This window comes from Peromyscus maniculatus, chromosome 7, assembly GCF_049852395.1.
Source record: "Peromyscus maniculatus bairdii isolate BWxNUB_F1_BW_parent chromosome 7, HU_Pman_BW_mat_3.1, whole genome shotgun sequence".
Lineage (NCBI taxonomy): Eukaryota > Metazoa > Chordata > Mammalia > Rodentia > Cricetidae > Peromyscus > Peromyscus maniculatus.
This window is the reverse complement of record NC_134858.1, coordinates 25044694-25109333: the sequence shown is the minus strand read 5'-3', so window position 1 is coordinate 25109333 and position 64640 is coordinate 25044694. Positions and strand designations below refer to the sequence as shown.

The following is a 64640-nucleotide window of genomic DNA, read 5'->3' as shown; positions in this document are numbered from 1 at the left end:
TGCTGGAATGGGAGCCCTTTCCCTGTCTTCTACCCATAGAAACCTAATTGAGCTACATTCATTGATCTGGTCCTCGGATGAGACAATGAAATTTCAAAGGGTCCTTAAAGAGAGGAAAGCCTTCAGCACATGGGCCCATGTGCACGGAAAATACAATAGCCCTGTGTATAATTATGTCTCCCCCAGTTCAGGAGCATTTGTGACAGGAGACAAGCAGAGAGACAAGAGACTGAGGGTGAATGATGAAGATGAATTCTTCTATGGGGCAGCTACTTGTTCCATTTCTGGTGTGTGTGTGTGTGTGTGTGTGTGTGTGTGTGTGTGTGTGTGCATTTGCGTGCATGGTGGTTTTTAGCTCCTTGTTAGTTCAGACTGCTTGCCTGATCCTTCCCAGTACTGATGGTTAAACATGTCCCTCCCCTGCCCCCCCCCACCACCACCACCACCCGACACACATGACAAGTGGTACCACTTGCTGCTGGGACACACTAACTGGGGATTTTCCTAGAAAAGCCCCCACCAAATCCTATTGTATCAGAATAAGTTTCAAAATACATGGAAGACTGGGAAAGGCCTGTGTGGTGCCTCTCTCCTCAGGTGGCCACTGCCACAGTCTGAAGGGGCACGAGGCAGCAGGTTGAGAAAGCCAGCTCTGCCCTCCAAGCAACAGATGTTGTGTTGTGCTACGGTGTGGGTTTTTTGTTCCTTCACTCCAGTGTTTGGAGAAATAAAACATGAGCCTTGGAGCTAAATGCTCTTGAGTTCTTCTCCAGGAGGCACAAATGTGTGACTGAAGACAAAACACCCGACTCTGCTCCTTGCTTCCCTGGGGCAGGAGTGGTGGGGGAGGGGGGTGGAGCAACATGGACTCCCTAGGCTGTGTGAGGCCAGAAATCGTGACTATGAACTGCGGTTGCCACGGTTGCCACGTGTGTGGCCTGCCATATTCATCAGGGTCCCTGAGACTGGAAAGGCAGGTGGGTGAGACATTGCCACACCAGGAGCTACAGAGTTACAAGAATATGGAAACCATGTTTGCTGATCCCTGCTGGTAAATGATACAAAATCCTCATGAATTATACAAAATGTCTCATGTGTAAACAGAGATATCATTTAAAGCAACAAAGTCATTTCTGAACTGTGCTTCAGTGGCTGTGAACTGTGGGTTCCTACATCGCTGTAACTTCTGATTTCCTAAATAAATCCTCCATGTTTCCCCCCCCTACACACACACACACACCCTAGAAGACTGAAAAGACACCTTTACCTCCCTATCAAGACAGTCATCTCAGGATACATATGAAGGCTTGTGAGCAGGGGTCAGGAACAATGTCCCACAAGGTACCCTGCTCCTTCAGGCTTGCATTTTACTGACTGAGGCTTTCCCTTGCTCAGGGTCCAGGCAGGCTGCAGGGTCAGACTCAGGGCCTGCCTGGCTCAGTGGCCCAGGTCCCTCTCTACTCTAGACCACAGCAGCATGAAGGGCCAGTAAAGCAAAAATTCTTTCCTTCTGGCCAAGAGGATAAACCCTCTGGCCTGGGTAGAGACCTAGCATTCCAGTTGGGCGGGTCAATGACAAGGCTAAGGGACCACCCCTCGGGAAAGGAGGACCATCCCTAGGAAGGCAAGTGTTCACCGTAAGCCATGCTAAAGACGTGGGAGGAATAATTATCCCTTTTCTGAGATAACGTACTTTTCCTCCCCAGAATCCCATCCATAGCACAGTAGCTTATAGAAGCATTAGACATGCAGCTTTGTAAGCCAGTCCTCTTTCCTGAATTACTCAAAAAAAATGCTAATTTTCCTTTTCTTCTATCTCTTCTAAGCATGCTTTTGCTAACACTTTGTGCTTCATTCTTTCTCAGAAGCTCCCCTCCCTGTCGTGTAGCTGACCTCCGTGTTGGCTCAACTCTAATAGGGTGACTTTCTTTTTCTTTGCTTCGCCTTCCTCCTACCGCTTTCCTGCCCTGGGACTGTGCTTTTAACGTGTAATAAATTTGTTCCTAAGCTTCCCTTGGAGTCTGTTCTTAAGTTCTTTTATCAAGGAGACTAAGAATCCCAAGAGAGGACCATGGTTTCTCCAATAACACGTGGTGGCTCTGTTGAGATTCCCCCAAATTTGCAGTAAATTGCTGTGGGTTTCGCTGGCCATCCCTTCTGGAGGAGCCGAACACATCCCTACAAGGCAGTCAGAGGACCCCAGCTACAACAAACTGAGCATCACCAGCACATTCAAAAGAGATGTTTGCAACCAACAGCACCTCACACTGAGCTGGGACAACTCCATTTTGGTCTGCGTCCAAATCCACTAATGCAGAGGGACCACCCATGTCCTTTCAGGAGAGGGGACTAGCTAGGTCCCTCAAGGAGCTGGCCAGGAGAGCACATGTTGTTCCTGGGGAGTCTTCTCCTTGCTGTCAGTGGGAAGCTTTGCTGGAGCTGTAGGGTGACCATGAGGGTTCAAAAGGACATTCGCCAGAATGAAATGAACACATCAGACAAATCCAAACAAACATTGGACAAATCCAAACTAACAGTGAAGAAAATGTGGCCAGGCCAGACAGTTGAGAATTCAAATGAAAGCTAAGAATTTAAAAACCACCACAGGCTCAGATTCACCTTAAGGCTGAATAGATGGCAGATAGTCCTCAGAAAAGCCAATTAGGCCAGGGTATAAATTACAATGTCTAGAGTCGATGGTATAGAGGAGAGGAATCAAGATGGGGAGTGGAGATGCTTGCCTTTAATCCCAGCACTCAGGAGGCAAAGGCAGACAGATCTTTGTAAATTTGAGGCCACCCTGGTCTACATACTGAGCTCCAGGCTAGCAAGGCATTTTTTTTCATATTCTGTCTCAGAAAAAGAAGGGGTGATAGGTAGGAAAGGGTCTAGGAACAGGACAGTTGACAGAAGATTCTAGCAAAGTCTGGGTCTTCCAAGGTGCTAACCATCATAAATAGCCAGGAGATCAGGTTGATGGGAGTTTAGGGGAGATGTTCTAAAACCCATGTCTCTCCTCCAAAGAGCCAAGATTACACTCAGCAGAACTGTACCAGAAGACAGGAAGAATAAACCATACCATGAGGCCTCTGGCCAGGGTAGAGTACAAAGAGTCTAGAATCTTTCAAATGACCAAGGATACCTCAGAGAAAGGGGGCATACAAAGAAAGAGAAACCCAGACAACCAGAAGCCTGCTGTGTATACCCTTAACTAATTTTCAAATTTGTAGTCTTGGTTTCATGGTCAGATATTTTGTATATTTAAAATCCAATTTTTTTTCTTATTGCTGAAGTAATATATATCCTCAGGAGAAAGAAATGTAAGTGGTAAAAGCACAAGAAAACTTAAAATTTATACTTTTCTCGCTACTCCCTGAGATGTTCATTATTTCCATGTTGATGTTTATTCTCTATTCCTTATATACCTACAGAATAATTACTGTCACAAGCTCGAGATCATACCGTACAATCCACTTTGAAACCTGCTATTTTCACCAAAATGCATGAACACTTTTCCACACTGCTTCTGTCTTGATCGACTGCTGTTTATGATAAATGAAATCCCCTGGAACGAGGCATGGTCCTGGGGACTCGCTGCATGAATCAGGAAAAGGCGGCTTGGATGTGAGGGGCTAGCACCTGGGAACCTTCCTAACTGTGGCAGGCTCTCTGCTCACTGCGCAGCGCTTCTGTAACCCAGTTCCCTGCTTCTGTGGATGGCGGCGAGCCAGCCACCAACCCCACCCACGCCACCTGCCTCCTCTCATTCCAAATGCATGATACCCAAATGCCCACAGTAGGCAATCAGGCCGCTCTGCGTGTGTTATTGCTCTGCACCAATCACACAATCCGCACAGCTGACAGGGGTGGGGAAGGCAGAGACTGGTGTGCCAGTCTATTAGGGAAATTGACTGACTTATAGATGTTATTTCCTGCTTCTTCAAAGGCTATGCCAGGAAAGCAGCCTGTGTTTGTCAGGGGAAACTAAATGCTGTTTATGGAAACCCCAAAGGCTTATTTCCTGCTCACAGCCTACCCTACTCTCCATCAGTAAAGATGAGAACAGGACCAGGGCAATCATTCAAAGGCCATGGCTCTTTCCATCAAGGTGGCTTGCCTATCCTGTGGAGCTTTAGATTTCTCTGCAGGACCCTCTAAACTCAAAAATTTGCTCCCAAGCAGTTCCATGTGTGAAATAAACACAGCTCATGTCCTTTCCTCGACATAAAGCTAAAATGAAATGGGCACACATACACAGAGAGAGAGAGAAAAGAAAGAGAGACAGAGACAGAGAGAGATGTCATTTTCCACAGCTGTCTAAGGCTATTGGGGATAAAAAGACCACCAGAGCAGCCACGCCCATTCTAACCTTTGCCTAACTGAAGAGTTTTAGCAATTTCTGCCTCTCAAAGCCTCCACTATCATTTCTTACTGCTGAGAAAGCAGCCAGCTTCTCCAGCCAGTCTGGGGAAGAATGTACATTCTTCCAACTGAGGGTGACGATAGTAATCTGGCCAGTCTCATGGGTTTCCCTAGAACCTTGACACTCGGCTCATCATGGAGTGAAGTTCAATTGCACTCACTCTAAATGTGCAGGGCCTTTAGTGTCCCTGTGTAGTGAATGGCATGAGGTAGAAGTAACTCATCTGACTTCTGAGGCTAAGCCGTAAAGGTGATTGCTACAACATCCCTGATCACACAGTTGCCACGATGTGAAGAAATCCAGGCAAAGCCATGTGGGGAGACCAGAGACATTTATGTGGAAAGGTCCTGAAGTTCCTATGCAACAGCCAGAATCAGACAGCAGCTGCCTGAGTGAATGAGCCTCTGAGCTCCCAGCCCCTAGCCTCAACCTTCTAGCATCAAAGAGACCAGATGTTCCTGCTATGCCCTATTTGAATTCCTGATGCACAAAACCTAGGGCCATATGAGTGCTCGTGACACTAGCTGTAGGGTGCTTGTTACACAGGCAGAGGAGCTGAAGCATATTTGATTCCCCGTTGGTGGAGATACCTTGTCAGTATAAGCCTGCCATCCCAGGCAGGCACATACTCCAGACTCTGTGTCCTCCTCTTCCCTCCCTCCTCCCCCTCCACTTCCTCCTTCCTCCTCCTCCTTATTTAAAAAAAAAAAATCTTCTTTCATATATTACATCCTGACCACAGTTTCCCCTCCCTCCTCTCCTCTCAGCACTCCCCACCTCTCATCTCCCCCCCCCCCCCGCCCCCGCCCCAGACCCATTCCTCATCTCTTTCCCTTCAGAAAAGAACAGGCCTCCCAAGGATATCAACCAAACTTGACATATCATGTTGCAATAAGACTAGGCACAATTGCTCATATTAAGGCTGGGCAAGGCAACCCAGTGGGGAGGAAAGGATCCCAGAAGCAAAGAGACAGAAACAGCCCTGAGAACCATTGTTAGGAATCCCACAAGAAGACGAAGCTACACCACAAGAACATATATGCAGAGGACATAGGTCAGACCCACACAGGCTCCCTGGTTGTCAGTTCAGTCTCTGTGAGCCCCTATGAACCCTGCATAGTTGATTCTGCGGGCCAATTCTTGTAGTGTCCTTGACCTGTCTGACTCCTACAATCCTTCCTCCCCCTCTTCTGCAGGATTCCCCAAGTTCTCCCTAATGTTTGGCTGTGAGTTTGCATCTGTTCCCATCAGTTGCTGGATAAAGCCTCTCTGACATTGATTATGCTGGGCTCCAGTCCACAAGTATAGCAGAGTATCATTAAGAATCAATTCATTGCCGGGCGTTGGTGGCGCACGCCTTTAATCCCAGCACTCGGGAGGCAGAGCCGGGCGGATCTCTGTGAGTTCGAGGCCAGCCTGGGCTACCAAGTGAGCTCCAGGAAAGGCGCAAAGCTACACAGAGAAACCCTGTCTCGAAAAACCAAAAAAAAAAAAAAAAAAGAATCAATTCATTGACATTTTTTTTTTGCCAGACATATTGGTTCTATCCTAGGTCTCTGGGCTACCCAGCCTCTGAGTCCTGACCCTCAAGATGGTATGAGGTGTGGGCTCCCTATAGTGGTATGGATCTCAAGTTGGGCCAGTCAATTGTTGGCCAATCCCACAGGTTCTGTGCCACTTTTACCCCAGCACACCTCGCAGGCAGGACAAATTGTAGATTGAAGGTTTTGTAGTTGGGTTGGTGTCCCAGTCTTTCCATTGGAAGCCTTGCCTGGTTACAGGAGATGGTCAGTTCAGGCCCCATATCCCCATTGCTAGTTTTCCCTAGGGTCACCATTGTAGACTCCTGGGAGTTTCCATTGCACTAATGCCCCCCCATTCCAGTTGTCTCCCCTAGGACTCTCTCCCTCCACCTCCTTCAACCTGTTTCCTCCTATTCCCATCCCCACCCACCTCCAGTCTACCCAAGAAATCCATTCTATTTCTCTTTCCCAGGGAGATTCATACAATCCCCCTTGGGCCCTCCTTGTTAATTAGCCTCTCTGGGTCTGTGGATTACAGCATGATTATCCTTTACTTTACAGCTAATATCCATACCATGTAATATCCATCCATATAAGTGAGCACATACCATGTTTGTCTTTTTGAGTCTGTGTTACCTCACTCAGGATGATTTTTTCTAGTTCCATCCATTTGCCTGCAAATTTCATGATGCTATTTTTTAACAGCTGAGTAATACTCCATTGTGTATATGTACCACATTTTCTTTATCCATTCTTCCACTGAGAGACATCTAGGTTATTTCCAGGTTCTGGCTATTACAAATAAAGCTGTTATGAACATAATTGACCAAGTGTCCTTGTGGTAGGGTGGAGCATCTTTTGGGTATATGCCCAGGAGAGGTATAGCTGGGTCTTGGGGAATACTGATCCCCAATTTTCTGAGAAACCACCATATTGATTTCCAAAGTGGCTGTACAAGTTTGCACTCCCATTAGCAACAGAGGAGTGTTCCCCTTGCTCAATATCTCACCAGCATGAGCTGTCACTTGCGTTGTTGATCTTAGCCATTCTGACAGTTGTATGATGGAATCTCAGAGTCATTTAGATTTGCATATCCCTGAAGGCTAAGCATGTTGAACATCTCCTTAAGTGTTTCTCAGCCATTTGAGATTCCTCTGTTAAGAATTCACTGTTTAGATCTGTAACCCATTTTTAATTTGGTTTGTTGATGTCTAGTTTCTTGAGCTCTTTACATATTTTGGAAATCAGCCCTCTGTCAGATGTGAGGTTGGTGAAAATCTTTTCCCATTCTGTAGGCTGTCACTTTGTCCTATTGACAGTATGCTTTGCCTTACAGAAGCTTTTCATTTTCATGAGGTCTCATTTGTTAATTGTCGATCTTAATGCCTGCCCTATTGCTGTTCTGTTCAGGAAGTTGTCTCCTGCACCAATATGTTCAAGGCTATTTCCCACATCTCAATTCTTAACATCTATGCCCCCAAACACAAGGGTACCCGCAGTTGTAAAAGAAACATTACCAAAGCTTAAATCACACACAGAACTCCACACATTGATAGTGGGAGACATCAATACCCAATTCTCACCAATGGATAGGTCATCCAGACAGAAACTAAACAGGGAAATAATGAAGTTAAGAGATGTTATAAACCAATGGGCCTAACAGATATCTACAGAACATTTCACCCAAACACAAAAAAATATACTTTCTTCTCAGCATCTCATGAAACTTTCTCCAAAACTGATCACATACTCAGTCCCAAAGCAAATCTCAACAAGGCAAATTAAAATAACACCCTGTATCCTACCAGAATACCATGAATTAAAGCTGGATTTCAGCAATAACAGAAAGCCTACAAACTCATGGAAACTGAACAACTTTCTACTGAATTAGCACTGGGTCAAGGAAGAAATAAGGAAATTAAAGAATTCCTACAATTCAATGAAAATGAATGCACAGCACACCCAAACTTATGGGACACTGTGAAAGCAGTATTAAGAGGCAAGTTCACAGCACTAAGTGCTTTCATAAAGAGATTGCAGAGATCTCACACTAGCGGCTCAACAGAACACCTGAAAGCTTTGAAAAAAGAAGCAAAACCCACCCAGGAGGAGTAGACCACAGGAAATAATCAAACTGAGGGCTGAAATCAACAAAATAGAAACAAAGAGAACAATACAAAGAATCAATGAAACAAAGAGTTGGTTCTTTTTGAAAAATCAACAAGATAGACAAACCCTTATCTAAACTAATTAAAAGGGAGAGAAAATATCCAAATTACCAAAATCAGAAATGAAAGGAGGCTATAATAACAGACACTGAGGAAATCTAAAAAATCATTAGGTCATACTTCAAAAACCTGTACTCCACAAAATTGGAAAATCTAAAAGAAATGGACAATTTTCTCACTAGATACCACTTTATCAAAGTTAAATGAAGATTAGATAAACAATTTAAACAGACGTATAACTTCTTAGGAAGAAGAAACAGTCATTAAAAGTCTCCCAACCAAAAAAAGCCCAGGGCCAGACAGTTTTAGAGCAAAATTCTCTGAGACTTTCAAAGAAGAGCTAGTACCAATACTCTTCAAATTATTCCACAAAATAGAAACAGAAGGAACATTGCCAAATTCATTTTATGAGACGATGGTCACCCTGATACCTAAGGCACACAAAGATTCAACAATGAAAAAGAATTACACGTAGTGATATTTTATTTGTGCTTTAATAAATACAGCCTGCATGGAGATCAGAGGAAAAAGCCAGCCACTATATTAAGTAGTAATAACACAGTAGTAGCACACGCCCTTAATTCTAGCATTCAGGAGGCAGAGACTCATCCAGATCTCTGTGAGTTCAAGGCCACACTGTGAACAGAGCCAGGCATGGTGGCACATGCCTTTAATTCCCAGCACTAGTTAACGACAGAGGTCTGGAGATCTGTACAGACAGACAGGAAGCGACAGAGCTGGGCAGAGAAAGGAAGTAAGATGGCAGGGCACAGAAAGGATATAGGCATGGGTATACAGGAAGTAGGTCTCTTTGGAGGCTGAGGAGTTGGTGAGGTGAGGTTGTCTGCGGCTTGTCTTTTTCCTCGGGTCTTTCAGTTTTTACCCCAATATCTGGCTCCAGGATTTTTATTAATAAGACCGTTTAGCAATTCATCGTACAATTACAGATGAATTTCCCTCATGTACATTGATGCAGATTGTTTCTAAACAGTCCTTGGAGCTAACAGATCCCTTCCTAATCTGTCCTTGAAATTCTAGCTGGCACTTTGCCGTCACTGCACAGCCTGGGGGCCTCCAGGGTGGGTTTCTTCACCATCCATCACCTGGGGTCAACTTTCCATGTTCTAGACAGTCTTGTCAAGGGGGCACCCTGTTGAAGACAGTTTCTAGACTTCTCAAAGGAGCCTAGTATCTACAACAATTTCATCCTTCAACAGCTTGACCTATAGGTTTATTTCCTACCCCCCTTAAAGCCCCCACCAAAGCTCACTGTACATCACAGGCTTCCTCTGTCTCATGGATTCGCCGTTACCAGGACTTACCAGCCTCCCCAGGATCCTGGAAATCTTGCTACTATGGAGGATCCTGGAACTGACTAGAGATCTGGCCTGAAAATAGCTGCCTGATCTCAGCCTCCATTCCGTTTTCCTCAGCTGAGTCATGTGACCCTGCACAGCTACAGTGGCTTTACTTTCAGAATGTACCTGTGGACGATAGTGACCTGAAAATCTCACACTGAAAATTCTAGAAACAAACAATTCCTAGGTTATAAATTGTGCTTGGTTTTAAATGTCATACCGTCTTGCTCCATTCTGCCTGGGATAAGAAAAGAACATCCCTTTGTCCAGTGCATGCATGCTGCATATACTACCAGCTGCTAGTCTTGCAGTTTCCAGAGGCACCATCACGACATCATTAGGCTAATGCCTGAGCCCTCACATAGAAGACTAAGGCTACCTTGCAGCACTCAAACCATTCACCACACTTTGTCTCTTAAGAAGACGTAGAATGGGTGCAGTATAGTAAGATATTTTGAAAAGAGAAACTATGTTTTCACAAACTCCATCATTACTCTATTATTAGTCTTAATATTCCTAATTTCAATGTAGAGGTATGTGGGGGTGGTCTGGGTGTGTGTGTGTGTGTGTGTGTGTGTGTGTGTGTGTGTGTGTGTGTGTGTAAAATAATTGCAGTATATATAATATTCAGTTTCACACACAGTTTAGAACATACATTGAAGATCTTAGAACATGTCCCCTATAGATAAGGAGAAAGGGCTGGATTAAAAGGGTTTAGGTGATTAGCTGGGCCACTTGATAGAAGAAATGGGTGTGATGTGACCAGCCTTCCCCACAAGCAAGGGAGGATGTTCAGCACAGCAGGGTCAGGCTGTACCTGGGTAGTCCTCTGACCAGGCCCTCCCTAGAGTCCCAGCTCTTAGAGACAGGCCTTCCAGCAGCTCACTCTTAGCTAAAGCTGTCTAGGTTCCACTAGGGCTGCAGCAGGATAGTATGTCCTCAAAGATGTCTGTCCACATCTTAAGCTCCAGATCCTGAGAAGAGGTGATTTTACCGAGTAAAAGAAACTTCGCAGACGTGGGTGATGTTAAGAACTTGAGATTCACCTGGATTGTGCAGGACAGCCTAATCCAGGAACATGAAACCTGAAGCAGAGAAATCTTCCCTGGCAACAGTGAAAAGGAGAGGTGTGCTCAGAAAGAGGTAGGTGGTGCTGGCTTTGAAGACGCAAAAAGGAGACCATGAGCCAAGAAATTCAAGATGCTAAGAAATGGAAGCAAAGGCTAAACAGCCCAGTGCCCAGCAGACTCCTTGAGTTTGGCTCTGTTTGAGCTTCTGACCTACCGAGTGACACAATAATAGATATAGGTGGTGTGTGTGTGTGTGTGTGTGTGTGTGTGTGTGTGTGTGTGTGTGTGTGTGTGTGTCTGCTGTCCGTCCGTCTGTCTGTCTGTCTGTGTCTGTGTGTGTCTGTGCTCAAGCATCCTGGTTCCCACAGCAGTCAGAAGAGGGTGTCAGATGCCCTGGAGCTGGAGTTACAGACAGCTGTTGGGTCCTGATGTGGGTGCTGGGAACAGATCTGAAAAACAGCATGTTCTTAACCACTCAGCCCTTTCTCTGGCCCCATAATAACTGTGTTTTAAGCCAGTAAGTTCACGAGTGTTTGATACAGCAGCAGTAGAAAATTAAGTATCTAGTAACTGCTCTCATCTTTTGCAATGTCTGCTACCTCCATCGCTCACAGCACGGTGCACTCTGGTAGAAGGAATGTCTGTATTCTTCAAACTAGATTCTAGAACCTCCAAGGACAAGCTGGGCCTGACCTCTGTTGTCCACACCCACTGCTTCATCGCAATTCTGCTTTCCCCCTGTGCCCACACAGGCCACCTGCCCTCAAGGAGGAGACGCTCAGCCTACCAAGCAGCCAATAGCAGAATAACAGCATATGAGTTCCGTTCTCTGCTCCACACAGCACAAACATGGGCCTCCCAAGCTCAGCCTTGGGTACAGCAGAGACCAAACCTAGCCAAAGACAGTACGAGTTCAGCCCCAGAGGCCTGCAGTCATTGGGTTCCCCTTGGCAACCCAGCTGTAGCTCCCATCAGCCACACAGCCCACCCAGCAGCCCACGCCAAAGCTCCTACTGTTCCCCATCCCATAGTCTCAGGCAAATCTCTGCTTTCCCTTCCCAGCTTCTTCTGCCAAGCCTGCTTTCTTTGGGGATTTTCCACAATTCCCAGGACCCTGCTTGCTCAGACATGACATTAAATGGGGCAGGTAGAGGTCTAGAGAACTCTTCCTGGTCTGGAAGCTCTAAGAATGCTCTCCCATCAGTGTTTCGGATCCTGGAACAGCCCTTCCAGATGCTCTTGGGAATTCCTGCCACAGTCCACCCAGAACTCCCTCTGATGAGCCATAGAAATTGATTAGCATAATTAGATTAGACACACCATGATATCATTACAGTCTCCTCTGCTGTCTTCTCCCCTCATTAATAAAACCCACACTCAAGAGTATAATTGTCTGGCCCCATCTTTGCTGGTCCTGACTAAGCTTGTGTGTGGAGGAGAGACAGGAAGAGAAAACAAAGTGAGTAACTGTACTCAGCACATCTGGACTCCCTCACTGCCATGTCTGTGCCAGAACACTCTAGCCCTACTGGATCAGCCTCCCACCAGGTTCTTGCAGGAAAGGGAATTTCACTGCTTGTTGAAGTCAGATTGGGGGAGGGGCGAAGTTTATGTGCATGTGTGTGCATCTGCATGTAAGTATGTGCACTGTATGAGTTCAGGTACCCAGGGAGGCCAAAAGAGGTCACCACATCCCCTGGATCTGGAGGCTGCAGGCAGTTGTGTGCTGCCTGATGTGGATGCTGGGAACCAAATCTGGGTCCTCTGCAAGAGCAGATACTGATTTTAGCCACTGAGCCATCTCCCCAGCCTCATGCACACTTAAGTCAGGAAGCCAAAGCTAAGCATCCGGAAGTGGCTTGTCGAAAGGCTTTCCCAAATCCAAAGGAGAATTCAGCCTAAGTCGGTGCAGGACAGAGGCAGCAGAGCCTAGGTCCGGGAACAGCTGGACAATACTATGAAGCAGTAATTCTGCCTAGCTGGAGGAAACAGTATCGGGAAAAGGTAGAGCTCAGTGGTCCCTCTGATTAACTGAAAATCACAAATGGACATTTGTTCCTCAAAGCACTCCAATTTCATCTCTATCCCAACTCTTTGATGACTTCAACTTTGGACCTTTCTTCAAATATTATGCCAAGAAATAAATCCAATTATCCATTTCAATAAGCATGACAAGGCCAGGAACATCACTCATCTGAGGGGATCCAGCAAGGAGGGGAACAAGCTGGACTGACAAACCAGGCATCTTGTTACCCAGTCTAGTGTTCTCCCAGCTGAGCCTCCTGTATACACCAGGAACCTGGAGGAAAAGTGGAATAGGCCCACAGAGGTTTAGTTACGACTTCTAAGATGAGAGCGGGGTTTGGATATGGTGGAAGTGTGTCCCCATAAAGGTTATTATTATGCTAGAAACTTGATCCTCAGTGCAATGAAATTGGGAGGTGATGGGGCCTTCGGTGGGCAGGGCCAAGGAGGAGTTACATGGTACTCTTGAGTCTTCAGTTAGCTCTGTTCTTTATGAAGTACATAGTTCTCAGGTTCTTTGTTATAATAACAGAAAATGGGCTAATGTGAGGGGTCAAATTCAAAATATACCAACAGTGAAATGACATGAAAATGCTCAGTGAGATTCTTTCCTGTGCTAGTGACGTGTTACTTATTGTCACCAACAAGCCTGAGTAAGAGCAGGGTCCGCTGGGCACTTCAGCACTCTGCTAAGCCCTTAGGTAGAGACTCGGCCCGTTCATCCCAACACAGGGACGAGGGCTCTGTCGATGGCTCTGTTTTCCAATGAGGAAACTAAAGAGCTGAAAAGTAAGTGTCTTCCTTCATGTTATTCAGCTGGAAAAGCTGGAGGGGGGACTCTCAGTCCATCGGTTTGACTTGGGTTCTGATCCGGGTCCCCAAGCACCTGTCTTCAGACACGTCCAGGTCACTGTCAGGTATTCTCCTGGCACGTCACAACATCCCTACCACTGCCCCGGGTGTCATGACACACAGAATAGCCAAGGTCCCTTAAGGCCTCTGCAGCTCCAAAGCACTAACAAAAAATTTAAAAATAAAAGTAAACAAAAATTAGAAAATTGCTGGCTCCCTGAGAAGGTGGTGCAGATAATGCTGTGAGGCGGGGGCATGGGAAGGAGAGAGCAGAAAGGCTGGAGCAGTCTAGTTCTAAATAGGGTCTTCAGGGAGGTTCACCCAGAGCTGACATGGGAACAAAGGCTTGAAAAGGTTAGCGAGCTTGTGCACGCCACAGAGGCTGATGGAAGGAAATCTCTCCCCTCCTGGGCATGCTAGGTCCTATTTCACAGAATTCCAACATGTTCAGCCAAAAGAGATACAGGACCTGTGATGGTGGCTGGTGCAGAATAGGTACTCAGCATATGCTAATTTTCTTTCCTCTTCACATCTTCTGTTTCTTTTCTAGGAAGAGAATTTGAAAAGAATTCAGATATTTGGGTCATGGAAGGTCCGGAATAGAGATAAAAGGGAAAGGGGGCTTTGAGGAACAAAGATCCCCCTCAGTCATCCTCAGTTTAGCAGAGGGACCCAGACCTGTCCCAGAGATCCCATGAAAGGCATGGCCTTCCCTTCAGTGTCTCAGAATGGAACTTCACAGATGCCATTAGGTAAGATGAAGTCATTCTGAGAATAGAATTGGTCCTGTCCTGCGTGCCTAGTGTCCCTTTAAAGGGGGGAAACTTTGGGCATAGAGACAGGTACACAGAGAGTGTACCACATGGAAACAACACATGGTGTGGGGGAGCTGGAGTCAGGAGAGATCAAATGTTGATGGCAAACTGGGCTCCAGAAGAGAGGTGGCAACCAGCTCCCCACCCCGCCAGCCACGCCCCCGCCTCAGCAGGAACCACCTGGGCACAGCTAGAACTGAGGCTTTAGCCTCCAAGTGTCTCTTGTGGAAGACCTCCATTTCTTAGTACTTTGATATGACAGCTCCATCAAAGCAATGTTTTCCACACCTATCGCTTCATCTGTCTCATGATAGCCACTATTAGAGAGACAGAGAGAAAGGCATGGAGAAAAAAAGGCAAGCACTCTAAATCTTGGGAAAGAATTCAGGTGTTGATGATAGCTAGCATTTAAAACGATATGAAGCCGTTCTTCAGACATCTACCAAGTACTCAGGAGACTGAGGACCAAAGAAACTACTACCTGGCCTGTAAGTTCCTTAAAATGAAAGGCTCTCATCCACAGGAGGCAGAGAGAGTCCTCAGGTCTTCTTCAGATGTGACCACGGAGGGTAGCGGAGGAGGAGTGTCCCTGGTGGTAGGGCAAGGGCTCTGGAGAACAATGGGTAGGAGTAGAGAGGCAGGTCCCAAAACAATTGATAGCCTCGATGCCAGGTAGAGCATCCTCGCATGATGGTTCTGTGTGGGTCACCTCCATGGGTACCATATATCTAACTGCCCGCTGGGGCCACCTAAACTATTGTTCCTATGGTGGTTAATCTTGTTCCTGCTCCTCCTTGTATCCTGGGGGTGGATATATTGCTAGTCTAGTTCTGAAAATGTCACACAAAGATTTGAGAAGACGCCATTCCTAGGGAACACAGTGTGTGTGTGTGTGTGTGTGTGTGTGTGTGTGTGTGTGTGTGTGTGTGTGTGTGAGAAAAGGAGGGGCCAAGCAGATGGATGGTCACTGACTGAGAGGGTAGGCTATGACAGAGCTTGTCAGACGGCCTCCACCCCCCTGTTGCCTGTCTGCTTTTCTTTTCTTCCTGGATACACAGTGAGGTTATACACCAAATCCATCCCTTACCTGCAATTTTGCATAACTTCAGTTACCCATTATCAACTGACACCTAAAAACAATAACTGGAAAATTCCTGGGGGGGGGGGGAGAGGTTGGAAGCAACGTGTAAGTTTTAAATAGGCTTCATTAGAGAATACTAGTGTGGTTTTTTGTTTTTTTGTTTTTTTTTTTTTGTATTTTATTGTTGTTGTGAACCTCCTACTGTGCCTAATCTGGAATTTAAACTATTATAGGTATGTATATGTAAAAGCAACATAATACACACAGTGTTTGCTGCTAGCATGGCTTCAGGTGCTGAAAACTGTCTTAGATCTAGGACTGGTGAACAAGGGAGACTAGTGCATTTCCTAGCCTCTCTCTCCTTGTAGCGGATGACCACACACATGAGCTCCCAGCCACAGATCCTGCCTAGAAGGTTTAGAATCCTTTTCAAAGAAGTGCCTATGGCCCTCTCAGCCCTTCCATCTGTCACCCACAGGAAAAGTAGGGGCCTTCATATACAGAACCACACAATGAAAGAGCTTGAGTTCCTGAATCACCGTGGGGTGGGACGCCATCTGCTGACCAGATCAAAATATTGGGCTGTTCCATGAGCGAGAAACAAGCTCCAACCACGCGTTCTGACCTCCTCCAGGGTTACTTAACCAGATTAGAGAGCGGCCCAGTTCAGCCTTTAACAGAAGGCCCTCTGTGAAGTGCTGCCATACGTACTGTCCTGAGAAAGCCCTAGGTCAAGGCATCTAGAGTCGCTGTCACCGTGGATCAGGTCCTGTGAAGAGAAGTCTAGAGAAACCTGTTTCCACAGTGCTCCACCTCAGGAACATGGCAGTGTGGTCCCAAGGGCCAAGCAAACGGAGCCCAGCTGCAGTTCCACCATGGCAGAGACCCCAGCCTTCACTGGAAGGCACTCTGGGCTGCCACTGCCTGAGAGCATCGTGGGCTGCCACTGTAGAATTCTTGTCTGTGGGCATCGTGGGTGTGCCACGAGGGAAGCAGGAAGGCATCCCTGAGGGTCTACGTGTTTGCATTGGAGACTCGGTTCCTTCATGCCTCTCTGTCCCGGCTCCTCCAGGCTCCTCCCTAAATGATGAGCTTCACAGTAAACAACACAAACCCAACTCCCTGAAAATCAGACCCGAGCTGGCATTTCAGCCCGTCCTCCCAGCCTGGCCTCTGAGAGGTGCTGAGTCCTTTGGCATCGGGCATTCAAGGGCCGAGGGCCCAGTGTGGACCAGACACCCTCCTAATGTCACCACTGTGTGACTCCATTCAGTCCTAAGACCCACCCCTGCATGGACACTCTTTTCCCTTTGATGACCATCTGAGGCTCAGAGAGAATGAGGCCACACCAGGGGTTACGCTACTAGGTGGCACACCTGGCCTGCAGCATGCATCAGTCTGACTCCAAAGCCCCTTCCCTAGCCCAGAGCCACATCCCAAGCTCTGCATTCGGTCACTGTGTCAGCCCTCAGCTTTCTGTGTGTCCATTCCTCACCACCACAATCTCCAAACCACCTGCCAGGAGCTGCCTGGAAGGTGAGGCCCGGGGCAGCAATGGCATGGCTCTTTATGTCGGGAGAAGGGAATTTTTCACCGTGGTAGAGGTGGCACATGGACCCTTCTGCCCTCCAGGAATGCTCCGAGGCTCTTTGCCTTTAATACCTCAAGTACTCACTATGGTAACTGTGCGTATTCCCACATACTGCTTTGCAGAGATCTTAGAAACTAACCACGGACTGTTGGTAAGCAACCTTCCCTGCTGTTCCCTTCCCTCGCTCCCACTTTCATTACTGCTCTATTTTATATCACGTCACCCTGGATTCCTAAATCCCTTCTGCTCCCAGTCCAAGTGCTCAGGCAAGATGAGCTCTCTACAACAACGGATCTCTTGGATAAAGAAAATAAAAATCATCTCACCAGCACCAAGACTTCTGTCATCCTCCCCCGAGTGTCCCTGGGGAGTGATAAACCAAAATTTCACTGCAAGTGGAAGGGCCTAATCTTAATAGGGAACATCGAAGCTTAAGGAGCATGGCGGCACACCTGGAAACACACACATAGCAGCCGTCATTATCCCCATGTAACAGCTGAGGAAACTGAGTCTCAGCAGTAGACTGGGTTTCACAGAGAGAAAAGGTCAAATGTGTCCATTTCAGGGATGAGTAAAAGGATGGACCCAGCCTTCCTTCTCTGCACCAAGTAGCTTTCTTAGTGTCATCTCATAGAACCAGTCTGCAAATATCATGATGTCTTGCTCTCGGGTAACAACCTGTTCCATCTCCAGGGACATAAAGTCATAGGGTCACGCCAGTTCCTAAGTGGAGAAATTTCCCACCCCTTCCACCTCCTCCGCTGCCCCACCCCCATGGCCACGACCCTACTCCTGCCAACACACAAGTCCGGCCCAACACCTGCAGGAAGAGCGAAACATGTGTCCATCGCCTGAAGCTCTGGGCTGCTGCTCTTCTGCATGGCTGTGGATGACGCAAGGAAGAATTTCAGGGTTTGGAGCCAAAAGTGAACTTAGGAGTGTGTTGGCGCTGTGACTTCAGTGTCAGAGGCAGGGATGGAGGGGAAGAGGCAGAGCACGCTGAAGAGGGAAAGAGAGCTGTCTGCTTCTGTCAGATGTGAGCTCCAGAGCAATAGAGATATACTTGGAGTTCAATTTCTGTTTGCCTGAGCCACGGAGAAAATCTAATTAAATATGGTGTCTGAGTTTGGAGAAGATGGGATGGGGCTGGAATATAAAGTGTGGCAGCTACCCATAGATCAGAGGGCAATATTAATAAACCCACAGGAAGGGACAGCGGGATCTGCCAGTGGTATTGATAAAACGCAAAGCAAAGACAAAGCAGGCTGGGAATATTGCATGATAATGCCGATAAAAAGCCACCAGCTACCGTGGCCCTTGGCCTGCTGCAGGACACTGGGGGCTCGGCTTCCGGTTTCTTCTTTCTCATCCTCGTCCCCTCTACTCTGGCCTCGCTTCTGTTTCCAATCAACATGCGAACTCCGAGTCAGTGAACCTTTCCGAGAGCAACTAAAGCTGAGACAGGCAGCAAAGAGTAAACCAGAGGGAAGGAGTCTCTGTTTCCTCCGAGGGGCAGAACAAAGGGAGAAAGAATACGAGCTGGAGGACTTCCCTCCACACAGGCTTGCAGATAGGACGGCTGTGTCTTTGGTTCATGCGAACAAGGCTGAAGGCTGCCCTTAAATGACTCCCATAGAAATGCTCATTGCTAAGTTGCCTGTGACATATTGGGTGCGAACAAGACTTCCCAGCCCTCTGACACATCCAAAGCCAAAATGGAAGATTTGTTGTTTTAGAGAAAGGCTAGGAACTCCTTGAAAGTGTCAGAATGTAAGTAAGTAGGGTTTGGTTGTAAACATGGCTGCTGCCACTATTTCCAGACTCCTCTGGCTTACTAAGAACTGTGCCTAGGGAGGGGCAAGTTCCTGCCTGGTGAGAACCTCTCCACTCTGCATTTCTATGATGGGCACTGTCACAGATGCAGCCAGGCCCTGCAATCTGAGCTGAATTTCGTTATTCTTTCATCTGTAGTTATCCCCTCCATCTGCTTTGTTACAACTTCTGCCTCATTTTCCTAAGCCTCTGTGTTATGGCTAGCATCTGCCCAGCGCATTTGAAGTAAAATTAATCTACAGTCTTTAATGCTGTGTTCTTTTCCAAGGACTGCTTGTGTGGCCATAACAGTCATTGCTCTAACTAAGCACATCTCTGAACTTGAAAATCTATGTCCTGACCTCACCACATCCCACCTCCACACTTTTTTTTGGAAAACAGAATCTAGACTGTGACAGTTGTGCTGAAGGCTCATCTCCAGAGCTTACTGTGTGCATGCCCTCTTGAGTTCTGAAACCTTAGTTGCAATGTGTTGAATGAGCTTAACACCCGTTTGACCACTCTGAGTGGGACTTGAGGATCTCAGATCAAGTTCTGAGACTAGTGTTGGCCACAGACTGAAGAAATGCAAACTCATTCTCCTGTCAGGAGAGAGAAGGCTTATCACCTATCAGGAGAGGGTTAGGGTTAGGTTAGGTTGAGGATGGGATTAGAGTTGAGGTTAGTGTTAGGATTGGGATTCAAGTTAAGGTTGGAGTTCGAGTTGGGGTTAGTTAGGGTTGAGGGTGGAGTTAGAGTTGGGATTTGTTAGTGTTGAGGTCAGGGTTAGAGTTGGGGTTATGGTTAGAGTTAAGGTTGGGGTTAGAGTTGGGTTTGGAGTTAGAGTTGGAGTTGGGATTAGAGTTAAGGTGAGGTTAGAGTTGAAGTTAGTATTAGGATTAGGGTTGTGGTTAGTGGTCAGTTTGGGATTAATTGCTGCCCCACTGCTTCAAGCTGTGTCTACCCAGGTCACATTAGGTCTTGACAATACCTTTGCTTATTGCATCACTGTTGTTATTTAATAGATGAGGAAACTTGATCTTGGAAGACTCCAAGCAGATCTTCATTGTCCTGACGGTTTATCTTGGAAACATGACATTCTGGAATCCTAATCATTGCATTGCTGCCCACCCTGATCAAGGTTATACTCACTGGTCTTCCCTCGGGCCATTCTCTCCCTCTTTCTCCATCAAGTTGTGTTACTTCATTCAAGAGTAACATCTCTAACAGGTCTACCCTGGCTATACTCTCCCTCTACTTCAGCCATGCCACTGATGATGTAACTCTCATCCATTATTGTGTATTTATAAGCACTGGGGATGGAATTCAGAGCTTTGTGCACACCAGAAAAGTGCTCTACCACCGCACTGTGCTCCCAGCTCTTAGTTTGTGGATACAGAGTCCTGCTATGAAACTCAAACTGACTCTGAATACACAATTCCACTTCAAGGGTTTGCAGGCTGTGTCACCATGCCTGGCTTCTACTTTACTGCTTTCCTTTATAATTGTGTGCTAATATAGAGATCAGAGGAGAACTTTCAGGAGCCAGATCTCTGCTTTTAGCATGTTCTGGGTAATAATCTCAGGTGGTCAGGCTTAGCTAATACCAAGCACCTCTAAGTCATCTCCTAGGCTCTCCACTTTACTATATTGAAGCAGATAGTAGCACAGACCTTTTATGCATCATCTCACATGAATCATCTACCTCTCATCTATCATCTAACTCTGTCATCTATCTATCTGTCATCTATCTATCTGTCATCTATCATCTATCTACAAATTGGCTTGCGTCTTCCCCTGCTCTCACTGGAATACAGAAGAGACTTTCCTTTACCTACTTCTGAGACTTTGGTGCCCACAAGGGGTCCTGGCAATATGCTCAGGGCCCAGCACTGGAAAACATTCTTTCAGTTGCACTTTGTCCTCCATATCATTCTATTCACCAAGAGATGGTATATTTAATGATTGGATGCCAGGTGAAGAGCCAGACGGTGAAAGTTAGACTCTCCATCACTGATCATCTGCACGCTTTCACCCCAGTTCCTCAGCCCCTAGGCTCAGCAGTACCATCTGTGAAATACAGATGTGGAAAGTACCAACATCAGAAGTATTCTGGGGTTGAGGAATATAATTATACATACAGTAAATTCTCATCAGTAGTCATCATTTCTGCCACCACCACCATGATCATTAGCATTAGCCCTGCTGTAGCCCAACAAGCAAAACATTCCTTTAAAAATAATTGTTTTTCCCAAAAACCTTAAGAAGTTAGTGGCCAAAGTCGCAAATCGATGCCTGCCACAGCTCGAGCCAGAGCCTGTTCCTTGTTCTCCTAGTCAGGGTTCTCTGCCTTCCTGACTCCAACCTCTTTGCCACAGGTGGGCATGAAGCATTCAAGTGGCCAGCCCTGTCCCCCACCCTGCAGAGTGGCCACCACCACAGCTCTAAACACTATTTCTCCCCAAGCCTCACACCTGCGCTGTCTCCTTCCATCCGGTGGCCACTTCCTCTCACCTTCCTTGTGTCAGAGTTGTGGCCCAAGGATGTTGCCACCCCTGGTCCAGGCTCATCACAGAAACCTGGTTCTTCCTTGCCTTTTGCTGACTGTTGAGACAAAAGAGGACTCTGCCTTATCCCAGTGAAAACCACTTCCAGGTAACAAAAGAGAGCCACCCCAAGAGACGATTCCTTTGTCCTTGGGGTGCTGTGATGCGATGTTTGGAGCTGTGGCTGCCATCTTGCAACCACAGGCTGTCTGAAAGGAGCACACAGGAAAAGCAGGCCTGCTAGAAATGCAGGGAGTGGGATGGGCAAAGGCACCCCCACCCCCATGTCCTCACCAGCAGTTAGTCTGAACACCTCTGTGTAGGGGCACGACATGGCTTGACTGTTCAGCCGTCATTAGTCTGGGGCTGTTCCTTGCTCCCAAGAACATCCTGACACCACTCACCAGAGTCCCATCCCTCTTCTGGTATCATCCCTTTGTGGTGTATCTGGTCTTTTGTCTATCGCTTGCATCCCCTACCTGCACCCACACAGCTGAAGGGAGAACTGAGCTGGTTTTCTTACATGTGTCATACCCAGTTGCCGTAAGCTCCAGCCAAACTCTGTCATTAGCCACCCTCAGCATCTCCCGAAAAGAAAGAGACTCTAACACCCTGTCCTTACTGTCATCGTTCATTAGATCCCCAAAGCATGGCATGAGCTCAGACCTTTCCCAGAAGCCTTCACACATTTGCCTGTGGTCCTGCCTTGTGCCGGGTAGCTGAGACGCAGCTAACAGTCCAACACGCAAACTCCTCCCCTTCATGGAAGTCACCAGAGCTGTGCTTCACAGTCCGGGGTCTTTCAATCACACTAAACAATAGGCAGGGGAGAAATCAATAGTTCATTGCAGACATAAATATACATCTTTCAATGACTCAGAAAAATAGTAACTTGCTGTTAATCACACATCTAGGAAGTACAGAGCTAAGACGCCCAGTTAATGTTCTTTCTACCTCACAAGAAACTTAAATTATGAATAAATTGTTTAAATACAATTTTTTTGTGGTCCAAGCGTTGTTTTGTGTGTATGGACCAAACAGTTGTCAATGAAGTTTATGAGAAAACATCCATAAAGAGCTCTACATAGATGCAACCCAAAGCTCCCATAACAAGATGCTGCTGAGGGTCAGATATGACCAGCTGGGATGGAGGGAGCCATGGTGCCCAGGCAGCACCAGGGAAACTGAGGGTTGGGGGAATGAGAGCTGGCCTCATAATCAAAGAACAGTGGCCCAGTGACCAGTGCTCTCAGACAGCCTGGTGTAGCTGAGGAGTGGTCTCCCTCAGAAGAATAGTTCTCCAGTCTTAGCAAGCCTCATGGTATGTGCAGGAGGTTCACCTGCACACTCTTCTTCTAGTTCAGAGCGGAGTAGAATATCTTGATGGGAACACTGACACTGAAGGTAAACTTTGCAGAAAGATTTTTTTAAAAATGTCGATAGAGAAGGCAGAGAGGTGGGTGCATGGTGGGTACTATCAGGTAAACAGATGAGAAGGATAGGGGTGGATAAGAGGGAACCCAAAAGGGAGACTCTGACAAAGCTTTGCACCCAAGTGTCCTCTGAACCTTCTGTCCCCTTGTAAGGCTAACTATCAACAATAATCCCAAAGGAATCACTATACAAACGGGCACCAAAAAGTCTTCAGAAAAACACTTTCCACTGCCAGCGTTCATGTCGGGGGAGCTTGACATAGACATGACTGGGGCAGATTGGCACTCATGGAAGGAAACATAATGAAGAGGCACTGGATGGGGTGTGAGGGTAAGCCATGAAAAAATATTAGGAATACAGACAGCGAGACGTGTTAGCATGGGTCTGGGGTGTAACAGGAAACTGCTTAGCTTTTCAGTGTGATGACTCAGGCTGCCCAGAGCCATACAGGCTTTACTGAACACCTTTAAAGATGACAAGACCCAGATATCAACCAAAAGAGACTGGCAAGGCAGTAAGTCTGATAGGCACACAAATGTGGAAAAAAATAAACATATAAATTATATTGAGTATATGGACTATGGGGTGTGGAAACGAATTTGCAGCTTGTTGGAAGGCTGAGAGCAATGGGGAAAGAGAGCACATGTCCAACAGAGGGCATGTCATGTGTGTTTGGACTTAAAGGTGAGTGGAATGTTCAAAACCAAGAGCTGGGATGGTGGGACACTACCAAAAACATGTGCACAGAGTCCAGGGAGAGAGTTAAGAGTCACCAGGCGAGGCTCAGCCTGTGGCGGTGAGCAGTGTCCTCCCAGCTGCCTGGCTTTGGCAGGTGCAGGAGTTAGGAAAACCATGGGGATGGCATGTCACCATCTAAAATATCTCTGGGATGTGCAGCATCAACCAGGCATCATGAAGCGCTACATGTACACAGCTCCTGCCCACTGGCAGCTCACTGAAGAAGAGAGGCATTACTTGTACAAATGGTACTTGCCAGTCAGCTCCTGGGATTGAGGTGGGAGGGGTCTCAGACCTGGGGACTCCAGGCAAAAGCCTCTACCAGTGCTGAAGCATCTTCTCTTTCTGTTAGGGAAAAGGAAAAGATGTTTTTCTACCCTCCAGGATCTCGGTCTCTCATTTGGCAACCTTGCTTCCAAAATGTCTCCTTGTCCTTTCAAAGTACAAATACCTCACTTAAAACTTGGTGGGTTTTTTGTTTGTTTGTTTGTTTGTTTGTTTGTTTAGTGAAATGTCTAAGAACTGGTGGGAAGGAAAACCTACTACCCTGTCAATTATACTGGTTGTAGTCACATTTATTTATTGGGGCCCTATATTTAGAACTACAAGGAGCAATGCATATGTTTGCTCTGGACTTGCCATGTAGAATTATTATTCCCACTTTATGAGTTTGGAGAGACCATACAGACAATGAACCTTTGATGTATTCAATTCAACTTATTGAATATCGACTACACACTGGGTATAGAATGGCTCCCACGGTCAGGCTGCTCATGGTTGCCTAAACTCAACTTGAAGACAGGAGACCAAACAGCTCTCAGGGATGCACAGAGTGAGTTTTGCATCAAGGTCTTGGCCAGACCCACAAAGCAGGAGAGGGAAAGGTGGTATTCGTCAAAGCATGAGGCACCTCCCTCCTCTGTGCACTGTAGAGTCAGCTCTGGGTGGAGGGACCCTTCAACAGCCTCGTTGCCAGGGGAGTAAACCAAGGTTCATTGGCATGGGATGGCTTGATGCTCTCTTTGGAGAACAAGGATGCAGGGTGAGAGGGTGTATGTACATAACACTAAGCACCAGCTCCACCCTGGCACTGGACTGGGGTGTACCCAATACTTCATCTATCATCACAGCAGCACTCACAGGACATTGCTGCCTCCAGGTCCAGAGAAGTCAAGAGACTGAGCCATGGTCAGAAGGACAGAAGGACAGCACAGACTAGACAGGTCCTGCTGCTTCCAGCTCCTCACCTGGGTCCCCACACAGCTCCCCAGGGTATAGGACCATGGCCCTAAAAAGCAAGCTCTTTGTGCATCCCTCACTCCACAGGGCATTATAGGATCCCTAGGGTAGTGAAATGTGTGTATGCACAAATACACCCTATGCATGTTTGCAACATGAATGGACACACACACACACACACACACACACACACATATGCGCGCTCACGCACTGGCACACGCATGTGCACACATGGTCATTCTCTCTCCCCTTCATAAAGCAGAACCAACTCCTCAAAGAACTTCAAAGAAGTTGGAAACCTAAAGGCTCTCAACAACAGAGTTCAAGTGAGGGAACCAGGCTGGGAGGGCTGGGATGGGCTCAAGCTGAAAGCTCACAATGTGTCTCCAGACCAACTTAGTGTTTCTCTGTAGCTCTTTCCCTTGGCTGACTCTCCTGGGCCACAACAGAGCAGAATAGGCCAGGGTGGTGGCAGGTGGACCAGGAAAAGAAATTGGGGGGCGGAAAACAAGCAGCAGAAGGCCCTCTCCAGACGACCGTTCTGTAGGTTCAGAAGGGGTTAAAGATGTCTTCAAAGGGAAATGCTTCCTTCCAAATTCCCTCTGATCCCAACTGTGGCGGCACTCCTGGTCCTTGTGCTCCTGAGGGAGAAGAATTTCCACAGGGCACAGACAAAGCTAGCTTTCAAGGGTTACTTCTAGCAAGCCAGGAAGTGCAAGTGAGCTGAGACCTGCCAGAGGGAGGAAGGGCAGGCCTAGGCCAGCAGCTTCTGGGCCACCAAGAAATCTTAGTCTATCAATTCTCCTCTCTTGGTCCTTCCCCACCCCACTTCAGCCACCCAAGATGAGCTCTCTCTCTCTCTCCCCCTCCCATCACCCCCTAAATAGGTAGAGACCTAGAGGTTGTCCTAACTGCAGTTTCAGCCTGTTAACATCTAATGACATTAGTTGTGTGTATGTATATTAAAGTGTAGCTATCCATAAAGTTGGGAGGTTTACTAGAGAAAAGAGCAAGCATCAGATCCTGGGGGAGAGGGGCTCTGTGGGAGCTGAAGTCTACTGAGACAGGCTTAATTTTTTTTTATTCCCCTGAATCCTATCCTTTTTCTTATCTGGTTAGTTGTCTGTCCCGGTGTTCCACCTGTTAGCCCTCTTATAAATATCTTCCCCGGTGCCCCAGATCTCTCTGTTTTAAAGCTAGCATGTGCTTTAACCCTAACAGAGGAGACTGAGAAAAACGAAGTTCCCTGGCTCCCTCCCAAGCCTGTCAGCAAAATGAATCAGGTTAATGCCCTGCATTTCCAGCACCTGCCCCCACAGGAATTGGAAGCCAAAAGTCTCAAAGCAATTCTTTACCCCAGGCTTTAACAAGTACACCCTAGACACAGGTTCCCCAAGGAAGCTCCGGAGCTTTGGAATGTACCTCCCCACAACATCATCTCAAAGCATCCTGGCTGGCTGGAGTCACCAATGGTGAGTCACCGGAGTAGTGCACAGCTGCAACCTGACCCTGCACAACAGATGGTGAATTCAATCCCCCCCCGCCCCCCGCGCGCCCACCCACCCCCAGTCAGCTTCTATATGGCCCAGCTGAGCAGACACCTATGCCAGAGCCCTTCTCCCAGCCATGAGCAGAAGACTGAGCCTCTGCTCCTCCTAAACCCTGGCTAAGCACAGGAACTTGCCTCACTGGAAAGGCAAGGCAGAGCTCCCTGTGGGCACAGATGGGAGCATGCTGGTGGCTTGGGCACTGTGTATTTGGTGGGGGAGATCTGAGCAATTCATAGCCTGGGCGGGACATGTGGCAAAGGCGCTGCTTGATCGACAGTGCCCTCTGCTGACCATATGGAGCCATAACACCCTCCTCTTAGCTGGAACGCGGATGCAGGAAGGCAGAGCCTCCCAATATGAAAGAAGATGAAGGAACAGCACCCCTGTCCCAAGAGCACCTCTTCAGAAAGTTTCAAGCTGGACTCAAGGAAGAGGAGGTGCCGACCTCTTTCCTGGCTACACTGGCAATCAAATGCCCACTAGCATGGTAGGCAAATGATATACCTCTGACCACATCCCTAGCCCTGAAACTTTCTTCCCTAGGTATTTGTAGCTTTTTATTACTATTTGAGGCCCCCATGGAGGATACTAACTATTTCCTTGAGGAATGACAAGGTTCTCTCACATTGTAAAAGGCTTAGGAAATGGTTCTCAGATGTGGGGAACAATGGCCAGCAGCCACTGCTGCCAGAAAATGCTGTGCAAACCCCTTTCCTAGGCATAAATGGATAGGGGTCACTGTGGCTGCCCTGGCCTGAGGTTTACCAAGTGTCAGACATGTGCTGTACCATCAGTGGTGGTTCTCTCACTTAAACTTCGAAAAGACTCCATGAAACTGAACCCCAGCGAGGCTAAGCAGCTGCTCAAGATCACATAGCCAACTAAGGGGGCAACTGAGATTCCAGGCCCAGTTTCTATGCTATGCTGCCCCTCCCAGAAAAAGGCCCTGCAAGTACACCTCTGCTAGACAGTGCATGGTGCTTCCAGAGTCTTCCAACACACCACTACAGAGGAGAGCTGCTGTCTTGCCCTTCTGTCAGCAATTCCTTCTCTCACACCAACCTCCCCACATGATCCATCCCACACTCATTAAAACAGCCTCCATGCCCAACCCACAAACAGGTGCCACGTAAGGACACAGTGCTAAGAGGGATGAGGCCCCGAACTCGAGGGGCACTGGGCAGGGCACAGGAGAAGGGATGCCAGCACTCAGGCCTGAGTCATTGCCAGTGGTTCTGTCCTTCCTTGAGTATTTACTGAGTGCCAAGACTGGGAAGGCGGCTCTGGGCTATCCCCTGCCCTACGTGGGTATGCATCCCAATCACAGGACCCATTAGAGAATTGGGAAGCTGATGATATTGCTCTGTGACTACGCAGGGAAAGATGAAGCAGGTGGGCAGGGACCAGCCTCATGCAGGGCCTGCTTCTCTGTGGACTACTCAGAGTTCCCCAATTCTCAGGAACAGCTGCCGTTTTCTCTTGACTCTCTTCTCCCTCTCTCAGGAAAATGAGTTTTAGCCTCGCATAGACTGCTGGGTAATTGGAAAACACGTCTGACAGTGTGTCCATTGGCTTTCATGGAGGCAGACACTGGAAGGATGGGGTACATGTCCCCAGAGCCGTCTGTGAGCCAAGCTGAGTTCAGAGCAACATACACACACACACACACACACACACACACACACACACACACACACACACACACACAAAGAGTATCAGTTGATCCCAGTGTGTAGAATAGCTAGAGGGCGCAACAACCACTAGCTCATCTGGGAGAGTCTAAAGGGGCCTCTTGTGTCCCCCACCCTGTCCACACTACACACCAAGATAAGTCCACCCACCTCGGGCTGGAGCCTGGGCCCCTCCCTGTGCTGGGTACCCCTCGGCCTCCAGCCTGTCTTTGTGCCCCTGCCCCTGCCCCTGCCCACCTGTTTTGTGTGGAACCCCCACCTGCACAGCCTCACAGCCTCCTCACACCTGCTCCTCTTTCTTGTGACCAACCTGCCCCATGTTTACATGCTGCTGTCTTAGTGAGGGTTTCTATTGCTGTAAAGAGACACCACAACCACAGCAGCTCTTACTAAGGACAACATTTAACTGGGGCTGGCTTATAGGTTCAGAGGTTTAGTCCATTGTCATCATGGTGGGAAGCATGATGGCATGCAGGCGCAGACATGATGCTGGAGAGGTAACTGAGAATTCTACATCTGGATAGGCAGGCAGCAGGGAGAGAAGGAGGGAGGAAGGGGGAGAGGGAGGGAGGGGGAGAGGGAGGGAGGGGGAGAGGGAGAGGGAGAGAGAGAGAGAGACGGGGCCTGGCTTGAGCTTCTGAAAACCTCAAGCCCGCCTCCAGTGACACACTTCCTCCAACAAGGCCACGCCTCCTCCTAACAGTACCATTCCCTATGAGCCTGTGGGAGGAGCCATTTCCACTCAGACCACCCCAGCTGGTTTGGTTAACTTCCCCCTTTGGTGAGGATCCAAGCAAAGCCCTACCCAACTCAGACATCCCCAGACACCTGCTGTATCGTCACCTTGAGCTGAGGGTCCGCTCACCACACGGTACAGATCATGAAAGCAGCATTTATCTTAAGTCCTCCTTGCCACAGCCCTCTACAGTGATTTTCCCCCCAGAGACACAGAGATGCTCAAGGATAACGTTAGCAAACCCCTCCCATCTTCCAGGCTCAGCTCAGTTCTACACAAGACGCCAAGGTACATTAGGAGGTGATACACACTTAGATGACAGGAACAGGTCGCCAGCAGGTTACATCCCCACTTCGAGTTCTACCTGGGCAAGCCAGGGCCAGCTCCCTGCCCACCTGCCCAGGCCACCTCCTGACCCTACCCTCCCAGAAGATCCATGACCCACAAAGCTGTTATTAGCACTTTCAGCTCCATTTAACTACACAAATGGCTTGGTCACAGCTGACTAGTCCCAAATTTGCCCTTGATTTTCTTTTAATTTACCGTGGCTCAGTCCCCCTGTAATACAGGTAGAGGAGGTATATTTGTTCCCAAACTCCCCTCCTGGGGTTAATCATGCACAGAACAAAACTCCATTTGAGCCACTTAATGATTTCATTTCCACCCTAGGTTTGAAGGCGCTGTGTCTATAATACTAATGCAGTTCCCTCACTCCTTATAATCCAGATGTCTCTGTGTGAGAGACACAGGCGAAGGGGCTCATCAGCCGCTGAGCCATCCCCTCCCCGTCAGAGCTGCCAGGCACAGATGGGCCCCTCTCTTTCCCCAGGCTTATCTCCTCTCACTTGGAAGCCACACCTGTCTTATGGAGTCATTTTAACATCCACCTGCAGAGTCTGTACCGGTCGGTCCCCCTAGCAGGGTCTTTCATCAGCCTCATTACAGACACGTGGAGTTAGGGCCAGTTCCCTAAACATCCTCCAGGCCTTGGGGGTGGTGCCCATGCCTAGGGTCCTCCCCTTCATTGTCGGGGACTGACAATGCCTCCCCCGTCTGTCTAAACACTCCCTCCTGTGACAACAAGCTTTTTCTTTTTAGTAGAGGAAACCCTGCTCCGCCATGTACAACTGTTGGCTTATTTTCACACTGTATTTCATAACCAGTATGCACTCTCTGCCACCCAGAGCTGGCCAGGATAGACTATTTGCCAGGCACCCCCTATTTGCAGAGCATTGGGTATAAGCACTCCGTACATTTTATTTGAATGAATTGCCTCTATAACATTTTATGTGTGTGAGTGTAAACTGTTTTCACAACTAAACAAAGATACTTAAAGGTATCTCATCTCTTTAGGCTTCTCAAATAGTACTAAAAATCTATTCCCAGCCCTGGCAGGGGTCTAAGAAAAAGACCAGGTCACCTTCAGGAAATGTTGTTTGTGTGGAAATGGTGCCATCTAGTGGTGTAGAGGAAAACGGCCTGTCACCCAGTGACGGCCTGCGGGCTAGCGTACCTCTCCCAGAGCTCTACACTACAGCTCTCCCCTGGATACGCTGAGCCCTTCCCTGACAGCTCCCCTCCTATGTGCAACACACTCCACCTCAACTGGCTGTGCGTCCCTGCTCAGCCTGAGTCTATACCACCGGGATGGACTCAACATCCGGGCCCACTGAACTGGCCTCCCAGCCTGGCTTCTCTCCCCAGTGTTTCCAACCCTCCTCTAGACACTTCTCCCACTGAACAGGGTTCAAACACGAGTCCTGCCTCAATCTACTGTTTTCTCCCCACGCTACTCCCTTTCCCCCGCCCAAGGGGTACAGGAAGTATCCCTCCAGCCCACTACAACATCTGCCACAACCATCTCCACGTGTAAACTCACCCTCTGCTCCTGTGTGTTTGTCCACTGTGACAAACGCCCGAGACGAACAACTTAAAAGGAGAGAGTATTGGGGCTCGCCTTTCACAGGCTTCGGTCCAGGTTACTTGGTTCCACCATCTCTGGGGTCAGGAGCTTCAGTGTGGCAGCCAGAAGCTTATAGCAGGGGGGAAAAAAACCTGATCCTTCCTGATGGACAGGAGGGACTGATGTGGGGAGACACCTGGGACAAAGTGTCTGTTCCTCCTGCTGGGCTCCACCTCCTACTTTCCACTCGCCAACAGCTGGGGACACTGTATCAGCTTGCAGCTTGCACGGCCACCACCGCTGTTAGTGGAGGTGAGATCTTCCCTGGCTCTGCTGCCTGCTCCAGCCTGAGTAGCCCTCAGCTCCCTCCCTCCACTCCCATGTTCCTGTCCCCACTCAGAGCCCAGCACACTGCCGCCTGCCCCCTACCCCCTGCCCCGGGCTAGGGGATTCCTCTTCTTCCTCTTTCTGCCCCACTGGAGCAAGCAGGCAACAGGAACCGGGAACAAGTGTTCCTGGCCCATGCAGACAGTGGGTAAGGACCTGCATTATGCCTGTCCCTTTCTCTTCTGGAAATAGTTGAGTAAAAGGGACAGAGGTGGACAAGGGAAGCAAAAGTTGGTTCCCTGAGATGGCAGCTTCTTTTTCCCAGAAGACATTGCCAGGAGAAATGGCAGAGAAAGCACAGAGGTGAGTTGCTAAACAGGGTCAATAAAAGAAACAGGGGGGCCCAAGGGCCCTGTAAAATACCTAATCCAGTTAGGCGGTGGTGGCGCATGCCTTTAATCCCAGCACTAGGGAGGCAGAGGCAGGCGGATCTCTGTGAGTTCAAGGCTAGCCGGGTCTACAAATCAAGTTCCAGGAAAGGCGCAAAGCTACACAGAGAAACCTGTCTCGAAAAACAGAAAGAAAGAAAAGAAATGAAAAGAAATACATAATCCAGCTACTGACCACTAAGGGATACAAGGAATAAACTTTTCCTTCCCCTTCTCCTCCACTAGGACTCATGTCTCTTCTGGGTGCTCAATTCTTTGCCCATGGCAAGGAACTAACTCAGCAATACCCTAGCCCACCATAAGCACCTGGTTACGTAGTATTTTTTTTTTTTTTTTTTTTTTTTTGGTTTTTCGAGACAGGGTTTCTCTGCGTAGCTTTGCGCCTTTCCTGGAGCTCACTTGGTAGCCCAGGCTGGCCTCGAACTCACAGAGATCCACCTGGCTCTGCCTCCCAAGTGCTGGGATTAAAGGCGTGAGCCACCACCGCCCGGCGGTTACGGTTACGTAGTATTTAACTGGTCAAAGGGCACCACCCAGATGACCACTCACCCCAGCCCAGCTCTGCAGGGAGCTGCTGCTCACTGGCTCTGGCCTCCTCAATGGAACTACTGATATAGCCATTCAATGGCTGTGTGACATTAGAGAAGAGGCTCAACCTCTCTGAGCTTCTTGTTCCTCATCTGGAAATGGGGGGGGGCTGACAATTTAAAAATGAGAATGTTTTGTTTTCTGAGTAGGGCAGGTTTTCATTGATACGCAGTACTTTATAGCAGTTACAGAAATTGTGGTTTGTGTGGTTTCTTATCTCCCCGCTGTGGTGGTTTAAGTAAGAATGACCCCCATCGGCTCAGATATTTAAATGATTAGGAAGTGGCGTGTTTCAAGATCTGTGATTGCACCGTGACACCCTGAGACTGTGTTAATAAAGTTAACCTTGAATCGGGGGCAGAACCAGTGACCAGCTGACAAGAATTAGTCATAGAAAATACGGAGGAGCTCTTAGCCACGGGCAGACCTCGAAGATCTGCCCAGTGGAGGACAGCAGACAGTGTGGGCCTCTCCACCCTTTCCCCAAGCTTCTGAATAAAGTGGTTTGACTCGGAAAAAAAGAAAATGCAGAGGACCCAGGATATGGGCAGAAAGGCACAGGAAGGAACTTGGAGACTGGTGGGCTTTTGAGGTTCCCTTTTGGTCGGGGAAGTGTGGAGAGAAAGCTAACTGGTCTAACTGCTCTGCCTCTTCTTTGATCTATCACCCCTATCTATACCTTACAGGTAATAGAACAACTGAGATAATACAACAGTGGCACTATTTGAAAAGATTAGGAGGTGTAGCCTTGCTGGAAGCAGTTTGTCATGGGGTGGGCTTTGAGGTTTCAAAAGTCCAAGCCAGGTCCAGTGACTCTCTCTTCCTGCTGCCCATGGATCCGAACACAGAACTCTCAGCTCCTTCTCCAGCACCATGTCTGCCTGCATGCTGCCATGCTTCATGCCACGATGATAATGGACTGAACCTCTGAAACTGTAAGTCAGCCCCAGTTAAATATTTTCTTTTATAAGAGTTGTCATGGTCATGGTGTCTCTTCACAGCAATAGAACATTGACTAAGACGTCTGTCAAAATGAAAATTTCATCAAGGCAGGCACTTGGTAGGCCCACCTATAAAGTGACTGGAAAGACTACACTGAGTTCTAACATTTCCTGTCACCATAATGGCTTTATCCAAGGAACATAAGCTCCTTGGTCTTGCAAATAAACTAGGTCTTGCAAAGTCAACAACTAGGTTCAAGGGCACAGGCCTGTAATCCTAACACTTGGGAGGTATAGGCCAGAGGGTCAGGAATCCAAGGTCATCCTCAGCTACATCGTATGTACAAGTACATCCTCAGCTACAAGTATGATGCAAGGCTGGGCTACATGAGACCTTGTCTCAAAAGTAAAAATTAAAAGAAGAAGAAAGATGATGATGAAGAGGAGGAGGAGAAAAAGAAAAAGAAACAACAACAACAAAAAAAAACATCTTCTTGGATTCACTGCTAGCCTTCAGGTTGAAGGGACATCCTTGAACGTAGAGGTCAAAGTTCCTTGGGACCAGAGCTGAAGCAGGAAAACCTCACCTGTGGCAGATGGCTGTCTGGAAGCTGAGTGGTAACGAGCCTGACCGCAGAAAGTCTGAGGGGCCCCACCACAGAGAACATCACAGATGGGAAGATTTCCATCTGCACTGTCCCCGGGTCTTCCCCGTAAAGAACAAAGCCAAACTTCTTTATCCTTCCAAGAGAGGGGGAGGTAGACGTTGCTAGGCCCACGACATCCTCTTCTCCTTCAAGGAAGCCTACCTTCAGGCCAATCTGTTTCTCTAGAATCGGGCCAGCTGAAGAGAAGAGGAATATTCAACTCCACACACATCCCTCTAGACTTTCAATCTTTAGACCAATGACATGGGAAGGGCCAAGAAGCCCTTGGGAAAGTCACAGCCCGGGGCACGGGCTCAGTAAACCTTGGGGCCTCATCACAAGGCTGCCCAGGCTTCCCTTCCACACACACATCACAGTAGGCTCCTACATGGCAGCAGCAATGGCGGCTGAAAGATTGCAGCCCTCAGGGAAACCCACAGAAGAGGCAACAACACACAGAGCCTAAGCCCTGGCCAGCTAAGCAGAGAGCCTGGCAGTAAGAGCCTGTTTTCCTCAGTCCCTTCGCCTGATGCATCACGTCTGCCTTTCATTAAACAACTTCGAGACCTGCAATTAGTAAAAGCCAAAAGGTAGATTCTGGAGGAACACAGCAGCTATCAGAAGCAGACTCGTGTGAGGCAGGTGTGTACAAATAATCAGACCAGGAATTTAAAACAACTTCCATAAATACACCAAGGGCTCTACAGGAGCACATGGGCATGTGGGAACAGATGGGTAATATAAACAGAGAGATGGAAACACTACGGAAAATTCTAAAGGAAAGGCAGAAAGAAAATATAACGCAGGAGTGAGGAATGTCTTTGAAGGGTCGTCGGTAGATTGGATGATGCTAAGCAAAGTATCCATGAGTCTCGAGAAATAAACGGGGGCTGCTGGGAAGGGGGCTCTGCTGGGAAGTGCTGGCTCTGTAATCATTAGGAACTGAGCTGAATCCCCAGTACCTATATAGAAAACTAGATGCGGTGGCTTGTATTCCTAGTGCAGGGGAAGTGGAGACAGGAAGATCCTACACACACACACACACACACACACACACACACACACACACACCCTGAAGAGCAGATAACACTATAGACCAAGTGTGCAACTCAGTGGCACTTTGTATACTCAGCATGCATGGAGCCATCACCAAGAAAAAGCAAGACGTAGCAACAGAAAACAAACAAAAAAGCAGATGAGGGGGTCAGAATGTCTAAGAACTGTGTGTCAGTCATAGAACACGTCTGTAACAGATGTGTAATGGGATGATCAAGGGCACAGAAAAAAGGCCACAGAAGTACTTGAAGTGATAACAGTTAAGATCTTCCCAAAAGACAGGTACCCAACAATAATCCAGAGAACTCAAAGAACTCCAAGAGGGGGAGAGGAGAAGGGTCCATGCCTATTTATGTCACATTCAAAACACAGAAAGTCCAACATACAGGAACCAATGCAGGGGGCCTGTCAGCAAAGGAAGGGATACAGAGGATGTGGTAAATATGCACAATGGAAGTTTATTCAGGCAGAAAGAACGTAATTATGTCACTTGCAAGAAAATGGTTGCAACTGGCTATTACCATATTAAGCAGATTAATTCTGTCTCAAAAAGACAAACTGCATATTTGCTGAATTCTAGATTTTATATAGATACATGAAGTCTTGCATGTGTATTTGACATAAAAATAGAAGTAAAGTTGTCTAAAAGAATGAAGGGGATTCATGGAAGTGAAGAGGGGAGAGAAAAGGGAGATGGGATAATGTGTTCAAAATATAACTCGTGTGGAAATGTCCTTATGAAACTCGGCACTTTAAACATCGAATACAAAAATCTTTAAAGGAGGCAGTGAAAATGCCGGGCGACAGTGGCACACGCCTTTAATCCCAGCACTTGGGAGGCAGAGCCAGGTGGATCTCTGTGAGTTCAAGGCCAGCCTGGTCTACACAACAAGTTTCAGGACAGGCTCCAAAGCTACAGAGAAACCGTGCCTCGAAAAAAAAAAAAAATCAAGAAGGCAGTGAAAAAAGACAGAGTAAAGAAAACGCTCCTGTCTACAAAGAGCAAGGATGAGAACTCCATGCAGAAACCATGCAAGCAAGAGTGGGGTGAAACAGTCAAGTGCCAAAAGGATGAACACACTAACAATATTCAGTAGCCTGCACACTCAGCCCTCTAACGCGGAAAATACAGACTTCCTCACATTCAAAAGCAGAAGGAAATCCTCCCTAGTAAACCTGACTAGCAGGAGATATTTAAAGTTCTTCTCAGAGAAAAGAAAGGATAGAGACTAGAAGCTGAGAGCTACGTAAAGGAAGATTGCTAAAGAAGCATGAATGAATCTAAAATACAGGGCTCCCCAGCACTCCCTCAGGAAATCTACTCACCCACCAAACCCCCATCCCAGTCCACACCAGCATCCCTTCAAATGTGCTGGACTCTGCTGTACTGCCTGCTGCACACAGTAGTAGAATAGCAGGTAGCTATGTGGCCCCAGCACCAGGCCTGCAAGGCACCCAAAACTGGATGGATGGATGGATGGATGGATGGATGGATGGATGGATGGATGGATGGATGGATGGATGGATGGATAGATGGATGGATGCACAGATGGATGCACAGATAGATGCATGGATGGATGGTTGCATGGATGGATGGATGGATGGATGGATGGATGGATGGATGGATGGATGGATGGATGGATGGATGGATGGATAGATGGATGGATGCACAGATGGATGTACAGATAGATGCATGGATGGATGGTTGCATGGATGGATGGATGGATGGATGGATGGATGGATGGATGGATGGATGGATGGATGGATGGTTGCATGGATGGATGGATGGATGGATGGATGGATGGATGGATGGATGGATGGATTGATGGATAGATGCACAGATAGATGCATGGATGGATGGATTGATGGATGGTTGCATGGATGGATGGATGGATGGATGGATGGATGGATGGATGGATGGATGGATGGATAATGGATGGATGGATGGATGGATGGATGGATGGATGGATGGATGGATGGATGGATGGATGCACAGATAGATGCACGGATGGATGGTTGCATGGATGGATGGATTGATGGATGGATGGATGGATGGATGGATGGATGGATGGATGGATGGGAGAGGGAAGAAGGGAGGGAGAAATGGCACAGCATCCACACCAACATTAAGGCTGGTTGGTGATAAGATGTCTCTTTATTAGCACTTCAGCAAGAAGATTCCAGTATCATCATGGTGGTAACCAAGGGCTCAGCCTCTATAGTCTTTCTGCTAAAGTCTGGTCACCCTTCAGGTCAAACACGAGGTGGATCCTTTTTGGACACAGGCTGTTCGTTGATTCCGGAGGCCTTCAACCTGGGAATCGGAGAAGTGCTCAGTGAGCCCTCGTGGAAATGTGCAGCCAGCTAAAGCCAGGATCTGCTCCCCATCCTCACTTACAAGTTCTCTACTTTCTGGACAAGGGTTGTCTGGATCAATGAGAACCCTTGACAAAATATGCCCTGGGCAGGAGCTGGCATACAGACAGCACTGAATAAATGCTAGCATTGTGTTTCATGCTGCTTTTAAGCTTCCAGCTATGTGTCAATCATGTCTTTCATCCCCACCCCCACAGCAGTTAGCAGGGCATCTCACTTGGACAGGGCACAGTGGCTGCTTCAGCCATGGTCCTTGTCTTGGGATGGTTCCACCCCCAGCCTTCCACTTCCCAGAGCTGATTCAACATTCAGTTATGGGCACTGTCATGTGCAAAGCACAAGGAGAGGATGTGTGGCCCAAAGTCCCTGCTGGTGGTAGGTTCAAATTCCATACACCCTTACTCCTACTAAGACTCTGTCTCAAAGTAGAGTTAGGACAACAACATCCACTTCCCCCCCCCATCCGCTCACTGGCCCTAAGTGCAGATATAAAGCTCGCCATGCTAGGTCACCCTTCCACTGCCAAGGCAAGACAGCCTATCCACCCAGGCTGTTACCTATGGGTCTCCTCACCTTAGCAGTCTGAGCAAGAAGTTCTGAAGCTTGGGTCATTATATGAGTCACACATGAGGTGAGACACGCTGCAGAGGACAGAGGAGAACAGCAAGATGGGAAAGAGCCTGCCATCAGAACCTACTTAGACCTAATACCCAAACCACAGCACAGGGCATGAGCTGGGTGAAAAGCACAGGCCTGAGCCTGTATAATCATTGTGTGTAAACTTAATTGAAGTCCAGGAAAGAAGCCCTCAGCCTGGAGCCATGACAGGCAGGCACCAAGGCTGAAAAGGCCACCATAATGTGGATCACAAAGGACAGAGGCCCTGGGAGCTATATGGCCCCACTCATATTAGAGCCAACAGATGATTGGGATGGCCAGCTAACTCTGATGTCATCTCCACCCACATGGGCCCAGGTAGGTATACAAGGCACTTCGTCACAGGAACACTTACCTTCGTCTCACTTCATCTATCCGGTCCTGCATGACATCTTCTATCATTTCACTTGGTACTTGGAAGATGCGGGTGTGGCTGGAAAATACCATGACCATGTGAGATTCTGAGTTGCTTGTCATAATGGCTAAGCCTAGCAGGGCTACTGAGATTGGGACTATAGGAACAGTAACAGTTAAGTCCAGATACATGAGCCTGAGAGCCCACCCCTGACTCTACTGTTTCTTAAATAACAAAGTGCCTCTCAGTCACCCAGCCATTGTGTGACAGCACAGTGTTCCAGGGGATACAGGGAAAGAGAAGCTGGCCGTCAGCAGGGTGATGGAGGTGTGGAACTCCCCCTTCCAAATTCCTCTCTAGTCTCATGATATACTCTTAGGATTACCATGGCACAGACACTGCAATTTAGCACTGTTTGCCTTATTTCTCTGTGCTAACACTGCCTTTCCCTCTCTAGTCTACTTCCTGTTTTTTTCTCCTGTCATTTCCCACTCCTTTCCTCCAGAGTCCTATAGCCCACCAAATAACACCCTTCATTGTCTATGGTGTCCTGTTATGTTTGAGACACAAATTCTGTCTGGTCTCCCCACTCTGCCTACAGAGAGAGGGGGGATGTGATGGTGATTGCAGCTCCTACCAGAAGGAACCAGTTGGAGCCCATAGAAGGAGATGAAGCAGGCAAGGCTGACTATTCCCATCCTAGGGGTAAGGGGCTCCTCCGAAAACAGGGGCCTCGGCACTAGGATGCCCAGGCTGCACGGGCTCTCCTTTTCTCTGCAGTTCCCCATTCTCTGAGAGTAGTACCCCCATTAAAGAGCCATTCTGAGCAAGCAGCCCCCTGGAGATCTTCCTGGGATGATCTGGCAGCAATAGCTAATAAATGTGCAGCCTGGGCCTCCAGTTGCACCCTCAGACCCTCCTCCAGGCTTCCCTATCCCTACCTGTCTGCTTAACTTATGTCCATGAAATGTGGGGCTGAGCTTTGCTCTTTTTCCCCACTGCAGACCAGCTAGCAAGTACAGGGCAATGCATGCACACCCACTAGAAGAGTGAAGAGCCAGCATGGCTTTGTGCAAGGGTGTCACCTGACCACCTACTTAGTAGAACTATGAAGAAAACTCCAGAATCAGTGCATTATGGGAAAGAGCAGATTGTTCATTTCCAATCTCCACTGAAAATTCAGAATGGAAGAGTTATACATAGATACACCACCGATGCTTCACACCTGCCTCAAACATCTTAAACTACTTGTATAGCCAAGATTAAAGCAAGGCTGGAAGATGAGGTTGGTATGGTCCAAAACCGAGGAGAGTAATGTTTGTAACTCCAGAGTCCATCCAAATTGAGCAAGGAAAAGCTGGGATTGCAGTCAATAATGCTGAGGAGCCTCAGTGAGTTTCTAGAGAAAAAAAAATCTCTTCTCTGGGGGGTCTCTGAAATCCCACCATCGGTTATCCCTCCCTAGAAGAGTCAGTGCATATTTGAATACTTGACAATACATTGTCACTGGCGAAGGAAACCGTGAATACCCAAGTCCTAAAGCAAAACTAAGCTGGCTGAGAAGTGCAGCTTCCTCAAGGGAAGCACAAAGCTGACAACAGAAGCGAGGGGAAGGAGGGAAGGACAAGCCCTTTTCACACTTGGGCTAGTTCAAGGAAGGATGTGATGATCTGGCCCAAACACTGATGGATTCAGGAACACACAGAAAATAGGAGGACTGGGGTGACTTCAGACCTGTCTCCCCCCTCCCCCTGCCTCCCCCCTGCTTCCTCCCCACCCACCCCCCGCTTTCCCCCCACCCCCACCTCCCCACTCCCCACCCCTAAAGTCTCAGCATCTTCCCATCTTCAGGACCAAGGAAGGCTGTGAGAACTGCCTGCACCAAGGTGGCAGGAAGGTGACAACATAGCTTTGTCACAAAGTTCCTGCCTCTGGTGCTGCGAGACCTCTGTACTGCAAAGTCGCAGAGGAGGGCTTTGGCTTTCGCATTTTAAGAGCTTATTTTCTTTTAGCTCTTTAAAGTGCTGCCACTTCTGAACAATTCAAGTGCAAAAATAACGGGAATCTGAAACATATTCAGAAGCATTTAGGAAATGGAGAGCAAGCCCAGGCCCCCAACTGCAGAAGTCATTTAAAAAATGTACAACTGTGGGGAGAGGCTGGGTCCTGCCTCAACTGAATGTACCAGGCTTAGCCATCCCCCATAGGAGAACTTACCCTGTTGGAGGAGGGGAGGAGGGGTGGGGAGAGAAAATGGGGGGAACAGGAGAAGGGATGAGAGGGGAATCTGTGGTTGGTATGTAAAATGAATTTTTAAAAAACTTTTAAAAATGTACAAATGAGCTAAGCTTTCAAGATAGCAAGAACATTCCCTTAAGTCCCCAAAGTATGACTGAGGAATTCCTCTGCCAAAGGAGGTGGCATCTCTAGAACAAATGTGTTTGATCCAGCCAGGGACCCTGGAGAGGGGCTGGTGCCTTCTCAGTAGGCTGCCCTGCTCCCTGGGTACTGTACCTCCATCTTATAAACTGGATCCTTGTTCTCTCCTCCAGGACTTCCTGACTAGGGTCTGATAACATATCACACTTGGAGAGAGGATGCTTCACCTAGGAAATCCAGATTGAATATGTGTGGTTATTAGGCAATGTGGACGCCCACGGCTGAGATGTGCCCTTTGCCCAGGGTCCCTCACCTCACGCTGTCACCCCCACTTTCCCACAAACTCCCAGTTACCACATCTCTGGTCACATGTATGTCGTGTCCATGAGTGGGAGGGATGTTGGTAGACATCTTCTCCTTTATGTTCCGAGAAGCCTCTTCTTCCGTCTGAAAGGTGAATAGTTTCCCTCTTGAAGTGCCTGGCTCCAGCTGATCTCTCTCCAGTCCCCCTCTCCTCTCCCCTCCCCTGCGTTCCTCCCATCACAACACAACACACACACCACTCACTCCATTACTCTCAGCTTCTGCACAAAGCACCTCCATCACTATCCCTCTGTGAATCTCTGGGACCTCACCTAAGCCTGTGGCCCTATCCCACGGTACTTCGGGGACTGCCTTCCACAGAATTCCCTCCTCTAGGATGTTTGGTAAGTCAGGAAGTAGGGATGCCAGCACTTCTCTTACCAACACAAAACCCCACATCCTCTCAGGGAATTTGGTAATAAACTTGAGTTTCTCAGTTGTATAGAGAATGGAGTCCTAATTCCTGTCCCCCATTGATACCTGCACTCTAGAACTTTGGGGACTGAGTCATAAAGGAACTCTACTCACTTTGTTCAACCAATGCTGGACTATGGATACAGCTTCACTTTCCACAACTTCAATGTCCTGGAACAAATCGGTTAAGACGATGACCTCAGAAATGCTAGAGACCCACCCTCCCCACCACCACCACCGCTGCCATCTAATGTGATATGATGTGTGGTGTCTGCACCCCACAGGAGCGCAGACAGAGAGACGATGGAGTAGGTACCATTCCATGTGGCCACCATCACTCACCGAGTTTGTCTTTGGTGGGAAGGGTAGCCCTACAGTTTTCCGGGCGAAGATGTACACAATCCATGTTGTAATGATCATCTTCAGGTTTACAGAGGGCCTTCTTGGCTCCCTCCTTCCATGGAAGCTGCCCGAGAACTCCTATGGAATAGGAAGGTTGTGGAAGGGAAGTACCCTCTGATTGGTTGGCAAGTGATGATGTGACAATGACCTCCTTCAACTTCCAAGGTCAGAGTGCAGATGGAAAAAAAGGCTTTGAAGATTTCTTCCTTATGACAGCTCAGAGAAGGGGGTGCATAGGAGATGAAGATAAACTATGCCCAGTGAAATCCATGGGGGAGACACAAAGGGGGTTACCTAGAGCATAGACAGAAAGGCTCAGGGTGGCTCTCTATCTTAAGCACTGCTAAGTAAAATTTTTCGAAAGAAATAAAAATATTTTACAAATCAAAAGAAGAAATATGATTGAAGCTTCTGAACCTTTTAGACATCTATTCAGACCAGTGTCGTGGTTATTTCTTAATCTTCTCTTATGTGCAAGAGGAAATGAAATTGTTATCCACCCCAAACTGCCCAGACAAAGAAGCAAATGTCAGCTAGGGATAGTTTAATTTTGTTTGCCTGTCCTCACTATGCACATGACTCAAATCACTGAAAAGCAGTCCAGGGCCTGAGGATACGGCTCAGTCAGTGAAGTACTTGCTTTGCAAGCATGAGGACCTGAGTTTGATCCCCAGAGCCCATAAAGTGTGTGTGTGTGTGTGTGTGTGTGTGTGTGTGTGTGTGTGTGTGTGTGTGTGAAAGTAGCTGTGCCCCACAGGGTACTCAGAAATTATGACAGCTTCCACTGTGTCCATCCACCAACCTCAGAATGGCTACCAAAACAGAGGTGAAAAGCATAGCAGTGAAGCCAGGCAGCCAGTACAGCTTTAGAAACGCTGCTCCAGAAGACCTCAGACCAACACTAGTCATGTGAGCACAGCCTAAACCAGCAGGTAAGGGGCGAGGCTAGCGAGATAGCTCAGAGGTTAAGAGCACTTGCTGCTCTTCCAAGGGACTCGGCTCCCAGCACCCACATCAGCTACTCAGAGCCACCTGTAACTCCAGCTCCAGGAGACCCAACACCTCAGGTCTTGAAGGGCATCTGTGCTGGCTGATTTTATGTCCATTGGACATAAGCTAATGTCATCTGAGAAGAGGGAACCTCAACGGAGAAAATGCCCCCACCAGACTGGCCTATGGACAAGCCTGTGGGGTGGTTTCTTGAATGATGGTTCATGTGGGAGGACCCATGGATGACACTGTGGATGGTGCCACCCCTGGGGTGGTGGCCCTGGGTGCTATAAAGAAGGAGGCTGAGCAAGTCAGTAAGCAGCACTCTCTGTGGCCTCTACTTCAGTTCCTGCCTCCAGGTTCCTGCCCTGCTCTAGTTCCTTCTCTTCGGTAATGGACTGTGATGTGGAACTGTAAGCTGAAATCAACCCTTTCCTCCACAGGTTGCTTTTGGTCATAGTGTTGTATAACAGCAACAGCAAGCCTAGGTAAGTCAGCACCTGTGTACTCATGTGTACATCCCCCCTCGCCCCCCCCCCACCCACACTTTGAAATAATAAAAATAAATATTTAAAATAGCAGATGGAGTGGTTTGCCTGAAAGCCTGGGCCCACTAATGTGCCATAACGATTATGTGCTCATAAGTCTTCAAATAACTGTTTAAACAGTAAAACATCCATATAACTCAAAACTCAAAAGTACATGAAAAGATTCATTCAGAGCTTTATCTCTTCTATCAATCCTTCAGCATTCTTCCAACTCATTTCAGAAGTCATTTTTCAATAGTTTCTAAGATACATATTCTGTGTTTATGCTGTCAGAATCAAGTAGACAAATCCATCTTTGCTTTTTTATTATTATACTAAACACCCATTTAGCAAATTCCATAATCATATGTAGAGAGAAAGAGAGAGAGAGAGAGAGAGAGAGAGAGAGAGAGAGAGAGAGAGAGAGAGAGAGAGAGAACCCTTACATGCCTCCTCACCCAGTTGCAGATCGACACTTAAAAGGTGTCTAATACCCAGCAGGTGTCCAGCCGGTTCCCCCCACACAGCTGCTCACCTCTGCTGCCACAGAGAGGGTCTCAGCCTCGCTTATCTGCTTCCTGGCTCTGTAGTTTTGTTTTTATCGGACATTCTGTACAAATGAAAGCAAACCATGTCGGATCTGACTTGGGTTTTCACAGTGCAACATTCATCATAGATTCTTTCCTTTCCCTGTGGAGTATTACTCCTTTGTACGGATGTACAGCATTTTGTTTATAACTTGTCTAGTTGACAAGCAGATAGATATCTCAAGTCTAGGGATATCTATACAAATAAGCCTTCAAAGAACATTTACAAAAAGAAAATAGAGTAAATATGTTTCATTTTTCTTGAATAATGCTCTAAGAGCAAATTAGTAATTTCATGTTTAATTTTTTTCCTTTTTTTTTTTCTTTGCAGTGCTGGAAATGGAACTTGGGGCCCAGTGCATGCTGGGTAAGTGCTCTACCACTGAAATGCACCCCTGGTCTTTTTGCTTAGGAGTTAATTGAGATATAATTCACTTTCAAAAAAATCACCAATTTAACACGTACAATTAAATGGTTTGTAATGTGCTCACAGAGATGTGTACCCATACTTCAGTCCATTTTTAGCAAATTTTGCCACCTCAAAAAGAAACTCCTCACTTTTTTTACAAGTCAAACCTTTTCTCTCACGCACTTGGCCTTAGTCCCAGGCATCCTTTAATCTACTTTCTGTCCCTACAGTTTTGCTTATTCTGGACATTTCACATGGATATATCTGTTCTTTAGTGACTGACATCTGTAACTTAACATGATGAGGGTCATTCACCTCTTCCACAAACACATATTGTAGCATATATCACTAATTCATCTCTTATTGCAGAGAAGTAGTTCATTGTCTAGATATGCTACATCTCATTTATCTGTTCATTAACTGATGGACACTGGCTGGGATTGTTTCTCTGTGTTAATAGGAAAAGTGTTACTGTGAACATTTGTATACACTGCTTTATATAATCCTGTTTTGAGTTCTCCTTGGCTTATACCTCTCAGCATAATTGCCGGGTTGTATGGCAACCTTGTGTTTAAGTTTTTGAAAGACTGTTAAAACTACTTTCTCAATGGCTTTGTCAGTCTACCTCCCCGTGATCAATACATGAGGGATCTGATTTTTCCACGTTCTTTGCCAATGTCATTATTATCCATCATTCTGACATCAGACATACTAATGAGTATGAAATAGTATCTCATTATGGTTTAGATTTGTATCTCCCAAATGACTAATGACTCTAGCCATCTTTTCCTGTGCTTCTTAGCTTCATGTATATCTTCCTTGGAAATTTGTCTCCTTAAATACTTGATCATTTTGTAATTGGATTATCTTTTTATTTGATAGATGTAAGAGTTTCTTACATATCCTTCATACAAATATCAGGTAAGTGATTAGCAAATACTTTCATTCTATGAACTGTCTTTTCTCTTCTTTGTTGGTGTCATATAAAGCAGAGATTTTCTAAATATTTGATCAAGTTGGACTTACCTGTTCTTTTTGAAATCATCATCATGAGCATGAAGATTGACTCCTATTTTCCTTCAGATAGTGAGCGAGTTACGGGTCCTGTGTGTATGCTTGTGATCTGTTTTGAGATCATCTTTGTACAAAGTGTCCAAATTCATTTCTATGGGTGGATATAGAGTTGTCTCCCACTATTTATTGCAAAGAACATCCTTTGTATATTGGGCAATCTTGGCTACCTTGTCAGAAATCAGTTAGGCCTAAATTTAAATTTTTAGTCCAGACTGTTAATGGACCCGATTGTCTGTTCTTACTTCAACACCACATGTTCTTAATTACTACAGCTTTTTAAGGTTTGTCGTTGCTGGTGTAAAACATTTTCAAACTTTTTTTTAACTTATTCTTTTTGGCCAGCATTTCCTTAGCACCAAAGCTAAAGACAACAAAAAGAAAGAAACCTAGTGACCAAAATCCTTTCAGAATATTAAAAGAAAGATCCTTTTTTGTTTTTTGAAAAGGGCATGTATGGTGGAACATGCCTATAACACGAGCACTTAGGAAGTGGAGACAGGAAGTTCGTGAGTTCAATGACAACTTGAGCTACATAGCAAGACACTGTCTCAAAAAATAAAATCCTTAATGACGGATAGCAAACTAAACAGCATATTCAAAAGATTATACACTGTGACCAAGTCGGGTGAATTTCCTCTTGAATTTTATGATTAGCCCATCAATTTCTACAGAAACAAAATCCTGCTGGCATGTAATCAATGGTTTCATTGAATCTGACTGCCAATTTGGAGATATTGTGGTGTCAATAATATGAAAATGGAGAGCTTTCTAGTTATTTAGATCTTAATTTCTTTTAACAAAGTTCTGTGGGTTTTCAGGGATTAATTTTGCCCTGTTTGTTCTTTTTAAATACTATCTTAAACTGAACACTTAATTTCATTTTGGAATTTTTCATTGCTAGTGTATGAAAAAGTAGAGTGGGTTTTGTTATGTGTATATGAGTGTGGTATGTATGAGTACATGCATGCTCAAATGTATGATTGCATGTGTGTCTTCCCAAATAGACATTGTATGTCTTCTTTAATCACTCTCCACTTTATTTACTGAGGTAGAGCCTCTCACTGAGCCTATAGTTCTCTAATTCCAGTCTAGCCAGCTCATCCTAAGGATCCCTCATCTCTTTTCTTTTTTTCCATCCCACAGGGCTTAGATTATAAGCAGATCCCATACCTGGACTGGCTTCTTTGGGTTCTGGTTATCATAATTCTGCTCCACATCTAGCAAGGGCTGTATCCACTTAGCCATCTTCCAGCTCCTCAGTGAGTTGTTAAATAATGATTTTGCATCCTGTAACTTCTCTAAACACAATGTAAATGTTCTTAGTAGTTTTCCTTAGAATGTTCTTTGTACCAGATCATGTCTTCAGCAAATACAGATGGTTTTCCTCCCCCTTTTCCAATCTTGATACATTTCATTTCTTTTTCTTGTCTGATTTCCCTGGTTATACATTATCAAAAAGATCTAGAGAGAAAGGACGTCATTTTCTTATTCCTCATTTTAAGAGAAAAGCATTGTTTTTCACCATTAATTTGATGTTAGGTGAGGACTGTTGTGTAGATACCTTTCATCGAGCTTTTGGAGTTCTCTTGTTTATTTTTAGAAGTGGAGGTATGGGAGAGGTTCAAAAAGTACCATACATTAGTATGGCATACACCCTTAATCCTAGCACTGGGGAGGCAGAGGCAGGTTCATCAGCTTGGTCTACATATCAAGTTCCAGGCCTACCAAAGCCACGTGGTGGAGGTGGGGAGGTAAACCTCCAGTGCCAGGAATGTGTTACATCTTGTTGAATCATTGGCCAAAGAGGTCCCACAGACACTGCCCACAAAACAACACAGACTATTCCCAAGGTGATTGGTTATTCTCCACATACAGATGCTGAGACCCTATTGTTGAAGACAAATTCATGTCATTGGACATAGAGAAATCAAGCTAGCACTCAGTTAGAAGCCTCACCCCTACTGTTCAGAGTTAATGGTGCTGGAAGGTAATTTGCATACTGCTAGAGAATAGTCATCAGCAACATCACTCAGCTACAACTGTGGCCTACAAAAGGGATCTGCCTGTGAGATGTACTGGTGCAATAGTGGTACATGTTACAGGAGTAACCAACCACTCTTTTTTATTGGATTCAAGGCTCTCCTCTGTTGCTGGAGAGCTTCTCTCCAGGCTCCACCAAGCCCCGCAGTCCCACAATCCACGTATAAAATAATCACTCAGACACTTATATTACTTATAAACTGTATGGCCATGGCAGGCTTCTTGCTAACTGTTCTTATATCTTAAATTAACCCATTTCTATAAATCTATACCTTGCCATGTGGCTGGTGGCTTACCAGCATCTTTACATGTTCCTTGTCGTGGCGGTGGCTGCAGTGTCTCTCCCTCCTTCTTCCTGTTTCCCCAATTCTCCTCTCTCCTTGTCCCGCCTATATTTCCTGTCTGGTCATTGGCCATCAGTGTTTTATTTATATAGAGCGATATCCACAGCACTTCCCCTTTTCTTCTTTTTTTTTCAAAGGAAGGTTTTAACTTTAACATGGTAAAATTACATATAACAAAACAATTATCGAGCATGAATTACAGTTACAATATTAAAGAAGATGTTCTGTCTATCTTATATTTGTGAGTTTAAGGTTTTATATCTAACTTATCTTTTATCATAACTGAGGAAACTACAACTATCTAGTCTTTAACCCCATCAAAGACCTGAGAAGGAACATAATGGTACCTGAGAAATGGTAGATGGATGCAAGCAACTTTTGGGAATCTTGCAAGAGTAGACCAAGACAGCTGGCAGCCTAGACAGTCACCTAATGTTTCTCAGCATTGTTGGTGCATTCAAATTGGCTACAGGCCTAGAGTATCTGACAGACCATTTTCAGAAGCAGGATTTCTTAAAGACCATCTTACCCTGTCTTGACAGAGTACAGTGGTTGCTTTCCTTGTGTCCCGCTTGTCCAGAAAGGACAGCATTGCATTTGTACTGTCAGCCATCAAGGCAAGGGCAGTTCTTTGCCCAGTAGGCCATTTTGTGCCAAAAAGACAAACTTCCAAATGGAAATGTCTTAGAAGCCCAACATTCTCTCGGGATCAATTGGTGCAGCCAGGAGCAATTGTGTCTCACGTCAACGGAATTCTAAGTTATTTAAATGCCATATTCTCTAGGTCTATGAAGTGTTTGAAGATTACCTGTCCATCTGACCTATGTATCTGTAAATCTGGATAACCTAACTAACGTAACTATAGAGATGACAGGCATAGGTGACTATAAATCTATAAGTCTTATCTACCTAAATAATCTAAGGACTAAGGCTTCACATAAACAAGGTAAACAGTCTATAAGCAAATGTATGGTGAAGAACAATGACTTCAAAATTGTGACAATACACAAGATATTTATAACAGAGGTAGGAATATATAGTGCGATATGCAATATGACAATAATCTTAAATATATATCAATATACCGAATATCCTAAACAGAAGTAGAACATATATAAAGTATGACAGATATAAATTTACATTTGTATCAATATAAAAATGTTTCAAATAAGAGTAGAAATATATGTACATTATAACAAATATAGTTCTGTATTTGTATCAATATACAAATTATCTTAAACAGGAGTATAAAAATAGTTTACATTTGTATCAACATATAAGAATCTATAACAGGTAGACAGGCCCGGCGGCAGAGACAAGCAGACGCAGGTAGGCCTGCGGCGGCGGCCCGCGGAGGTAGACGGGCCCAGCGGCGACAGCCTACAGGGATATTCAGGCCCGGAGGCAGCCGGCAGAGACATTCAGTCCCAGCGGCGGCCCACAGAGGTAGACAGGCCCGGCGGCAGAGACAAGCAGACGCAGGTAGGCCTGCGGCAGGGGCCGGTGGAGGTAGACGGGCCCAGCGGCGGCAGCCGACAGGGATATTCAGACCCAGCGGCAGCCGGCAGAGACATTCAGGCCCAGCGGTGGCCCACAGAAGTAGATGGGCCCAGCGGCGGCCCGCTGAGGTAAACTGACCCGGCGGCAGCGGCCGACAGGGACATTCAGGCCCGGCAGCAGCCGACACAGACATTCAGGCCCAGCGGCGGCCCACAGAGGCAGACAGACCCAGCGGCAGCTGACAGGGACATACAGGCCCGGCGGCGAACCGCAGAGGTAAACAGGCCCAGGGACGGAGACAAGCAGACACAGCTTGGAACAGGGACGCCCCTAACCCCAACATCTGGGGAAGAAGCTATCTCCGTGGGTCAGAACCAGAACGAATCTGAACACTCCGTCTGAGGACAACCCAGGGCCCAGCTGCTGATCCTGTGAAACCCAACAACTTGGAGGTATTGGTGAGACTACCCTGCTCAGCTGAAACCCATCTGGGAGAGGATTCAGATGCCTACAGTTTAAAGTCTGAAGAAACAAGATCAGCTGAGGAGTTGACAAATGAACAAAAAGTTACCTGAGAACACAGAAGAAGGCGATACCCAGACACCAAACCAGATCACCAGAATCATAAGTATATAATTCACCGATCGAAATCAGCTGCCCCTGAAGAAATAGCCCAAAAGCACCAATTTAACCAAGAACCCCTACTAAACCAAGACTAAAAATTAGAACAAGAGAGGCACTCTCAGACACAGACACCACCTGCACCTCACAGAGGAAGAGATGAGTAGGCGCCAGTGCAAAAATACAGGCAACAACATAAAGACCTATATGGCAACATCAGAACCTAGTGATTCTACACCTGCAAGACCTAAACATACCATGACAGAAGAAACAGAAGAAATCAACCCTAAAAATGACATTAAGAAGATGATAGAGGCCCTTAAAGAAGAAATAAAACATTCCCTCAATGAGGAAATAAAAACTTTCCTTAAAGAGGAATTGAAAAACTACCTTAAAGAGGAAATAAAAACTTTCCTTAAAGAGGAAATAAAAAACTCCCTTAAAGAGGAAATAAAAACTTCCCTTAAAGAGGAAATGAAAAACTCCATTAAAGAGGAAATAAAAAACTCCCTTAAAGAAATGGAAGAAAAAAACGAACAAAAAATGGGAAGAAATCAAAGAAAGCCAAGAAAAAGCAATTAAACAGATGAAAGAAACATTCCAAGATCTGAAAAATGAATTTGAGACAATAAAGAAAACACATGCTGAGGGAATGCTGGAAATAGAAATCCTGACAAAACGAACAGGAACTACAGAAACAAGCATAACCAACCGATTGCAAGAGATGGAACAGAGAATCTCTGACACTGAAGACACGATAGAGAAAATAGATTCGTCAGTCAAAGAAAACAATAAAGACAAAAAAGTCCTAACACAAAACGTCCAGGAAATTTGGGACACCATGAAAAGACCAAACCTAAGAATAATAGGGATAGAAGAAGGAGAAGAATACCAACTCAAAGGCACAGAAGATATATTCAACAAAATCATAGAAGAAAACTTTCCTAACCTAAAGAAAGAAATACCTATGAAGATACAAGAAGCTTACAGAACACCGAATAGGCTGGATCCAAAAAAAAAGTCCCCTCGCCACATAATAATCAAAACACTAAACACACAGAATAAAGAAAAAATATTAAGAGCTGCAAAGGAAAAGGACCAAGTAACATATAAAGGCAAACCCATCAGAATAACACCAGACTACTCAATAGAGACTATGAAAGATAGAAGATCATGGACAAACCTCATGCAGACACTAAGAGACCATGGATGCCAACCCAGACTATTATACCCAGCAAAACTCTTAATCACCATAGGCGGAGTAAACAAAATATTCCAGGATAAAACCAGATTTAATCAATACCTGTCCACAAACCCAGCCCTACAGAAAGCACTAGAAGGGAAAATTCAACCCAAAGAAGCTAAACACATCCATGAAAAATCAAGCAATAGATAATCCTACACCAACATACACCACAGAAGGACAACACAACACAACCAAAAAAATAACAGGAATTAACAATCACTGGTCATTAATATCCATCAATATCAATGGTCTCAACTCACCTATAAAAAGACACAGACTAACAGAATGGATTAGAAAACAGGACCCATCCATATGCTGCATACAAGAAACACACCTTAACTCCAAAGACAGACACTACCTCCGAGTAAAGGGCTGGGAAAAGGTTTTCCAAGCAAATGGACCTAAGAAACAAGCTGGTGTAGCTATCCTAATATCTAATAAAATAGACTTCAAACTAAAATCAATCAAAAGAGACCAGGATGGACATTACATATTCATCACAGGAAAAATCCACCAAGATGAAGTCTCGATTCTAAACATTTATGCTCCAAATACAAAAGCACCCACATTCATAAAAGAAACACTACTAAAGTTTAAAACGCACATCAAACCCCACACATTAGTAGTGGGAGATTTTAACACACCACTCTCACCAAAAGATAGATCTACCAGACTGAAACTTAACAAAGAAATAAAGGACCTAACAGATGTTATGACTCAAATGGACCTAATAGATATATACAGAATATTCCATCCTAACACAAAAGAATATACCTTCTTCTCAGCACCCCATGGAACCTTCTCAAAAATTGACCACATGCTTGGACACAAAACAAATCTCAACAGATACAAAAAAATTGGAATAACCTCCTGTATTTTATCAGACCACCAAGCCTTAAAGTTAGAACTCAATAACAACAAAAATTATAGAAAACCCACAAACTCATGGAAACTGAATAATACCCACCTGAAACATCAATGGGTCAAGGAAGAAATAAAGACAGAAATTAAAGAGTTCCTAGAATTCAATGAAAATGAAAGTACAACATACCCAAACTTATGGGACACTATGAAAGCAGTGCTAAGAGGAAAATTCATAGCTCTAAATGCACACATAAAGAAGATGGAGCAATCCCATACCAATGAATTAACAGCACAACTGAAAGCTCTAGAACAAAAAGAAACAAACTCACCCAGGAGAAATAGACGCCAGGAAATAATCAAATTGAGGGCTGAAATCAACGAAATAGAAAACAAGAGAACAATACAAAAAATCAATGAAACAAAGAGATGGTTCTTTGAAAAAATCAACAAGATAGACAAACCACTAGCCAAATTAACCAAAAGGCAAAGAGAGAACACCCAAATTCACAAAATCAGAAATGAAAAGGGAGACATAACAACAGACAATGAGGAAATCCAGAGAATCATCAGAACATACTTCAAAAACCTGTACTCCACAAAAATGGAAAACCAGGAAGAAATGGACAATTTTCTGGATAAATACCAAATACCAAAATTAAATCAAGACCAGATAAACCATTTAAATAGACCAATAACCCCTAAAGAAATAGAAACAGTCATCAAAAGTCTCCCAACTAAAAAAAGCCCAGGACCAGATGGTTTCAGTGCAGAATTCTACCTGACTTTCAAAGAAGAACTAATACCAATCCTCTTCAAAGTGTTCCACACAATAGAAACAGAAGGAACACTACCAAACTCTTTTTATGAGGCTACAATTACCCTGATACCCAAACCACACAAAGATGCAACAAAGAAAGAGAACTACAGACCAATCTCCCTCATGAACATTGATGCAAAAATACTCAACAAAATATTGGCAAACCGAATCCAAGAATACATCAAAACAATCATCCATCACGACCAAGTAGGATTCATCCCAGGGATGCAAGGATGGTTCAACATACAGAAATCAGTCAATGTAATACACCATATAAACAAACTGAAAGAAAAAAACCACATGATCATCTCCCTAGATGCTGAAAAAGCCTTTGACAAAATCCAACACCCCTTCATGATAAAGGTCTTAGAAAGAATAGGAATACAAGGAACATTTCTAAACATAATAAAAGCAATTTATAGCAAGCCAACAGCAAACATCAAATTAAATGGAGAGAAACTCAAAGCGATACCACTAAATTCAGGAACAAGACAAGGCTGTCCACTCTCCCCATATTTATTCAATATAGTACTAGAAGTTCTAGCTAGAGCAATAAGACAACAAAAGGAGATCAAAGGGATACAAATTGGCAAGGAAGAAGTCAAACTTTCATTATTTGCAGATGATATGATAGTATACATAAGTGACCCCAAAAACTCTACCAGGGAACTTCTACAGCTGATAAACTCCTTCAGTAAAGTGGCAGGATACAAGATCAACTCAAAAAAATCAGTAGCCCTCCTATACACAAATGATAAAAGGGCTGAGAAAGAAGTCAGAGAAACATCACCCTTTACAATAGCCACAAATAATATAAAATACCTTGGGATAACACTAACTAAACAAGTGAAAGACCTTTTTGATAAGAACTTTAAATCTCTAAAGAAAGAAATTGAAGAAGATATCAGAAAATGGAAGGATCTCCCATGCTCATAGATAGGTAGGATTAACATAGTAAAAATGGCAATCTTACCAAAAGCAATCTACAGATTCAATGCAATCCCCATCAAAATCCCAACACAATTCTTCACAGACTTGGAAAGAAAAATACTCAACTTTATATGGAAAAACAAAAGACCCAGGATAGCTAAAAGAATCCTATACGATAAAGCAACCCTTGGAGGCATCACCATCCCGGACCTCAAACTCTACTATAGAGCTATAGTAATAAAAACAGCTTGGTACTGGTATAAAAACCGACATACGGACCAATGGAATCGAATTGAAGACCCTGACATTAATCCATGCACATATGAACACCTGGTTTTTGACAAAGGAGCCAAAACTATACAATGGAACAAAGAAAGTATCTTCAACAAATGGTGCTGGCATAACTGGATGTCAATATGTAAAAGATTACAAATAGATCCATATCTGTCACCATGCACAAAACTCAAGTCCAAGTGGATCAAAGACCTAAACATAAATCCAGTTACACTAAACTTAATAGAAAAGAAGATAGGAAGCACTCTTGAACGCATTGGCACTGGAGACCATTTCCTAAATAAAACACCGACAGCACAGACCTTGAGCACAACCATTAATAAATGGGACCTCTCAAAACTGAGAAGCTTTTGCAGGGCAAAAGACACAGTCAATAAGACAAAAAGACAGCCAACAGATTGGGAAAAGATCTTCACCAACCCCACATCTGACAGAGGATTGATCTCCACAATATATAAAGAACTCAAGAAACTAGACATCAAAGCACTGAACAGTCCAATTAAAAAATGGGCTAAAGAGCTAAACAGAGAATTCACAAAACAAGAACTACAAATGGCTGAAAGACATTTAAAGAAATGCTCAACATCCTTAATCATCAGAGAAATGCAAATCAAAACGACTCTGAGATACCACCTTACACCTGTTAGAATGGCTAAGATCAAAAACACCAATGACAACCAATGTTGGAGAGGATGTGGAGCAAAGGGAACACTCCTCCACTGTTGGTGGGAATGTAAACTTGTACAACCACTATGGAAATCAGTATGGCGGTTTCTCAGAAAATTAGGAATCAAACTACCTCAAGACCCAGCCATCCCACTCTTGGGCATATACCCAAAGAATGATGATACATACCATAAAGATACATGCTCAGCTATGTTCATAGCAGCACTATTTGTAATAGCCAGAACCTGGAAACAACCTAGATGCCCATCAACGGAAGAATGGATGAAAAAAATGTGGTACATATACACAATGGAGTACTACTCAGCAGAGAAAAACAATGAAAGCATGAAATTTGCAGGCAAATGGATGGAACTAGAAAATATCATCCTGAGTGAGGTAACCCAAACCCAGAAAGACAGTTATGGTATGTACTCACTCATTGGTGGATTCTAGATATAAAATGAACAATCAGACCACAACCCATAGAACCATAGAGGCTATATATATATATATAGCATGGAGGTCCGTAGGACGACTGTGGCATATAATAAATTTCAGTTTTACTCAATTATTGAAAAAAAATAGCCAAATGAATGGAAACACATGAACTATGAACCAAAGACTGAGGGGCTCCCTGCTGGATCAGGCCCTCTGAATAGGAGAGACAGTTGATTGGCTTGATCAGTTTGGGAGGCATTCAGGCAGTGGGACCAAGTCCTGTGCTCATTCCATGAGTTGGCTGTTTGAAACCAGGAACTTAGGCAGGGACACTTGGCTCAGTCTGGGAGGAAGGGACTGGACCTCCCTGGACTGAGTCTACCAAGTCGATCACAGTCCTCAGGGGAGGACTTGTCCTGGAGGAGATGGGAATGGAGGGTGGGCTGGGGGTAAGGGGAGGGCGTGGGAGGGGGGAGAATAGGGGAACCCATGGCTGATATGTAGAACTGAATGGTACTGTAAAATAAAAAATATATATCACAAAAAAAAAAAAAAAAAAGAATTAAAAGAGGAAAAAAAAAAAAAAAGAATCTATAACAGTACAAATTACAGTGCAAATTATCTAAGGTTGCTATTTTACTAAATTTGTTTACTAGTATATACAATGATTTACCATCATATCTTATACCTATCCATTCCATTTCTTCTCCCCCCCCCTTTTTTTTACAATACTGAGTCTAATATTTTCTTCCACTTCCAACCCTATAACTATCATCCATAACCCTGAGAATTATGAAACCTAAGGGAGAAGGGGCGTCGTTTTCTTAGAATTGCTTCCTGCCGTTTAGGGGGTGATGTTATCTCTGTTGGGTACTGTGAGAAAGCTCAGATAGTTAAATCTCAGACTAAGTGTAGGTTCTGCAGCAAGTTTTAGAGTAATGGGTAAGATTGTCTGAAATTCTGGCAAGAAGTGTAGTATAATGATGATTACCATGGCATCATTCTGGATTGGGTAGAGTTGTTGTTGTTGGGGCCCCATCTTTCTTCTGGAGACTTCTGAGATTATTATTGGAAAAACTTATTTGTTATCAAAAATGGGAGGTTTGGATTTGAAGAGGACATAGCATGTAAGAAAGGATTCTGAGAAATCAAGAGTAAGCATGGAGAGAATTAGAATTTAGAAGACAATGGTCCCTTTTTATTGGTTTCCTTCTGTCTCACACCAGAGGGCTCTTCTGATAGGGGACTGAAGAATCTCTCAAACTTTTCTTTTAGCAATATGCTTGGGTTTAGAGAAGGAGTGAGCCAATTCCATCTCCAAAGCCAGCTTGGCTTATAATTAAATTGGAAACACAACTTTTCTAGATTGATAGAGAGATAGATGTTAGACAGTGAGATTTTACCATGTGTAGATTGGTACCAATAGATTCTTCCTTTCTGCTGTAAACATCTGGATATCCAAGGCCTTATGAGTTTTGGAAGATGGGTATTTCCATTATCCTGGAAAGACAAAAACAGAACCCTACCCCACCCTTTGATTATGAAATTTTTCTTACAACTTGTAGAGATGTCACATTGGTGGATGATCTTTTACTTCTCTTCATCAAGGGGTTTTTCCTGTTCAAATCGAATTTTTATTAATTTTGTTGGTATCCATAGCTTTTCTTCTCCTGCAGAAACAAAGGCAAAACCCCTTCCCCAACGTAGAACATATCCAGGTTTCCATTCTGAGGTCAGCACATCCTTGAAATAAACTGGTTGGTTTAGCTCAGGAGTTTTGTCTGTTGTCCAATGTCTCTCCGCAGCTGTTGTTCCTTTCTCATTAGCATTGAGAAAATTCAAGGTTAACAAAGCACTATGCAGTCTATTTCTAGGAGTCATTGTTACCTGTTGCTGTTTATTTAGCATATCCTTTAAAGTTCGATTGGATCTCTCTATGACTGCTTGGCCTGTGGGATTGTGTGGTATACCTGTAACATGCTTTATATTGTAATAAGCAAAGAATTGTCTCATTTTATTGGAGACATATGCTGGGGCATTGTCTGTCTTAATTTGTACAGGTATTCCCATGATGGCCATAACTTCTAATAGGTGTGTAATCACAGAATCAGCCTTTTCAGAACTCATAGGAGTTGCCCATTGAAATCCTGAATAGGTGTCAATGGTATGATGTACATAATTTAATCTTCCAAATTCTGCAAAATGAAACACATCCATCTGCCAAATTTCATTTCTTTGTATACCTTTTGGATTACTCCCTGCAGGTAATGGAGTTTGGTTATAGATGGAACAAGTAGGACATTTTTTCACAATATCCTTAGCCTGTTGCCCAGTGATGGAGAAATCCTTCTTCAAACCTTTGCTATTTATAAGAGGAAATCCATACCCAACACTGCTAAAGTGGTGAAGAACCTAAGACTAGATAGGTCATGATCCCTAGAGGAAAACCTACTGCTATTAATTCTACTAAAGGACACAGCAATAAAGTGGCTCCTAATGACATATTGCTATTCTCATAGATTAGAGCATCACTCAGCCCTCACCAGGGAAGCTTCTTCTTGCACTAGAATATGTGTATTAAAATAATTTTGTCAAATGTTTTTTCTGGTCTCACTGAAATGGCCAGGTTATTCTGGTATAGTATGTTAATATTGTATATTATCTTTAGGTATTTTTAATTTTTCAAGTGTCAAACCAATTTCTAAAAAAAAAAATCCCACTAAATTATGGTCTATAGGATAATCCCACTTAATTGTGTCTTATAATCTTGCTTGAATGTGCTGGAGTTAGTTTTGCTGAGGCAGTTCTGTGAAAGATTTTTACATATGTTAGGGATTTGGGCCTATTATAGCTTTCTTTCTTTATTTTTATGTATACAGTATGCCTGTGTGTCAGAAGAGGGCACTAGATCTCACTATTGATGGTTGTGAGTCATCATGTGGTTACTGGGAATTGAACTCAGGGTCTCTGGAAGAGCAGCCAGTGCTCTTAACCTGTGAGCCATCTCTCCAGCCCTTTTATTTCTCTTACTGTGCTTGGTTTGGACAAAAGAGCAAGACTGACTTCATAGGAAAATTTACATGTGATTCTTTCTCTTTTTTTATGTATATGGGTACATGTGAGATATGTGTGTGTTCATGAGTGTGTGTGTGTGTGTGTGTGTGTGTGTGTGTGTGTGTGTGTGTGTGTACATGTGCACATAAGCGTCAGGAGGCCAGGGATTGAAGTTGAGTGTCTTCCTTCATTACTCTCCTCCTTACTTTTTGATACAAGAGTCTCTCTATTACCTGAAATTCACGAATTCTGGCTGGGCAGCGAGCCCCAAGGATCCTTCCATTTCTTCTCCCTGGCACTGGGACTACAAGTGTATACCACCACACTCAGCTTTGTTTGGTTTGCCTTGGTTTTTCAGGTGGGTGCTGGGGGTCAAATCAGGTTTATATGCTGTCAAGGTAAGCACATTACCCACCAAGCCCTGTCCCCAGCCTTCAGTGTCTTCAGAATTTATAAAAGTGAACTTCTTCTTTATAAATTTATATTTTAAGGGAATTCTAAGTTTTTTTTTCCAAAGTGATTGTAATGCTGTGTTTCCCCTCGGCTGTGTTTGAAAGTTCAGCTTCCTGTGCATTCTTAGTGCATTTCATTACAATTTTATCATCATCCATTTAGTTGGTATGTAAAGAGAACTGTCATCATCATCTACATCTTCCTACTAGTTTATGATGATGGTAAGTGTTTCCCATGTATTTTTGCTGCATGTTTTGATTAGTGTAATCTCCAAATCTTTTAAAAATTAAAGTATTGTTTTCTTTTTATTGAGTTGTAAGAGTTCTCTATATGTTCTGAATGCAGGCAGTTTATCAATACCCGATATGAAAACACACACACACACACACACATACACACACACAATTGCTTACCTTGTCATTTTCCTAATGTTGTCTTTTGAAAGGGAAAAAGTTTTAGTTCTGATGAAGGCAATTCAATTTTTTTTCACTGATGGAATGTTTAGGGTATTATATCGAAAAGCTGTTCACACAATCCAAAGTTATGTTAATATTTCTTGTCTTCTTCTGTAAGATTTATAATTTTAGCTTTCGTGTGTAGGTGTATTATCTATTTTGAGTGCTAGTGCATGAATGTGTTTGTGTCCTGTGGAGCTCATGTTGAAATAGAATTCTAGTTATTAAATACTGAGATACAACTGGGAAGGTGTAGCTGTGGCTTTTCCTTCATGATTGGATTGATTTACTCATGTGGTTAATGAGTTAATGAATTAAGAGGTTAATGAATTATATCAAGGGTGAGTCAGCTACAAGGGTCAGTTTGGCCAGCTCTTTTGGCTAGTCTTACATCTTCTTTTTCTCTTGAATCCTCAGGACTCTGCCAGGAAGAAGACCATCACCCCATGCAGTTTCTCAACCTTGGACCAGAGCTAAGTGTCAAAATAAACAAACAAACTGGACCTACCTGATGGTGATAGAACACCCGAGACAATGAATGTATGTCCTTTGTGAAGACACTTGAATATTCTCTAAGCTAGATCATGTGACCATCATAAAACAGCTCTCAATTCACTGGGACAGAAAGTCAATTATATAATAATAATAATAATAATAATAATAATAATAATAATAATATACAGATATAATAATATATAATGTATTGGGCATTCACAGTAGCAGGGTGCAAAGTAGCAGCTTTCACTGTATCATTTCCACACACTGATCCCCTCCCCCCTCCTCTCTCCCATTTCCTCCCCACCACTCATTCCCTTCCACACCCAATAATTCCCTTTCCACTTTCATTTCTTTTCTGTTACTTTCCCCATCCCCTTCTTAAAACCCCTTCCCCCTTCCACCTTCCCCTTTCTTGTTTATGACCTGTCCCCACACCTACTACCACATAAACAGACAAATATAGAAATTAGAAGCTAGGTTCTACAAATCAGAAAGAACATCAGCATTCCACTTTCTGCATCAGGGTTACTTTGCTTAAAATAGTTTCCACATTCATCGATTGTCCTGAAAATTTCATAATTCCATTTTTCCTTTTGGCTGAAGGAAGTTCCGTTGTGTCTGTGTAGCACCTTTCCAGGATTCACTCATCTCTTGATGAGCCTCTGATTCCACTCTCTTGCTTTGTGAATAGAAGAGTAATAATCATGATGTGCAACTCTCTGTGGTGGGATGGAGATCCTTTGGGTGTGTCCCCGGAAGTGACATAGCTGGATAAAGCTGGGTCATCTGGTCATTCTATTTGTATTCTTTTGAGAATAGTCCACATTTATTGTCATTTGTTTTCTGTTTTCTTTATTTTTTTTTTGAGTAACAAAAGATTGTATTCAAAAGCAAAGATGAAAATACAAAAGACGCTGCAAGAGGGAGCCTGGGATCTGAGTGAGGTTTGCTCAGGAGCCTGGGTTACTGTGTGGAGCTTCGGTGATGGGTCCAAGAGGAACTGAAGCTGCTTTCTAAGGGGTGAGAGAAGGTGATTTCCTGTTTTGATTGACAGGCTTGAGTTATGGAATGGCTTGTTCACTGGGCATGTCCTTTCTCATGGTATATCTGGTTTTTTCCAACAATATTTTTAATGATTATTTGGGAATTTCACATAATGCAGCCTGATCACAATCACTTCTGAGTTTTCCTACATCTACACGCCTTCGTCCTTATGAACTCCTCACAAAAAGAGAAGAAGAAAAGAAAAAATGCCAAGTCCAGTTTGTGATGCCCATATGCTCACTGGAGTGTGATCAAGCTCTCAGTGTCCAGGCCCTTAAAGAAACAGTCCTTCCCCATCCCACCCCTGCCAGAAGCCATCAACTGTGAAAAGCTACATATTAGCATCCTTATCCCAATGTTAAGGGTTCTCTTCAATGGCTTCCTGTCTATATTGTTTCTTGGGGGGGGGGGGCGGCATGTGCGGGGAGAGGTTGTCACAGACCATTCTATGTCTCTCATTCTCAACTGTGAGTCTGCACTCATCAACACCACTGCAAAAGATGCTGCCTTGCCCTTTACAATTACAGGCAGCACAGATCATGGATTTCCACATGGTTTCTGGTGACATCATGGACTGTGGACATCCATAAGGCCTCCAACAGCAGAACAGATTACAGACCTCAGCATGGTCTCCAGTGACAGCACAGACCACGAACATCAACACAGCCCTCAGCTGAAGCACAGACCACCAACATTATCCTGGCCCCTGGCAGCAGCACGAGCCCACGGACATCAGCATGGCCTCTGGCATCAACACAAGCCATGGAAACCAGCATGCCCCCCAGTGGCAGCATGGCTCAAGGGCATCAACATGACTTTAGGCCTCAGCACAGACCGTGGACATCAACATGGCCTTTGGTGGTACCAGGGACCATCAACATGGCCTCTAGCAGGAGCACAGACCACGGATATCCACCTGGCCTCTGGCTGCAATATGGATCACAGAACTCAACATGGCTTCCAGCAGCATCGAAGACCATGGACATCAATGGCCCTTGGCTGCAGCATGGACCACAGACACCATCATAGCCCTTGGTGGTAGTACATCTAATTTTAATCATATGCAATCACAATTTTGCATAGGCGTAGGAGAGTAAATAGAGATTTTCCCTAAAATTTTACACAGAGAATACAGTTTGCCTTACTGTGAACATTCTCAGAAACAGTCCAGGCTGCAAATTGTCCCTTGCCCCCAGTTCCTGGATATGTTCCAGGATATATTTAACCACAAAGGGGAGTGACTAGGGTTCTAAGGAGTTTCAGGTTAGAGTGACCATATGCCTTTAGTGATAGGAGAGGTGCTTTCACAGAGAGAGAGAGAGAGAGAGAGAGAGAGAGAGAGAGAGAGAGAGAGAGAGAGAGAGAGAGAGAATGAAAATAAGGAAAGGAAGATGGTTCAATGGTTACAAGCCTTGCTGATCTTGCAGAGGACCTCACTTCAGTTTCCAGCACTCACTTGGCAGGTCACAACCATCCAAAACTTCTGTGCCAGGGGAACTGATGCCCTCTTCTGACTTGCATAATCATTGAGCACACACAGTACACATACATACATGCAGACAAAACACTCAACACACACAAAAATAATTTAAGTCCTTAAAAAAAAAAAAAAAAAAAAAAAAAAAAAAAAACACCAAAACCCAGGGAAGCATGGTTGAACAAGTTAGGTAGGTTCTCTGAAGCCTCACATAAAGCATGGAGCAATCAGGGCTCAGGCCTGTTTTGCAGTTTTTGTTGGAGATTTGTGCAAGTTTACTAGTCCTTCACTTCCCCCTCCAGTGGCCTCCTACACCTTGTTCATTTCTGTAGATAAGTCCATGCCTTTACAATAGAGCCTGAGGCTCAGGTCATGCCCCACAGTGTTAGGAGCTGTACGGAATCACCCTTTTCACAGAGAACAGTTTCATTGTGGTGCTTGCTTTCTGTACTTAACACAATAACAAATGTTTGTTCACATCTTTGAAGATTTAAGCAGTCTTTCTTTCATGAGTATTCCAAATAAATTGTGACTGCCATTTTTAAGATCAAATCAACATCTGCCTTGTTTTTTTTCCAGCAGCTTCTCATCCCCCCACCACCACCCCCACCCCACCACCCCTGAGAGATTGGTAATGTTTTTTTCTGTTTGTGTTCTCCACAGGACATCGTTCAGTTGCGTGGTCTTCATCACATGAAGACTTGAATGAGTGATGGTCCTGAAATGCCTTGAAGATTAGCATATGCATATTTTGCCTCATCAACATACCATGCATCACTGAGGAGCGCCAAACATCATGGGTAATGTGACATGATGGACGTGGGATGTGATGGACACAGAAGCTGGGAGAAAGTCAACGAGTCAACACTGGTTCTTGAGGAGCCAATGTTAGTTCTTCAAGGATTTGATGCAGCCAAGTACTGTTCTCATGTAAAGAAAACACTGGGCCTTCCTTCAGCACACTGGTCAGTCTAAGTTCACCAAACCTACATCTTGCTCTACTTGCCCAAATCTTTGAGCTGCTGATGCAACTGTTTTATTGTAGACAACCTCTCTCCAGCTTGTCACTGGACCATGCTTGGTCTAGCTACTGTTCATCACCAGAACCAGAGTGCTCATGGTATCCTTCAAAATGGCATGTTTCCTAGTTCTCTCAGGGATCTGGGACCATCCAGATCTTCATAGCATTCTCACCAGAAATAATTTGACAAAGATTAGTGGCCAGAAAAAGATGTGCTTTTTACACCAAGAAAAACATAGGTTATCATTAAATAGTATACATTTTTATTCTCTTGATAGTGGCCACACAACCAGCATTGACCAGTTCACTTTGTTGTCAACCAATACTTGAATCTAGCCTTGAACTTGAATTCTTTCAGTGATTTAATAGCTTTCAAGATCTCAAAATTCATTATTTTAATCTCATCTGTCAAATCAATAGCTGGAGCAAGCACATCATTTCAACCCAATGCATCCTCCTAGAGACAAGGTTGTAAAGATACTCCATGACAATGATAAGCAGGCAGGAATGCAATCATATCTGAATTTCTGTGTATGTAGTAGAATATATCAAAATTTGGTGGGTAGGAAAAGAAGGAAATGGGGTTTAAATTAAAGCAATGTTTTATATTTTTAAGCCTATCTTGAAAATAAGAGAAATTTGGAAGGAACTGTGGTGTTTAAGAATATGATTCCTGCTGTATTTATGCCCAATTTTTATTTTTAAATGTTTGGTTTTACAATATGTTCAATTATATATAGTTTTTTTTTTAAGCTTTGGAAGTATATGAAAAACTAAAATGCAAAATTCCAGCAAGGTCTAGAGACTTAAACAAGTGTGTATATTTATCACTGATTGAGATGAACCAGAGCAAACCTGATATCCTTACCTAAGTACTGTTCCCATGGAAACAGGGGACAGACCCTTCAACCCCAAGTAAGGACAAGTGACAAGTTATTCTGTATAGGTTTTGTTTCTTCTGTTCTCCATCTGAAGACAAAGTTGATGAAGGAGATTGATTTCTGGTTGTTTTGAGACAGGGTTTCTCTGTGTAGTCCTAGCTGTTCTGAAACTCACTTTGTAGACCAGTCTGGCTTTGAACTCAATCCACCTGCCTGTGCCTCCTGAGTGCTGGGATTAAAGATGTGTACCAGCATGCCTGGATTAGAAACTTCTTTTAATAATGTGAAATGATGTTTATTTAGAATAATTCAAATTGTTAAGCCCATATTAAAAATGAAGATGCATTAAATTTTTTACTATGGGATTTTTTACTGAGGAAAAAATAGATGGATTTTCCAATTTTGAAAAAAAAAAAAGCTAAGTAAATTAGCCAAATTGAGGATCTGATCGCCAGTCTCATTAATTCAAATTTATGCTTTTACTTAAGATTTTAATTTAGAACTTTTATAGATATTAATCTTCAAAGCACCCTGGAGATGTGAATACAGGTTACTAATATTTGTCTTTAGACTCTCAGTCACAAATGTTCAATAAGGGTCTAGGGTGCAGAAGAAGGGAGAAAAATTTCTATTTCCTTAAAGTGCTTTTAGGGTGCAAAGACCCAGAGATTCCACTAGTATGATGTTCAAAAATATGTGTTACAATGTGTGCTTTAAAATGTGTGTTAAGGCCGGGCGGTGGTGGCGCACGCCTTTAATCCCAGCACTCGGGAGGCAGAGGCAGGCGGATCTCTGTGAGTTCGAGGCCAGCCTGGGCTACCAAGTGAGTTCCAGGAAAGGC

The 64640-nt window shown here is 45.0% G+C and overlaps 1 protein-coding gene and 1 long non-coding RNA gene across 2 annotated transcripts; one reads left to right on the top strand and one right to left on the bottom strand.

Annotated features, from left to right (window-relative positions):
* Positions 1–36756: 36756 nt before the first annotated feature.
* Positions 36757–41668, bottom strand: Spata19 (spermatogenesis associated 19). The gene is made up of 7 exons (XM_006976570.4): positions 41510–41668; positions 41282–41338; positions 40745–40837; positions 40526–40617; positions 38012–38089; positions 37573–37640; positions 36757–36937 (listed from the first exon to the last, which is right to left on the bottom strand). Exons 1-6 carry the CDS (start codon positions 41585–41587, stop codon positions 37574–37576), a joined length of 465 nt encoding a protein of 154 aa, XP_006976632.1. The 5' UTR covers positions 41588–41668; the 3' UTR covers positions 36757–36937; position 37573.
* LOC121831069 (uncharacterized) lies at positions 41288–59401 on the top strand. Its single transcript, XR_013052661.1, has 4 exons — positions 41288–42501; positions 44005–44040; positions 44965–45003; positions 59296–59401. It is a non-coding gene; the product is annotated as an uncharacterized LOC121831069 (long non-coding RNA).
* Positions 59402–64640: the final 5239 nt, after the last annotated feature.

Bases quoted from the DNA above. Each gene is read 5' to 3' on its own strand.
- Spata19 (XM_006976570.4), bottom strand. From the start codon at position 41,587: ATGATCATTACAACATGGATTGTGTACATCTTCGCCCGGAAAACTGTA. The intron at 40,618-40,744 runs GTAACTGGGAGT...TGGATTTCCTAG, and splicing joins TACATGTGACCAGAGATGTG to GTGAAGCATCCTCTCTCCAA. The intron at 38,090-40,525 runs GTACAGTACCCA...GGTATTTTCCAG, and splicing joins ATCCAGTTTATAAGATGGAG to CCACACCCGCATCTTCCAAG.